The sequence below is a fragment of the Hibiscus syriacus genome, unplaced genomic scaffold, assembly GCF_006381635.1.
Source record: "Hibiscus syriacus cultivar Baekdansim isolate YM2019G1 unplaced genomic scaffold, ASM638163v2 tig00110895_pilon, whole genome shotgun sequence".
NCBI classification, from domain to species: domain Eukaryota; kingdom Viridiplantae; phylum Streptophyta; class Magnoliopsida; order Malvales; family Malvaceae; genus Hibiscus; species Hibiscus syriacus.
This window is the reverse complement of record NW_024062903.1, coordinates 5176311-5248399: the sequence shown is the minus strand read 5'-3', so window position 1 is coordinate 5248399 and position 72089 is coordinate 5176311. Positions and strand designations below refer to the sequence as shown.

Sequence of the window (72089 nt, the reverse complement as noted above, 5' to 3'; positions counted from 1 at the left end):
ACGAATGAAATGGTACTGAACTCGTATGTGTTTTGTCCTTGAATGAAATGTTGGATTCCTTGCTAGATGCAAGGCGCTCTGACTGTCACAAAATAGAGAGACATACTCTTGATTGTGCCCAAGCTCCTTCAATAGCATCTTCAACCAAATTGCTTCTTTACTGGCTTATGTAGCTGCTACATATTCTACCTCTGTTGTGGATGTAGCCACAATTGACTGTAATTTTGAAACCCAGCTTACAGCTCCACCAGCAACTTTGAACACATATCCTGTAGTAGATTTGTTTTTATCCAAATCCCCTGCATAGTCAAAATCTACATACCCATTGATTAGTAAGTTTGATCCTCCATAACATAATGCAACATTTGAGGTCCTTTTGATGTATCTCAGGATCCTCTATAATGTATTCCAATGCTCTTTGCCTGGATTCGCCATGTATCGACTAACCACTCCCACTGCTTGTGCAATGTCTGGTCTTGTGCATATCATAGCAAACATTAAACTTCCCACTGCTGATGCATACGGTACTCGAGACATCTCCATCCTCTCTTCTTCACTGCTAGGACTCATACTGGAGGATAATTTGAAGTTAATAGGAAGAGGGGTAGAAATTGGCTTACAATCTTGCATGCTAAATCGTGACAAGATTTTCTTCAAGTAATTCTTTTGTGAAAGCCAAATCTTCCTATTGCTTCTGTCTCGGTGAATTTGCATCCCTAGAATCTTGTTTGATGATCCCAAGTCCTTCATTTCAAATTCCCTAGCCAGTTGTGCCTTCAATTCTTCAATATGATCTTTGTTGGGTCCTGCAACCAACATGCCATCCACATACAACAGTAATATAACAAAATCGTTATCACCAGACCTCTTGAAATAAGAACAAGGGTCTGCATTAAGTTTGTTGTATCCAAGGCACATAATGAAGGAATCAAATCTCTTATACCAACACCTCGGCGCCTGCTTTAGACCGTACAGAGATTTGTTCAACCTGCAAACCAAGTTCTTCTTTTCGTCTTCTTCAAAACCTTCAGGCTGGAGCATATAAATCTCTTCTTCAAGATTTCCATGAAGAAAATTTGTTTTAACATCTAGCTATTCCAAATGTAAATTCAATGTAGCACACATTGCCAAGACTACTCGAACTGTTGTTAGTCGAACCACAGGAGAAAAAATTTCATTGAAATCAATACCTTCTTTCTGAGCATATCCTTTGACCACCAGTCTTGCACGATACCTCTCCACTTGATCGTCACCATTTCGCTTGATTTTGAAAACTCATTTGTTACCAATTGGCTTCCTTCCTTGTGGTAGTGGCACAAGGTCTCATGTATTATATTTATGAAGGGCTTCGATTTCTTCTTGCATCGCCATCATCCACAGTGAAGCATCTGAGCTGTTTATTGCCTCATGGTATGTTGATGGCTCACCGTCCTCTGTTAAAAGGCAGTATGCAATATTACCTTCTATAACATAATCTGAGTGCCAATTGGGACGTCTTCTCACACGATCTGATTGACGAGTTGTTGGAGCTTCAGAACTCTCTGGTTCTTGTTCATCATGTGCTGGTTCTGCTTCAGAAGAATCTCTTTCTTCAAACTCTTTTTCCACATGTATCTGATTAGTCTCTGACTTTTCAGCGCTATCATCGTCTTCTTTTATTTGTATTTTATCTTCTATAAAGATAACATCCCTGCTAATGATTACTTTGTGGGTAGTGGGATCCCACAAGCGATACCCCTTTACTCCATCAGCATACCCCAAGAATTTACATTTCCTGGATTTTGGATCCAGCTTTGATATTTCTTGGGCGTTGTACATCACGTACACAATACTTCCAAATACATGGAGGTTTGAATAATCAACTGGTTTACCAGTCCACATCTCCATTGGTGTCTTCAGCTCTATTGCAGTTGATGGAGCTCGATTCACCAAATAACAGGCAGTATTGACTGCTTCTGCCCAGAATGATTTTTCTAGGCCTGCGTCCCTCAACATTGCTCTTGTTCTTTCTAACAAGGTTCTGTTCATCCGCTCTGCCACTCCATTTTGTTGAGGAGTGTTCGCCACTGTGAACTGTCTTTTGATGCCATCTTTCTTGCAAAAGTCATCAAATTCTTCGCTTGTGTATTCTCCTCCATTATATGTTCTGAAACACTTGATCTTATTTCCAGAATCAAGTTCCACCCGCGCTTTGAAGTTTTTGAAAGTTGAAAACACGTCTGACTTCTTCTTAATAGGGTGCACCCAACATCTCCTCGAGTAGTCATCAATAAATGAGACAAAGTATTTTGCTCCACCTAGGGACGTTACTGGTGCTTGCCATACGTCAGAGTGAACCAATTCTAGAACACTTTTGCCTCTAGAATTTGATGTGTTGAATTTTAACTGGTGCTGCTTACTTGTTATGCAATGCTCACACAAAGGAAGTGATACCTTTGTTAAGCCTGGAAGTAGCTTTTTCTCCACAAGGACTTTCATTCCTCGTTCTGACATGTGTCCAAGTTTCTGATGCCATAGCATTGCCGAATCTGAACTACATGAGGCAACAGAGGCTTCTGCTTCTACCAAAGTCTCTCCCTTCAGTATGTACAAGTTTACTGCTATCTTTTCGCCTTTCAGCACCACAAGCGCTCCACGGAACACTTTCATGATTCTTTTCTGTGTTTCAATCTTGCTTGCATTATTATCCAACAATCCGTAGGATAATAAACTTTTCTTCAGACCTTTCACGTGCCGCACATCTCGAACAACTTTAATTGTTCCATCATACATCTTTAATTTGATGGTTCCCATGCCAACGATCTCTAAGGCATGATCATTGCAACTATACACAGATCCTCCTAAGACGGGTTCATAATGATGGAACCATTCTCTTCTTGAGGTCATGTGATATGTTGCTCTCGAATCAATGAGCCATATATCTGCAAATCGTTTTCTTCCTTCCACGGTGGTTGACGCTTCACAGCATAGAGCATCTCCATCATCTGAAGTGTTTGCGGTATTGCCTTGTGGATTGGAGTTTTTATTTAGACTCCAACAATCCTTCTTCAAGTGACCCTTCTTTCCACAGTTGTAACACTTTAAATTCTTCTTGCTTTTCGACTTCGATCTACCATGTTTGTGACTGCTGCTTTGGCCTCGTTCTGTTGATCTCCCTCTCATCGTTGTCATCGTTGTCAATGCTTCTGCTTGTTGAAGATTTACTTGTCTGTCTTCCTTGTTCTTGCGCCGATTTTCTTCTTGTAGAACAGCAGCTGCAACGTCATCGAAGACTAGACTGGTGACATTACTGTTTGTCAAGTTGATGATGAGTTGATAATATGAATCTGGTAGACTTTGAAGTAGAAGTTCAGCACGTTCTTGTTCTCCTATTTTACAGCTTAAGGATGTAAGCTGAGAAAATAAAGTGTTCAGTGTATTTAAGTGCTCCGTCACTGAAGTAGATTCTGGCATACGGAGAGTGTACAATTTTCTCTTAAGGAAAATTTTATTGTACAACGATGTGGCCTCGTACAGTTTGGTGAGATGATCCCATATCTCCTTAGCTGTCTTCTTCTCCTCGATACTTGACAATACTTCATCTTCTAATGCTATATGAAAGTTTGCCATAGCATTTCCGTCCATTTCGATCCATTTGTTGTCGTTTGTGAAATCTACTGGCCTTTCGCTGATAGCTGCTAGACAACCGTCTTTCCTCAGGATGGCCTTCATCTTCAATTTCCACAATGAGAAATTTCTCCCATTGAACTTTTCAATATCAAATTTCGTTGACATTGCTTCGTTTACGGATAGCTCCCACTATTTCACTATCGTGAATAGTTCTCTGGAACCTTCAAAGAATGGGTAATAACTTCTTACTTTCTTATGTTGGAGGATCCACCTTTTGGTGGCAACCACAAAGACAATAAGCAGATATTACACACTCTAATCTAGCTCGGATACCAATTGTTGCGGAATACGGCTATCGGATAGAGAAAAATCGCAACTGATAATTTGAGAAAATAAAAATGAAGATAAAAGAGACACAAAATTTACGTGGAAAACCCCTAAAAATTTAGGGTAAAAACCACGGGCAACGGTAAAAGAATTTCACTATGAGAAAATAGGAATTACAACCTCTCTCGATCTACCAAGGAGAAAACAATGATAATTCTCTCTAGATAAAAAGGAGAAAACAATTCTCAAGAAACTCTCTAGTATTGGAAGAAAGCTAGAATGCTTTGGGATGGATTTAAAGCTAAATGAGCTAGGGTATTTATAGTTGAAGCTTTAAGGACTAATTTATAAATACCCTAAATTACAATGACTAATTGCATAGTTTTACCATCCAAAATTTTCAACAATTTGGTGGCCAAATTTGACCAATTTTACCACCCCATTAATGCCACCAAATTGCCACCCATAATGTTGACAATTGATGCAATTTGGTGTGCCAATTTTCAACATAAACTTGAGGCAATATGAGATATTTTTATAAAAACGTTGAACTTTTTTTCTTTAATTTTAATAAAATATTCTTGTGTGCATATTTTTTTATTCTTTATTATTTATATATATTTCATTCCATTTATTTTAATCTGGGATATATTTCATTCTTGGAGCTAACCAAGCTTAATTTTTACTTGCTGCTCTAGTCTACAAAGAGCTTAATAATCTCTAACCCTTTTACGTGCCTCCGCATAAAACTCAGAAAGCCTGAATAAATCTTCTGAACTAGACGCTCAGAATAAAAAGATTTTGTAATATTGTAACAAATGGCACCCACTTCTTCCGTTGATAAAAGATAAGATAATCGATGAGGATCCACTAGGAAACTCTAGTCAATTGACTTGAGTCATCCCGTAAGTGTTTAGTGCTTCCTTCACGAAGGTTTGTGCTATGAGATAGAACTCATCCTCTAAAATGAATAAGGGCAAACAGAGTCGCTCCTGATCATCACCTGAGACTTCACCACAATCGTTTAGACAACATAACCCTGAAGAGATATCAAACTCGAATTTAAAGTTTTTCCATCTTAAACCACAACCCAATAGATAATTTTTGGTCTCATTATAATCAGTCTTACACACGAAGGAGCCACCTTCCACCAGAGACAGTCAGTTTGTCTTTTACCTTATCCTCATGCTTCTTTACTCTTTGTATGACATTTTTCTTCATCATTACAACAAGAAAATTCAAAGAAAAAGAAGAAAGTTTTGGAAAGATATTATGATGAAATAAAAAGCAAATTAATACGAAATAAAAAAAAGAACTATGGATTTTGCTCTTACTTTCCTTTAAATAGTTAGAGAACACAATATCTTCTCCACGATCAAATAGTGTCTTTTGACTACAACAATCGTAGAATTACGTGTGTAAACCTCTAACCATTCAAAACCATTCATCACGATAATTCCCTAAAATATGACTAATTAGATGTAAAAAAATATTTATCGAAGCCAATAATACATGTAGGGTTTAGTTGGATAGCTCAATTCTCAAACAAGTCTAACAAAATGATATCTTATAAATAAATATTTTTGTAAGAATAAAAAAATTTACTCTAAATTATCGGGTTTCAGTTATATCTGAATTACTGTGAATGATTTTGTTTCTTTTTTAAATCAGTTTCAGTGTACACTATTTTTAAAATTCTATTTTAGATCAAAATCAAATTAAGAAGACACATTTCCACACTAACCATTTTACGTGGCCCGACCCACCAAAACTGATTATTTAGCTTCTTATGCAAATCAATAACAAGTTGATTTCAACGTTTATGTTGAGATAGTCCCCAAAAGGACAAAGTATTTGTTTTAAGAGTAAACCACATCTTTAGTCATCAAATTATTCACACGGTTTTGTTTTGATTATTTAACTATTTTTTTAAACCATACTTAATGTTACGTTTTAGTTTCATTTTGATTATTTTTCGTTAAAAAATTAACAGAGATGTTGATGTGTCATCATAAAGGTAATGTCACATTATCATTGAAAAAAATAAAAATGTCACATTATTGGTTCTGTTAATTTTTAACAGCTTACGATAAAAATGAAACTAAAATATAATGTTAAGTATAATTTTAGAGAAAAAATATTTGAATGAATAAAATAAAATCATTCGAATAGTTGAGTAATTAAATATGTAGTTTATCTTTATTTTAAACGAGAGGTAATTTTTTGAGATTTTAAAAAACAAGATTTAATAACAACGCAAGTGTTTTGCGAGTGCGTTAGTCACCAGTTAAAGTTTTTTGGTTCATTCTAATGTATCAAATCTCACTTTGACGTTGTTTTGATCTCATGCTTTAGATTTTATAATTGGTAATAATTTCATGTATGGTCAATAAATTTGATGTCGACAAAATTAAAATTATTTGAGTTTATTTAAAAACTTTTAAATAATATGTTGTAATGTGATTTATTGATAATTATACAAAATTATATACTATCATATTAACTATGATTTATATTTAATTAGCAATATTTATTTATGTTGTTATAAAGTTCTTGACTCAGTTTACTGTTATTTGACCTAATAACAATGAGTAAGTCAAAAAAATTATTATCATAATAAACTTAAAGAGAATATTAATTCTATTACAATATATATATATATATATATATATATGTTATCAATGATTAAAAAATATTATAAATATATATTATCTTATAACCATTCTGAATTATTAAAAAATAAAAATTTTAGCTTATATCAAATTTAAACTCTTCAAACAATGCTCCAACAAATAGGCAAATTATATGTATATTCCAAAGTCAACTAAAAAGAAGTATACATTGGTGGTTTGGTTAGTGCCCCTGGTTGATGGGACCTCAAAATTGAGTACACATGTTGTGGGTAGTTGCTAGTCATTTCTCATGCATGGGACCTAACCAATGAATATTTTAATGGTCGTTATAGTCCATCCAACCAACCCCTTGATGTGTTTTAATCTAAACCTGTATCACAATATTTTTTTATAATCTCAAAAATGTCTTTAACGTTTAATTAAATATATATTTTTAATCTGATTATTTTTTAAATATTTTGACACTTAACATTTTATTTTAAAGTGCAAAAGTCCTTATGTGGATGAAAGTCGTTAGTCGACAATCGTTTAAAACTCCAAAATAAAGATATATTTTACCTAACATAAAACGTTGACAGGCCAAAATGTTCTAAAATAATAATATAGTTAATGTGACTAAGTGGGTAATTCTACGTTACTCTTTTCTCGTTCTGAAGAAAATTATTTTTTTGGGACAATACTGTATATTTGCATTAGTGTGGATTATGAGTAATGCAAATGTAATATATCACACATTGGTTGGATACTTGATTTGATAAAACTTTAAATAATGCTTTATTTATCTTCTCACATTGAATGGTGTGGTTAAGCTTATGACCCAACCCCACGCACGTGCATCGCTCGCTTGACTCGACCCATGTTTGTGTCCGTGTTAACATGTGTCGAATAGCGTATCACACATTTATTTGTTTGCATATCCGTTTAAATTTCTTATAAATTTAATCTGCTTTAAATTTATTTCTAATATATATAATTTAAATTATTTTAATTTAAATTTCAAACGTAACCACACGAGAAAATCGGATAATTCAAAATATTCTTTTAAAATTTAAATGTCAAATGTGTGGTTATGGTTACATCGAAAGAAATTTTGTTGAAATTTATATCCCTTCCCCGTTTTTTTTTGGGTTGTATCTCTTTTTGAGTTCTTTGCTCAGGGAATAATTTGATTTTTATTATCATTTTATCAGTAAAGAAAAGAGTAATTAATTGAGTTTCAAGTTTTTCTTTTTAGGTGTAAGAATTGGGAAGCATTATGTTAATCTTGGGACAATCGATTGATATACGATTACACTGGTAGAGACAAATTTGTTTTTAATGTAGTGGACTATCACGTTGTAATAACATCTTTTATTTATCTGTTTTGTTATCTTGTATTTTCTCTGTTCCATTTATATTGTTCATTGTTGATTTTTCACGTAGTTTTAAAAAGAAAACATTTGTGTAAAAGATGTGCTATAAAGAAAATTAAAATGATAATTTTATCTTGAAAAATTTAAATTTTACTTGTTGGAATCAAAAATAGGTAGAAACAAAAATGTGCAGAGTAAAAGTTGTTGATTTTTTCAATGAAACCATTTTAAAACATAAAATGGACAAATAAGATGGGACAAAAGGCGTATTTGTTAGTGCTAATCTATTTATTTTACAATACTTATTTCTTACAGCGTCTCATTTTATTATTTAATATCTTGAACATTAATTGGAAGCTTGTTTATGACATGATTTGTCTACTAATTTTTTATTAGATGGTTTTCTCAATATCAATGGAGAGAATTGAATGAAGAATTTAAATGAATTATCATTATCTATACTTCAATATATCAATTAGAAATTTAAAAAATAATTCATGAAAAATCAACTATAAGAGGATTTTATTAAATTGATTAGAGTAACTAAGTCTCATATACCAACTAAAAATACTTTGAATTTGAATTAAAGTCTTATAAGAATAATTTGTTGAGGACATTTGATTCACGAAAAATATCATTACCAGATAGAATAATCTTTTGTGCAATTGTATTCTCACATTTGGTTCGCGAAAAATATAATTACCATGTAATAACTTATTACCAACAATAACACTTTTTGGTTTGAATGGTGGTTTGAATGGTGGGAATGTCATTACTTCAAAATTTTTAATGCACAATTTTAATATTTAATATATTAATTGTTTATTATTTTATGAGTGAAATAAATGATATTATTGTTGTGGACACTAATTTGTCTTTTTATATATATATATATATATATATATATATATATATATAATACATGTTATCTTTTTTTTACAGGCCTAGACACAACCCAAGTACAAAACAACCCAACAGTGGCCCAGTAGAAGCCAGAGCATGCAGCCCATGACCCACTGGAGCGAACCGAACCAGCAACACGAACCGACCTCAAAGTGACCCGACCCGGAAGGCTAGGGTTTCCAGAACCCTAGCTTTCCTCTCAGCCTTTTCAGCGCCGCAAGCCTCAACCGGTCAACAAAGCATGTTTTTTCGGCGAAGTGCGTTAGTAGAACTCTAAAGGTAACAACCCCGATTTTTTCGGTGCACCAACAAACATGCAACAGCAAGCAAATCAGTCAGTCCCATTAGGAGTCTAAAACCTGAATAAATCGAACTAAAAATGGGTCTTTTGTTAGACTATAAATTGATGTCACTTACACAGAGGATTTACATGAAATATACATACGAAAATTACATGCAAAAATACACTACTTACATGAGCAAGAACAAGAAATCATAAGTGAAACTGAAGCATTTGAGTGAAGATTTCAAAAAATATAAGGTAAAACCCTCACCTTGTTTTCGAGTTACTTGCATGCGTTTGTTTTCTTGTCGTTTTTACCCCAAAAAACTGAACGGTCGAGGATCCGGGGAAGGGCTTTTCTTGATCTATTGTTTTAGATCTAGCCCTCCCGATGCTTGTTTTGTGAAAATTGATTGGATTTTTAAAACGTGGAAGATAAATACTTTCAGAAAATAAAAAAAGGATTTTTTTCGCCGTCGGTGGCTGGTTTCTGGGTTCTCACTTAAACCCCGGTCGTGTTCTTCATTTTGGTGAAGAACACCATGAACAAGATGAGAGAGTTTGGGGGGTTTGATTTGTTATGGAACCAAATGAAAAATGAAAATTTGTTTGTTAAAGTTGGTATATATACCAACCTGTGACCCGACCCATGGGCCTAAAGGGATCCACGTATTTTTTAAAAAAAGGGGGAATTATAATTTTTATCCCCCTATTTTTTAAATATTTTATTTTGCCCCCAAATTCGATCTTTACACCAATTTTTCTTTTAATTTGACTCCCGATTTTATTTTATTTTAATTTAATCTCTTATTATTATTTATATTTAATTATATTTTTTAATATTTTTTTGGTTTTTTATTTATTACTATTATTATTTTTGTTAGTTTTTACATATATATATATATATATATACACACATATTTTTATATAATTTATTTTTCTATTTTTTTATTGTATGTACATATATTTTTTTCTTTTTTTTATTTTATTTAAGAATTATTTTTATTATTTGTTTGGTTTTTATTATTTATTTGTATTATTTATTATTTATTTCTTTTTATTTTATTTTTATTTATTTTATTCTAATTTTTATTTATACGTTTATATATGTATATATTTTACTTCTTTTTTACCTAATATTTTATATGTATATATTTTATATTTTTTAATTGTTTTTTACTTATTTTATTAAATACTATATTATATATATACATATATTTTACCTACCTAGGCCCCCTCCCTTTTTTCATGTCCCCTCTCTCTTTGATCAAATTTTTCCTTTTTTTTTCTCTTTCGGTATAATGATGTTAGTAGCCTAGTATATTATATATATACATATATTTATTACTATTATTATTTTTTCTTTTTGTTTTTGTTTTTTATTTATTGTTTTTTTCTTCTTTTTTCTTCTTTTTATTTATTTTATTTTATTTGATTTGTTTTCGTAATTTAGTTAATTTATTTAATTTTTGTATATTTTGTATTTAATTTCTTTTTATTTCATGACATTTTTATAGTTATTGTCTTTTTGATTATGTATTTTACTTTAGCCAATATTTTTTCTAACCTCTTTTAAGGGTACGCTTTTAAATCCATTAAAGGTGAGTAATTCAGATCGAACTTTTATCTTTTAATTTAAACTTTCGATTTTCTTAATTAAAGATGACTGAAAATTAATTAGTACCGAAAGGGCAGTTCAAGGGTGCTAATCTTTCATTGACTGTAACCAACTCCCGAATCCGACATATCTTTAGTAAGATACAAATCAGGTAAAAAATCAAGGTATTAGATCAACCTATTTGTTTTAAAATAAATTATCGGTGGCGGCTCAAACACATTTAATTCAAGTCGAAACCCAAATATGGGCCCACCCGAAAAACGGTTCCGACAGCTTCACGACTCCGCTGGGGACAGGTAAGAGAGTCAGGCTAAGGTAATTTCCAGTTGTCTTTTTAATGAAAAGGGTAAGTTTAAATTGTAAGGTAACTTTTCGATCCTTTTTACTTACTTTCGATTATTTTTTTTCAAATAAATAGTTGTACTGACGATTTCTTTCAATGGTTTCAGTTTATCAAAATCTTTTTCCACCTAAGGCTCTAAACCCAAGCTCCAAATCCGTTTTTAAGTGGGGGTGAAAGCGACGCCTTCGTGAGAATTTATTCTCCGCACAGGCCTAGCAAGCAGCCTTCGGGATTCATATACCTTATGTCTTCGTGTGAATTTATTCACCGTGCAGACATAAGGGAATGTATCCTCTCGAGTTTAACTTAGTCCACACAAGCTTGTAATGGGCTTAGGATTAAGGGTTTGGCAAGCCCAAGGGGGCACCTACAAGGAGATTTCGGGTATCTTTTTTTACAACCTAAACCGAGAGACGACAGAGAATTAGATCCCACCCCAAAACCTTATTTCAAACCCTAGGCTGCTTTGATATTATTTCCTACTTTATTTTCTGTTCAAAGAATGTGAACTAGAAATTTATGCGGTTAGGACTTGTTCAAAATCAACTTTCGAGATGAAGATCATGTCCGGGAAGGAATAATAAGCATGTGGGTAGGACTTTTATTTTCATTATTGTTTTGATTTACCTCACTAACTCTTTTTCATTTTTTGTTCTCTTTCACTTTATTTTCATCATTTATATCATTCAAAAGAGGTGTTGATCCACTAAAAACTTGTTCATTAAACGTAAATAATTTGCATTAATGGACAAAGGGGTTTTAATATAAGAGATGAAAAACTCAGAAGTCCGGCTATGGTCAGAACAGACTCAGAATGGATCGGGTTTACACCAAGCACATCAAAAGACAATTTTTCCAAAATAGATTGGCAAAACTTGCAGGGGTAAGACGAGAAAAAGGTTACAGACTTGGAGAGTTCATTCAAAGGCAAAAAGAACAAGATGACAAAGTGAAAGTTGAAACGGGAGGTCATTGTTGACAAATTCAAGAAACATGCTTTGAATAGTTCCTCAAATGGTGTTTCCGTTAGGGAACAGACTCAACACAGAGTGAAAACCGGAGATGCAACCATTCGAGACTTCTTGGCACAATTACAAAAAATAGCCCAGAGAAAGTTCGACAGGATATTCAGCAAGTAACAGAAAAAGACGGAAGATGAATCAACATGTTAGAAGATGTTCGGGGTCTAGAAGAATATACCTTTAAAAAAAATTTGTCTCTTAAGAAATAACACTTTTATCCCCAATAAGGATTATTTATAATAACAGACACATTTTTAGATCAATGCCTCAAACATCTCATGCATCATGCATTTAGATAGATTTTGCAATTTGTTATTTTCATTTCTTTACATTCGCATTAACTAATAGAAAAATGTCTCGTTAAAAGGAACAAGTACTGGATACACCCCCTCAAGCATTGGACACACTCCATCCGCATAACACCCGCTCAAAAAAGAAGAAAATAGAAGCAAAAATTGCTCAACTCGAGGAAAATATGTTGAAGTTACAGAAGGAGCTAGAAGAAAAGATAAATCAGAGCAATCAGAGTACCCTAGATATAATCACGAAGAGCCAAGAGTCCTTAATCAATCATATTGTTGCCAAGTTATCTGGCTTACATCAAAGTGTGCATGGGGCAGGTTCGTCTAATGGGGTAGGTAAGCCACCTACCCCGCAGGTGATTATAACACTTGGAATCTTACTCGAACTTCTAGGGGACCTATCTACTACAAAGGTAAAAACCCCATCTGTTGCAAAGGTACAAACTATTGTATCTAACCCTGAGAATAATCTGGGTTATTACCATATACCATATTTGGACGAAGAGGACAAATAAAAGAAGATGGATGAGAAAATCAAGTAATTAGAGGACCAAATGAAGGTAGTTAAAGGAGACCATGACTACCATGGAGTCGATGTCGCAGAACTTGGTCTAGTCCCATATTTGGTTCTTCCTTCAGAAATTAAGTCTGCAAAATTTGAGAAGTTCGATGGGAACAGTTGTTCATCCACCCACATCACCATGTTCTGCCGAAAAATGAAAGGATATGGAGGAAACGATCAACTCCTGATCCACTGCTTCCAGGAGAGTCTGTCGGTCTTAGTTATCTGGTGGTATAATCAGCTAAGCAGATCCCATATCAAGACTTTAAAGGATTTAGCCAAGTCATTTCTGGAACAAACAAGAACGGCAATGACATGAGGCCCGATCGAGTTATGCTACAAAGCATGGAAAAGAAGTATAACGAGAGTTTCAGGCAATACGCATAGAAATGGAGGGATTTGGCTGTGCAAGTTCATCCACCCTTGGATGAAAATGAAACCAGAAATCTTTTTGTACAGACCCTGAAGGCTCCAAACTTAAGACACTTGGTTGCAATCACATCAGAAAGCTTTTCAGACATAGTTATGGCCGGAAAAATGATCGAGTCGACCATAAAGCAAGGCAAGGTTAAGGATAGAGAGGCTAGTAAGATACCTCCAATGAAGGAGGGGATGGAGAGATTAACAACATCAACACCTACCACACTGATAAAGGTGTTACAATCTCCAAACTAAAATCAACTACAATTGTATCGTCAGGTACTTCTAGTCAAGATTCTAGAGAACCTAAGAAGGAAATGGAACATTTCGACCCTATTCCCATGGCCTACAAAGAGCTTTACCAACAACTTTTTGACACCCACGTAGTGTCACCATATACGGTGGAACCCATGAAGCCCCCATACCCCAAGTGGTATGATTAGAATGCTCATTATGAATATCACGGCAGTGTCCCAGGGCACACTATTGAGAACTGTTATGCATTCAAGAGAATCGTGAAGAAGATGCGTAACAAGAACTGGATCGAATTCAACAACTCGAGGGCATTCAAGTGAGGAGGAAGATCATTTCATCATTTACAGCATCATGCTTGAATTCGTTTTTTGAACTTTCTCATATTTTTTGTGTAACTTGTTTTTTGAACTTTCTTTCTATATGAATATTTAAATGAATTTGTTCTATTTTAAAGATTGTGAGCAATGAATCAAATTTCCAGACTTGAAATTCTTTGAATATCAATCGAATTAAAAAACTATGTAAATGATTAAAGTTATAGATCTTTGACAAAGTAACAGGATTAAACCAAGACTTTTGACCTTACCCAAGAAGATACGCTCAAATACCGTACCCTTCTCTTACAAATAACCAATATAGCCTTCTCCTCTCATAAGGGAATGAAAAGAGGCTTGGTATTTAGATATGCATAGGTGCGGACAACATGGGCCATCTTTTGCATATGATATTACTATACTTTTTGTTTAAGACGTTCAATGATGATGATGATCTTTACAGATGTAATAGTCGAGTAGGTGAATCTAATTTAAGTCAGTTGCTTGGAAATTAAACTGTAAAGATGAAATTTTTAACTTTCAACAAACACCTAGTCTATAACAGGTTCTTCTTAACAATCTTAAGAAATTAAATCAGTAAAAACTGAGCTATTTCACTAAGGCAATTGGTTATAGAGGAAACTCGAAAGCTCTGGCTTTATGAATAGATTGCGTTCAAACCATGACATTCCTCGGACACTTTGCAACTCGGTGTTTGCTCCACTGTTATTATCAGGCCGAAGACTTTATGATGAAATGAACCCTTCAGTTAACCTGATAAAAGTGATTATAATATTAAGTTATCCCTCTAAAGCAATTGGTTAAACGCCCTGGATTTATGGTTTCGGCTAGCCAGAAAATGGCAAATTAAATCAAATTTATCTAAACAAGGAGTTTTCGATAATGATGGACAAAGGGAGTTAAGGAACACCTGTTATAGTCAATTTCACACGAGCACTCAAGAATTTCATTTTTAGACAGATATTTTTGCACTGCCTTTATTAGAGGAGTTTACAAAACTTGAACAAATGGAAGATTTCAGAGGACCGAAATAGAAAGTCTAGTAATTGATCATGCTAGTTGCGTCATTTTTTCTGCATCCAATTAAAATACCAAGCCGAGAAAAAGGCATGTTGCAATGACAGAAAAAATGACATTTCTTGATGGCTGAAACCTTAGAAAATAGGAAGCCAACCTAAAACCAACTCATCAACTAGAATATTTGTCAAAGAATTATAACTTTGAAAGTATTAAAGGAGCTATTGATTCCTTTTATATTCTTTGAACTCATGTTTATGATTTGACTCGATTGTGAGCCTGAATTAAGGAGCAATTTTTTACAGAATTTTTATATGCTCATATCCTTTTCCGTCCTAAAATAAGAGAAAAGGAGAAAAACATTTTCAAACAGGACAATCTCAAATATGAAAGGTCCTTAAAGCTGAAACCCGAGAAGAAAATGGGGCACGATCGATTCCCAAGACTAGATCGGCAGATAAAGCACGAGACTCCATCCATGAGATAAAACAAAATGTTGGGATTTTCGGAAGCTCGAATCGACAACCGAAACGGTTTGCAAAGAGGGGTCGGAATGGTTTTTATGTTTAGGGAGTAAGCAGATTGAAAGATAGAAAATTTGCACAGCGATTTATAGTGGTTCGACTTCTCAACCAAGTCTACATCCACTATCTTAGCTCCTTACCAAGGATTTTCCAACAAATTCACTAATTTGTTCTTTCTTTTTCAAGGACAAAGAGATAACATTTACAACTCTCTAGTTTTTCACAGGATAAACTATAACCTTTCTCTAGCTTTTACACGGGCTTAGCTAGAACCTTTCCCCTTTACAAAAGGATAAAAGAAGTAAACAAATAAACCTCTCAAAGGTAAGTGTTTACAAGAATTAAGCTCACAAGAACAAATATTTACAAGAGAAAGGAAAATAAGAATAAAAAGCTCTTCTCTTGTGTTTGATTGCTTGGATAGGTGTTATCTTACTTCTTCAAGTGTCCTCAGCTTGTATTTATAACTTGAAATGAGTTTGAACTCGTATATAGCCATTGGAGATATTTTGGAGCCATTTGGGGATTATTTTTCTACAAAAATAGGTTGCCCAAAACAGAGTGTATCGGTACACTATCAAGGTGTATCAATACACTTTTATTAAATTCAAATTTTATGACCGTTGGATTGTGTGAACAGTGAGTGTATCGGTACACTGTAACAGTGCATCGGTACACCTTTTACATTTGATATTTTTTTAGCATTTGGTACTATTCATTACTGTTCATCAAAACATTTTTTGCTCAATTTCAAATTAAATGGACTTTGAATTATTTTTGAAACCTTTTTAAAACTTTGAATAAATTCAATTCAAGTCCAAAAACATTTTGCCTTTAAATTTGTTATATCGAAACATAATTCAACACAAAACTAATTCATACTGTATGCATATTAGACATACTTAAGAGCATCACATTTATTTTTCATATGCATAATTTTGCAGCTTTTAGAGTTAAGTTTCGACTTCATGATGAAAGATACTCGATTCAAAAACACCTTCAAAGATCGATGGTGGTGGTTTAACTCAGTAGTGAGAAGATATATTTCAACCAACTTGACATATTGAAAGACCGACAGATATCATAATCAACTTCAGACGAGTTCGAGAGCCAATTCAGAACGGATCCACTTCAGCTTAACTCAAAAATGAGTGGCTAGTTTCTAGTTAGCATTTTCAAACCAGATTTCAACTCCACGACGGATGGTATCTAACTGACAGAATTTACCACATGGCTTTCCCGTGAATGGGAGTCATCTAAAAATCATATCACTTGGTTCAGACCAGTTAAGGGGAACCACCTGACAAATTATGACCGGCTTAGACCCGTGAAGTGGAGCCATTTTTCACTTAAAGGAAATATTGGAAGCATAGCTCAAGGCGAGAATGGTTATATGTCAACAAAAGACCTTCGAGTTCGATAACACTCAGCTCATAGGCACATCGAATTTACATTATAGCTCAAAGAGAGAAGGGTTATTTGTCAACAAAATACCTTCGAGTTCGATTACACTCAACTCAAAGGCACTTCGAATTTATAACATAGCTCATGGCGAGAAGGGCTATCTGTCAACAAAAGACCTTCGAGTTCGATTACACTCAGCTCAAAGGCATATCAAATTTACAGCATAAATCAGGGCAAGAAGGGTTATCTGTCAACCAAGACCTTCGAGTTCGATTACACTCAGCTCAAAGGCACATCGAATTTACAACATCGCTCAAGGCGAGAAAGATTATCTGTTAACAAAACACCTTCGAGTTTGATTACACTCAGCTCAAAGGAATATCAAACTTACAGCATAACTCAAGGCGATAAGGCTTATCTATCAACAAAAGACCTTCGAGTTCGATTACACTCAGCTCAAAGGCACATCGAATTTACAGCATAACTCAAGGCGAGAAGGGCTATCTGTTAATAAAAGACCTTCGAGTTCGATTACACTCAGCTCAAAGGCACATCGAATTTACAGCATAACTCAAGGCGAGAAGGGCTATCTGTCAACAAAAGACCTTCGAGTTTGATTACACTCATCTCAAAGGCATATCAAATTTACAACATAACTCAAGGCAAGAAGGGTTATCTGTCAACCAAGACCTTCGAGTTTGATTACACTCAGCTTAAAGGCATATCAAATTTGTAGCATAGCTCAAGGCGAGAAGGGCTATCTGCCAACAAAGGCCTTCGAGTTCGATTACATTCAGCTAAAAGGCATATCAAATTTACAGAATAGCTCAAGGCGAGAAGGGTTATCTGTCCACCAAGACCTTCGAGTTCGATTATACTCAGCTCAAAGGCATATCAAATTTACAGTATAACTCAAGGCGAGAAGGGTTATCTTTCAACCAAGACCTTCGGGTTCGATTACACTCAGCTCAAAGGCATATCAAATTTGCAGCATAACTCAAGGCGAGAAGGGCTATCTTCCAACAAAGACCTTTGAGTTTGATTACATTCTACTCAAATGCATATCAAATTTATAGCATAGCTCAAGGCAAGAAGGGTTATCTGTCCACCAAGACCTTCGAGTTCGATTATACTCAACTCAAAGGTATATTAAACTTACAGCATAACTCAATGTGAGAAGGGTTATCTGTCAACAAATACCTTCGAGTTCGATTACATTCAGCTCAAGGGCATGTCATATTTACAGTATAGCTCAGGGCGATAGGGGCTATCTATCGACCAAAACTGTCGAGTTCGATTCCATTCAGTTCGATGACACACCAACCACATGGTAGCATTAATAAACTACTTTCTGGTTGAAGCTGAGGTCTTTATGTCAAAGAAAAAGATCTGGGGCAATCTCTCAATTTTAGTACAGCATAACTCAAGGCGGGAAGGGTTATCTATCAATAAAAACCTTCGAGTTTGATTTCATTCAGCTCGATGACATATCAACTACTTTCTGGTTAAAGAAGACCTGGGTTAGTTGTGCTTTAGCGACAAGAAACCATTTTCCAGTAGCATAGCTTAAGTCGAGAAAAGTTATCTATCAACCAAGACTTTTTGAGTTCGATTTCGTTCAGTTTAAGGGCCTATCAACCACATGGTGGAGTCAAAGAACCATTTTCCAGTCGAATTTTCAAACCAAGGTCTTTAAATCGAGAAGAAGACCGAAGTTGACTATAATTTGGCAATGAGAAGCCACATTCCGATTCAAATTCCGAACTACGGCTTCAATTCCATATCATTTCAAGATGGACTCGATTTCAAGATGGATTCGACTTCGCAATGGAGGAGCCATCCGCGACTCAATTCGATAAGGACTTATTCTTAATTGAAATATCATAGTCAATTTTCAATTCAATTAAACGAAAATTTGTGTCATTTTATCTTTGTCCTATTTTTCGTTCCATGAAAAAAGACAAAGAAGGGCAGTTGTGGACACAAATTTTTGTCTTTATATATATATATATATATATATATATATATTTTTAAAAAATAATACATATTATATATATATATTATATTATATATATATAAATAATACATGTTATCTTTTTTTTACACGCCCAAACACAACCCAAGTACAAAACAACCCAACAGTGGCCCAACAGAAGCCAAAACACGCAACCCATGATTCGCTGGAGCAAACCGAACCAGCAACCCGAACCGGCCTCAAAGCTTGACTCGACCCAGAAGGCTAGGGTTTCCAGAACCCTAGCTTTCCTCTCAGCCTCCTCAGTGCCGCAAGCCTTAACCGGTCAACAAACCCTATTTTTCTGACAACGTGTGTTAGTAGAACTCCAAAGGTAACAATCCTAATTTTTTCGGTGCACCAACAAACATGCAACAACAAGAAAATCAGTCCCATTAGGAGTCTAAAACTTGAATAAATCAAACTAAAAATAGGTTTTTTGTTAGACTATAAATTGATGTAACTTACACAAGGATTTACACGAAATATACATACAAAAATTACACGTAAAAATACACTACTTACACGAGAAAAACACAAGAAATCATAAGTGAAACCGAAGCATTTGAGTGAAGATTTCGAAAAATAGAAGGTAAAACCCTCACCTTGTTTTCGAGTTACTTGCATACGTTTGTTTTCTTGTCGTTTTTACCCCAAAAAACCAAACGGTCGAGGACCCGGGGAGGGGCTTTTCGAGATCTATTGTTTAGATATAGCCCTCCCGAGGCTTGTTTTGTGAAAACTGATTGGATTTTTAAAACGAGGAAGAGAAATACTTTCAAAAAATTAAAAAAAAAAGGATTTTTTTCCGCCGCCAATAAACGACGGTCAACGTCGATCAACGGTGGCCGGCTAGGCAGTCGGTGGCCAGTTTCTGGGTTCTCCCCTGAACCCCGGTCGTGTTCTTCATTTCGGTGAAGAACACCATGAACAAGATGATAGAGTTTTAGGGGGTTTGATTTGTTTTGGAACCAAATAAAAAATGAAAATATGTTTGTTAAAGTTGGTATTTATACCAACCCGTGATCCGACCCATGGGCCTGAAGGGATCCGCGTGTTTTTTAAAAAAAGGGAATTACAATTTTGATCCCCCTATTTTTTAAATATTTTATTTTGCGCCCAAATTCGATCTTTACACCAATATTTCTTTTAATTTGACTCCCGATTTTGTTTTTATTTTAATTTAATCCCTTATTATTACTTATATTTAATTATATTTTTTAATATTTTTTTGTTTTTTTATTTATTACTATTATTATTTTTGTTAGTTTTTACATATATATATATACATATTTTTATATAATTTATTTTTCTATTTTTTTATCGTATGTACATATATGTTTTGTTCTTTTTTATTTTATTTAACTACAATTTTTTATTATTTGTTTGGTTTTTATTATTTATTTGTATTATTTTTTTAGTTATTTTTGTTTTATTTATTTATTTATTTAGTTATTTTTTTATTTATACGTTTATATATGTATATATTTTACTTTATTTTTTTACCTAATATTTTATATGTATATATTTTATATTTTTTAATAGTTTTTTTACTTATTTTATTAAATATTATATTATATTATATTATATTATATTATATACATATATTTTGCCTACCTAGGCCCCCTCCCTTTCTTCATGTCCCCTCTCTCTTTGACCAATTTTTTTTCTCTTTCTGTGAAATCATGGTAGTAGCTTAGTAGGTTAGGTTTATTTACTTTTTTAATTTTATTTTTTCCCTCTCCTATTTCTTATTTTTTTGTACCTAATAGTTATATATATATATATATATATTTTTTCTTTATTGTTTTTTCTTCTTTTTATTTCTTATATTTTATTTATATTATTTGATTTGTTTCTGTAATTTAGTTAACTTATTTGGTTTTTGTATATTTTGTATTTATTTTCTTTTTATTTCATGATATTTTTATAGTTATTGTCTTTTTTATTTTGTATTTTACTTTAGCCAATATTTTTTCTGACCTATTTTAAAGGTACGCTTTTAAATCCATTAAAGGTGAGTAATTCGGATCGAACTTTTACCTTTTAATTTAAACTTTCAATTTTCTTAATTAAAGACGACTGGAAATTAATTAGTACCGAAAGGGCAGTTCAATGGTACTAATCCTTCATTGACTGTAACCGACTCCTGACATATCTTTGGCAAGATGCAGATCAGGTAAGAAATCGAAGTATTCGATCAACCTATTTGTTTTAAAATAAATGATCGGTGGCGGCTCCAACACATTTCATTCAATTCAAAGTCTAAATCCGGACCACCCAAAAAATGATTCTGACAATTGTATTAGAATAAAGTTAATAAAATTTAATTATAAATTCTTGTAAAAAAATATAATTATCATAAGTTTTATTGATATAAATTATACATCGCGTACAAAAAAGTTAATAAAATTCAAATTCAAATCTAAATTCGAGTTATTAAAAGTTAAAAAAATGAATATTATATATTAAAAAATAATATATTTATTCATTCGAGACTATAATATTATTTTTTTCATATTATATTTTATATAAATAAATATGATACTTATAAAAATTATTTAAAAATATAAATTTGATATACTAATTATGTTAAATTTATTTTCCCTCAAAAGTTATATGTTATAACTATTAAAATATTTATATAAATTTTCATTCAAACATTTCTAATTTAAAATTAAAGTTTAAATTGTTGAAAATAACATATATCTCGAGGCTAATTTGGTAAAATGTACATTCAAATACTCTTAATATTCTTCCGATCAAATATTGTCATCTTACATTCATGCTAAACAAATCAAAAATGTAATACAACATTTCTATAGTAATGTTACATTCGATAATTTTATTCCCAAATATAATCTTACATTTTATGAACCAAACATCGCTTAGACTAGATGAAAGTAAGTAATAAATGAAACATGATAGTTGAATTAGTTCTATTAATAAAATTTTCTTAAAATCAAAGTAATATAATAATCAAGATGGTCATATAACGTAGGCGAGTGCTCTTGAAAAGATTTAAGACACAACTAATCATAAAATTTCAAAAGAGATTCAAGTACGTTAAAAGTAAAAATAAAAGAGATTTCAATAAATTGTGTCCCTATAAGAAAAAAATAAAATCGAAAATTTATCGAATATGATTTTATATATATAATATTTTCTTAAAATAGGGATTTGAATAAAAATATATCAATGAATATAAATATTGAAATTATTGGTCAAAATATAAAAAGATTTGGTTCAATTTTTTTAGATTTATAGTCTAAACACCTAAAGATGAATGCAAGTGAGATGCGCATAAGAAGTTCTAAAATATAAAATGTGACTTGAATTATGAAAAAATTCATATTATTTCATAGTGCATACAACTAATTAATAGTGTGGCAGCTATGAAAAATTGTACACGCTTCTACAGATTTTGTGGATCCTTATATTAAAAGTGATATATATATTGATGATTTGAATATTGTTAGAATTCTTGAAGAGCTTCAAAATTAGAACTCTTAAAGAGATTTAAAAGCATTTGATTATTGAACGAGAGTATTTGAGATAAAGAATTTTGAAATTAAATGTAACACTCCAATTTAGGGGCTAAATTTTAGAAATTATAAAGTGGTGGATTTAATTGGTATTTTGGAAGAAAATTGAGGAATAAATTATAAAATCGTAAAGTTTCCATACCATTTTAAGAAATGCATAAAGTTCAGTGACTAAACTCATAGTTTACCCATTTTTCTTTTGGGATGAATTATAACACCCATTTCCCGTGTATTCTGTAGATTAATTTCTCAGTTTCCCTCCCCCTTCAACCCTCCTTTCAACTCCGATCTACTCGCCGTCCGACCTCCGATCGACGAACCGAAACCACCATCGTGTTTGTTGTTGACCGAGGAACAAAACCCCTCAAACCTTTCGTCGTGAATCGTCGCCGTTCGTCGTTAATTTCAGTCGGAAGTATCGTCAGTAATAACTCGATTTCAATTGGTTTTTCGTCGATTCACGATGATCCGGTCATCCGTTTACGACACCTCCTGCACCATCGTGTTCCTTGCATTGTTCCGAGTCCACCGGTGTTCTCCGTTTCTCCGTTGTCGTCGGCGCGTGGAGGGGTGAGACAGTCAAAGTTTCCGACGTTTCGGAATCGAGCTCTCCGCCGTTCAAAATTGTGAACCGAGCTTTGTAAGTGCCTCAAAATTGCTTAAAATAATTTTTAGGAATTTTTCGGGAATTTTCCGACATCAGGTTACTGTTCACGCGCCACACGCGCCACCCTTGAGAGTGGGCATTATCTGGTTGTAATTAATTTCTATTTGGGTGCTATTTGTGTAAAATTTGGGTGTTAGTTTCATAAATATTTGCAGAAGGTGGCTAATTTTGTAATTAATTTCTGTTAGGGTGATATTTATGTAAAATGGTCTAATGTTGACTGTTGACCTGCTTTGACCGTTGACCACAGTTGACCAAAACTTTGACCGGCTTTGACCATGCATTAAATGACCTTTGACTTTGACCGAGTATACCTATCCTGCCGTTTTTCGACGTTCCAAATCCGATTCCGCATTCCGTTTTCGAAATTCGGACCCGAATGCCTCGAAATTGCCAGTCAAACCCGTTGACTTTGATTTTAACCGAAATTAAGCTCCGTTTTTATATAATTTATATTGATATGTATATGAGGAATTATTGGAAGATGATTTCAAGATCGAGGACGTTTGAATGGAATTTAATGGTCGATCACTATTGCATGGAAATCGAGGTAATACTTTACTACCTCTTTATGCTTAATGGAACATGTTAATATTGGTAAATGCATTAATAAGATAACGTTGATCACTTTTGTGGACTTGAAAAATTTATACACTCGATATAAATGTGGTAGAAATTTTGTAACTGAATACGGATTGAATGACTAATATAAGAGATTGATGAATTGTTAGAATTAAATTACAAGTTTGTGATTGGTGATAAAGAAATCAGCCCTGGATTTGTAACTTATATTTTATATCATCATAGGTTAAATGTTAAAGGTACTTGGATGGAAAATTATGAGAATACTCGGGTAGGGTAAAATTACAAAAATACCCTTATGTTGTAGGATGACAAGAATTGTCCCTGAAAGTTGGTTAATATCTCTGAAAAGACATATTGATATGATATAATTACATATGTACATAAGAAATGCTAGTTTTGCTTGGAAAATTTGGATAACTGATTTTTAATGCCAAAAAGGGTTTGTGCAAGATGCTAGAAGTTTGTTAAGGAATAATTTCAAGATCAGAGAATGTTCGGCAAAGAAATTGACCATAGGATCTTTAAATTATAATTATTTTCGTTAAGAGCTAATATCGAAATTATCTGGTTAAGAAATTATGAAAATGCCCCTGAGAGGTAAAATAGTCCGAGTTGACCCTGAATAAGAAAGTACTTTGAGGATTTGTACTTAACTCGATTAAGTACGAATTTGATTGTTAAGATCCTGACTTAGTGCAGAAAATTCTTGATATTCCATTGGTAAAAATCTGAGAAGGCACTTGACCCGAAAATATCCGAGTTACGAGTAAATACCTGAAGAACAATTTATCGGGGTATTCTTTTATCAGAATTGTTCGAATGGACTGAAATATATGATAAATTGGAATTAAATAATAAGACAGGATGAAAGAAAATGATTGAAATACATTGGATCTGTAGAATGACCAGAATACCCCTGTAATAGAAATGACCCAAGAATATCACCAAGCTCAGGAATGATTGGATATCCTCGAGCTCTGAAATGAATGGAATAAAACTGTAAACCAAAATTACCTAAATAACCTTATGGCCTAAACTAAGTAAATGTATTGGATTAATTAAGGAATCTAAATAAGCATAGGTGTTGGACTACCTTTAAAAGTAATGGAACATAATTTAAGTGAGTAGATTAACCCTAAAGTTATATCAATACCTGAATGGCATAGATATTACTTGAATGCATGTTCGTCTTCTCAAGTTTGGCTCGATGATAAATTTTGGAAATATTCAGCTCAGCAACTCTAGATCGCATTCAGTACTAAGAATTTTATATTATTCGACAAATCAACCACAAAGACCGAACTGAACTGAAAGAAGTACAATATGTATCCGAAATTCAGAAACGTCCAGAATTACTCTGAATATTCCAAAGTAGTTGGAATAGACTTGACTACTAAATGAACCAAGTAACCTCAAGGACTGAGGATTAAGTAAGAGGTTGGAATAAGTTTGGAAACTCGGATGAACTTATGTGATGTATCATCCCAATGGATTATGAACCATAAATCAAGTACGTCAGCATTTCCTGGTATAGTTGAAACATGGAAATGAAATAAAGACCAATGAAATATTTGTTCATCTCCTTAAGATCTGTTCAGTGAGGACTCAGAAGATGATCCATGGATAAGAATATTTGGTATTAAAGAGTGAATAACCTGGAAGATTAATGAATTGACAAGTTGATAATTATTGGTTCTGGAAGTTATTCATCTGGAGTTGTTCGATAATCGGATTAATCGTCATAGATTGTAAAGATTCTGAAAACACTTCAGATTTCGTAGAGCTTCCGAAAATTATCCGAATAAGATGATCCTAATAAATTATATTCTGAATAACTGATGATTATGTTAGTTATTGAACTCTTCCAATAGTGATTCTAAATTCCGACATTCTATCGGTATATGAAAGATCCTTGTTTCTTCTGCCTGATAAGATTATCCACTACCTCTGAATAATATTTGTAAACTCTGGTGTGTTCCCTAAACATATAAATATTTTATCTGATTTCTGACTTGAATTTTGTTCTGATACATGATCTAGATTCTGTTATGATATCTGTTTTGAATTCTGTTTTGATTTATGATATCTCCGTTTACTGACGGAAAAATGTTTTAATTGGGGGGTATTGTTGAAGGAAGTATTTTCGCAGGTTCCTCGGCTTTGTGCTCAGGGCCTTACAAGTTGTGTGGGTTGGGTGTATGGTTCTGGGGAACCTACACATTATGTTGTGTTGGGATGGGGTATATATATATATAATGTTTTAAAAAGATCTGAAAAGTTACATGGTTTTTGGGAACACACTAGATAACCTATTCTGATCTTCTGAACTCAGTCATCTGAAATATTTCTCTGAACTGAAAGCTCATTGTCCATTACCACCTGAAATATCAGTAGGATCTCTGCTCAGCATAAAAATCTGTAAATGTTCGGAAACAATAAGGAAATATATGTTTATTTGTATCTGCACGTTCATCAGCATCATCTGGTAGTTCTGTATTACTGAGCTTTCCGGAACTCACTCTATTACTCAACATTTCAGGTTAAAAGAATTGTACCAGTGCAGCTATCGACTTCAGTAAGAGAGTTCTTCCGATGCTGTTTGCAGAGTACGGTACATGTGATTAGGGGGCAAGTAATTGTATTTTATTTTATATACGAGTCTGAAAATCTATTTTATTTTTTTAATAGTAACAAATGAATTTATGAGTTTACAAGTTTTAAGAAAAGTTTTAAATTTTCCGCTATATTTACGGTGGGTCGCTCTGGTGATCCTAATGTAACACTCCAGATTGGATCGAGTTACCCGTATCGGTCTGGTTTTTGTCTTGAATAATAAATCAAACAAATGTGAAATTATATGTATTAAGTGCCTCGATGGTTGTAAAGTTATTAAATTTGAGTAAAGATAAATTTTATCTTTAAAGATGGATAAATAAATTATTGATCTACAAGTAGTACATCTTAATTGATCTATAAGTATTGTATCTTAGTTGGTATAAAAATACTATCTACGTGCTACATAATCATTATCTTTATGTCTTTGTCAACAATAATATATGAAAATAATGCTAGAAACGAGGATATATGAAAGGAGATTGAGTGAAATATATATTCCCAAAGAAAATTTCTACATCGTTGGTCGATAGTAGATAAACACCGTTAACGATGAGCACTATTTTAAAAATTTAAATGTAATTTAATTAAAATATAATATTTATAAAACATTAGTTTTTAGGGTAAACTATATCATTAACCACCTACCTATTTACCCCTTTTACTTGAACCACTGATTTTTCAATTTTATCAATCAGGTCACCTAACTATTTAAATCTTGTTAATCAAGCCACCTGCCGTTAAATAGTAACGGAGATGGTGTGGTAGTTAATAAAATTTATATAATTACATATTTAGTCCTCATTACTTATACATTCTATTAATTTGGTTCTAACTTTTAATTAATTCAATAAATTTAATCCTCAATAAGATGGTGACATGTGTCACTATATGATTGGATGTTTTTTCTTAATATTTTTATTTAATTTAATAAATTTTTCATCTAATCAAATGGTGTCATGTGTGAAAAACGCTCCAACCACTGGACTACACCATTTAAAAGACAAATCTATCATGACATTATATATATATATATATATATATATATATATATATATAATTAATGGCAATAAAAAAGGGAAAATGACATAATAAGAACTCCAACATAGAATAATTGAATAATACGATAATATGATAGATAGATATATATATATATATATATATATATATACACACACAAAAATATTATAACTGACTAATAGGTGAATGTATTTTATTTATATTTTAAATCATTTTAATGAAAAAATAAAAAAATGATTTTAATATATTATAATTGAAATATAACGAAGATTTCATTGACTTAGAATTTTCCTAATAGTTGAGGGCTTATCGTAGTAAGCATTTTAACTTATGCATTGACTTGTTTATATCCGGATATAGTAAGAATTTTATATTTTATTATTTATTCATTATATATTTGAAGTAAAATTTAAGGGAAAACTTGATTTTTTTTAATTAGTCTATTTTAATATAAAGTTGTTAAATAAGATTAGAATCCGATTGATGTTATAATATTTTAAAATATAATATATGATACATTTCATTTCAATAAAACTAGAACAATGAAGACAATTTATTAATTTAAAATATGTAAAATGTTACATTTTAATTATAACATATTAAATTCACTTTTATTTTAACTTTTTGCATTAAATATGATTTAAAATACAAATAAAACATATTAATTTATTAATCAATTATAATATTTGTTTATATATATATTATAATTCATACTATTCAATTATGTCATGTTTGAGTCCTTATTATTACCATTAACTATCTTATAAATTATATATATTATGTTATGTATACTAGACAAATTTAGTGGTCCAGCTTATTGGTTAGGGCGCTCATTTTTTCAACTTGCGTCCCAATTCCAAACCCCACTAGCAGTGGTCATTAATTTAATTTATTTTTCATTCATTCAATTGATGACACGTGATACCATTTGATTGGATGAAAAATTATCAAATAAAAAATATTAAAAAGCCCCAATCACACAGTGACACATGTCACCATCGGATTGAGGATTAAATTTATTGAATTAAATAAAAGTTATGATCAAATTAATAGAAAGTGTAAGTAATGAGGACTAAATGTGTAATTATACAAAAATGTATTAACTGCCTTGTCATCTCCTCTGTTAATAATTAACGACAGGTGGCTTGATTGACACGATTTAAATAGTTAGGTGACCCGATTGACAAAATTGAAAAATCGGTGGTTAAAGTAAAAGGGTAAATAGTTATGTACTCAATAGTATAGTTTACCCTAAAAACTAATATTTTATAAATAGTTTATTTTAATTAAATTGCATTTAGATTTTTAACTAATTAATAATTATCGTTTAGTACTTTATAATTTAATATTTTATAAATTAATTTAATAATACTCATCATTAAAGGTGCTCATCCGTGCTTATCGAGCATGGTAACATCATCATTTCCCAAAGGTTTTTTCACTCATGGTATTCAAAAGAATTATATAAAATGGATATGTTCCAGTGGTAGTTTGATAGATATGTTCATCGATGCATCATCTTTTTTAATATTTTCCTTATAATATTTTTAATGAGAGGATATGGAGCACAAATTAAAGATCTGTGTTCTTTTTATTTATTATTTTTCTTACAAGATTTTTATCTTATTAAGATTTTAACTAAGTACAGTATATTCAATAGATATCTAAGGAGTGAAATAAATATTTGTTATTTGTGGATGTTTGTTATCATTATAACTCTATGTACTAAATATGATTTTGATATTATTTACTATTAGAGTAAATTACATTTTTAATATCTCAATTATCACTTTTGTTTTCGTTTTAGTCACCCAACTATTTTTTTTAAACTATATCTAACGTTATGTTTTGGTCACATGCTATTAAAACATTAACATAATTATTGACATGATATTTTAAAAAAATATGACAAACATTACTTTATGGTGACACGTTAGCATCACCATTAATTTTTTAACAGCGGAGGACTAAAATATAATGTTAAATATGATTTTGAAATAAAAAATAATTAGGTGACCAAAACAAAATAGAAATGATAGTGAAGATACTAAATGTGTAATTCGTATGCCATGTTGAACCAAAAAATGTGACAAACCCAAATCACCAAAACTAGAGATGAATAGAAAGAGTTAGTAAAGACAGCCGTACTAATGAAAATTCAAAATTATTATATTTTTAAATTGTTTATATATTTTATTAATAATATATTTTAAAATTTTATAACTTCGCCTTTTTTTAATTTTAAAAAGTTAATTTTCCATTTTCCGTTGCATAAAATGTTATCCGTACTGATCAAAATCATCTGATTTTTTGTAATAATACAATAAAAAATTGTTCGAATAGTGCATCCGAGATATTATTTGCTCAAATGGGGTGAATACTACAGTATAGAACAGAGTCGTATTGAGCTCTCCACGTCTCCCCAAGATCGCATGGAACACCACGCGATTCCCCCTCTCCCGGATCACCATGCGTCTTTCCCCCAATATTTTAACCTTTTAAATGCTTATTACAAAGCCTTTAATTTTGTTTTACTTTTTTTAATGCTTTTTGATTTTCTTATTTTGTTTTTGCATGCGTCTTTTGATTTTTTTTAATGATTATTTCCCCCAAAAATTTAGCTTTTTAAATTCTTATTACAAGCCATTAGATTGCAAGGTGTGCAAGGCTAAAATATTGGAGGAAGACGTATAGTGATCTAAGGGAGAAAGACGCATAGTGATCTGGGGGAGGGAGAGACGCGGGGAGCCAATGCGATTCCATTCTATGTTGTAGCATTAACCCCATTTAAACAAATAATCTCTTGAGTGTACTATTTGAACAATTTTTTTCCACTACATTATTGCATAAATTTAGCCAACCAAAATCATTGTAGCCTAATTTGACACTTAGCCTCCTTTTCATAATCAAACAATGAACATTTTCTTTTTCTTTTAAGTTAAAATGTATTTTCTTTAAAAATTGTATTAAACTATTCTCTCTCTTTCCCTTTAGATGGCCACCTCCATTGCTCATATAATATCTAGCAGTTTCCAGCGTTTTTACCGAAATATCATCCTTAGACCCAATAACTATCTGACATGCATCATCTTCCCAAATATTACCGATCTAGCACCTTTTCTGATATGGTGGTAATAAAGTGTGGATCACCATTCGTGCCTTCGTGAGATTTTGTTCGATCTTGCGACACGTAAGGGGAAAGTGTGGATCATTCGCGTCTTCGTATGGTTCTGACACGTACATGATCTGCGCCTTCCATTATGCACGTTGAATTATTGGTACTCCATTATTATTCGAGCCTGAAAACTTGGCTTTTAAACACTCCCCTTCCCTATAAATAACAACCACTCATAATGCAAACATCACCACACCAAACTTACTTGCTTATTCTCACTTCTATCAAGCTAAATAGATTTTATTATTGTTTATTTAAGGTAAAATTATTTTTATTATATTATATTTATTTTATATTTAATTATTTGAACAAATTTTATTTTACTAATTATTTTATATTATTTTTTGCGGTTGTAAAATTGGAAAGCGATATCATACCTCGAGACATTTTGCCAATACAGTAACTATATGAAATTGTGTTATTTAAATTATTGTAAAAATTTTTAAAAAAATTGGATTAGTTTACATTTTAATTCATATGAAAAAATGGGTTTCCCCCTCGTGCTTCCTCGGAAAGTAGGAACAGTTTCTCGTTCGAGTTAAACCACTAATAATAATCATCTACAACCGAATAATGATCCACATAAATGGGTTTCGTACGAGGAATGCATCCACGTCGATCCTCTCATATCATTACCCACTCAACGACCAATGGAGTTTTTTATCATTAAGCAACTAACGCCCATTAAACATCAACCCTGGTTTGATAATTCCATTCATCTTGTCCATAGTTTTTCAATTACTAATTTTGATTCATTTTGCAGCAATTCGATCCATGTCTATGGTATTATCTTATCAAATTATGATGACAAGGACGATTCAAAAGACACAATCTTTCAAAGGAAAGAGCCAAGAGACGTGAATCATAAAGACTTAACGGGAGTGACCCTTCAAGAGCATAAAATTGTGAATTTTCATGATCCAATGCACATGACTTTTGGGATGCCAAGGGACATGATCATTCAAAGCAACATGTCTTCAAGAGACATGATTTTTAACCAACCATCAAAACCTAATAGGAAGTACAATTTTCCTTTATTTGTATTCAATCGTGTTTTTACTTATGAGAGTTATCTTTCTTTTCAGGTCATGTACATTCAAAGTACTTATTCAAAGGACATGACTTATGAAAAGAATCTTTTCATAAAGATCCCTGTTGCATCTATCGGATGGGAAGACACTAAGGAGAAGTCACCTTTCGATTTGAGGACAAATCGCCCAAAAGAAGGGGAGGATGATGTGATCCTGTCTAGCAACAACTTTTTGCATGACATACTCACATCATTGAAGATCCATTAAGATCAATATAAGGGAGTTATTCCTTACTTTATATTATATTTACTCATTTATATACTATATATATTATTATGAGCATACATTTGCATCTTAAACTATGCTTGAATAATCATATGTTATCATTCACTTGCATACTATATGATTTTCATGCATAACATATGTTTTCACATCTTTACTTAGCTTTATATTATGTCTTACGTATAGATTCATTTATTATGTTTGCATATCATTTACATATCATGGCAGCATATATCATTCATTTATTAGCCCATGTCATGTTATTCTAGCTCATGTTATGTTTACATTAGCTCACTAGCTTTAAATCCATGTTTCTTTATCTCATTTGCATGTATTCATATATTTTCTAGCTCATACATGTTTTCTTAAAGCTCATGAACGTCCTATGCCTTATATCTAGCTTATATACATGTTATCTTAGCTTCTAGACGATCATTCATAGCTCATATCACTTAAACACCTCACATAAACATGTATTTTACCTTAAATGAGCTCACACATTGCTTACTTTATTTGTTTGTTGATTCCTATAGGTGAAACACAAAGCAAGGTATATTATGGTAGCTTGGTTAGCTAAAAGGACAAGCATAGCAGCTCACTATAGCTCATGAACGTTATGGCAGCTCATTTCATCATTTAAGGAGCTTCAACTTAGCTAGAGGAGCTAGCATGTAGCTAAACATAGCTGGAGGAGAGCTTTGGACCAAATTGTTAAAAAATGGACTAAAGGTAGCTAGAAGTAGCTGGGAGTGTAGCTGAGGAGCTGAGAAGACCAAAGCTAACTAGCTTGAGTTCATCAAGTTATAGCTCAACTAGTTAGCTACCAATACACTCACCTAGCTTACCATTGAAGCTAGTTCATCTCTAGGCTGCCCATGGACTTCAAGACATCATCCTATGGTTGCAACCTCACCAAAGCATTGCAAGAAGACCCATGTGCATTCATGTAGGCTGCCATGTACATCATTCAAGCATGTGCACTCCATGTGACTTTAAATTGGTGCCAAAAACGCCAAGGGATGCTTCATATTCGGCCAAAGACTCCTTCCTCTTCATTTTGGCGCCCAAATAACTTCCAAATGCATTCAAAACATCCTTAGGGCCGAACCAACACCTAACCATTCGGCCAAGAGCATTTATCTTCATTAAAATTATGTATTTTCATTAAAAATCATGTGTTTTCAAAGGGGTTTCAACATTAACAGAACCATCATGTGTTTATTCGGCCTAAACCCTTTGAAAACTATAAATAGGCTATTGTATTTCCATTGTAAATAGAACCCTTTTGATAATACAAACTCTTTGTGAGATTATTCTCTCTTCAAGTTCTTTTTAGAACTATATCGATTAAGCAAGCTTTTCTAAAGTTTGTGGCGTCATTCTTTCCCCTTGATACTTCTGGTTCCTAGTTTATATAACTAGTGGGTCAAAATCCTTTCATACCATCCCTTATAAGACTTATAAGAAACGGGTCTTTGCTCCTTTATAGCATTGGTTCCTTCTTAGTTTTATAAGATATTATCTATAACATCACCATCTTCCATATCACGCCTATATCATCACCATCTCGATTTCACACCAATAACATCATCCTTCCATTATCATTTCTTTACCATTAAATCATCCTTCATTCATCAACAAGGCATACTTCATCACCACCATTGCAGGTCGAAGTCAACATCACTTGAAGGAGATTTATTCAACACTTCCGCATCCCATCTTTTATAACATTTCAATCCATTTCATTTCTTATCATTTCCTTTCTTTTAATTTTGTGCAGATTACTTTCAATTCAACGTGTAGCATTTGGTGTCTCTCCTAGATCGGGAAACAATAAGGTTGCCAACTTCTCCTTTATTGAAGAAGCCTGATTAGCCTTACATCAAGCGGTAATCAGAGCTTTGGTGGATTGACAATCAAGTGCTGCAATAAAAGCAAGAAAAAGAGAAAAAAGAAAGAAGAAAAACAAAAAAAAAAAAGAAAAAGACTTTTACATCAAATTTGGAGTGCAAAATAAAGAAAACAAAAAGAAGAAAATTCAAAGAAAAAGAAAAAGTGAAGCAAGTTGCAAATTACACTCAAAGAGAAGCACCATACAATCTGTCCCAACATCAAACTTGAAGGAGTTATCCTTGTTGTTTCTTATGAAGGAAGATAGTATGTGTTGCAACTTGAGTTTTAAGTTATCTTCATTTTCTCTCTATTTCATTTTCTTATTCTTTCATCTATTCATATTCCATTGCCTTATCATTTTCTTAACCCTTATTCTATCATACCCCTATCATAACCATTTCTATCCCTAACCATTTATAAGTCGACGCACAAACTAAAGAGACTTACTCAATCTTGAGTTAGTTCTTAAAAAGGACCCATAAGAGAGAATCGAGCGAAAAAAGGCATAAGAGAGGGTGAGATCAGAAGGGGGATCAGAAAAAGCTAAGAACATATCCCCGAATGCAAACACGAGTACGAGTGGAGTGAAGTCTTAATTTTCTTTGGAGTGACCAAGTGAGGCTTTTGTGAGTGTGCTGGTAAGGTTTTAATTTATTTTTATTTTTATTTTTATACTAACAATGTCTTGTGATCTTCCATCTTTCCAAACATTGGAGGATGAACAGCAAAGAACAAACACATTTCACACTCGATACCATGTAAATGGTAAAGTGTGTCTTGTAGCTATTGACAGAGGATATTGTACAAACATTGCAAGCACATACATGGTCAAGAAGTTGGGACTTACAACATTCAAACATCCCAGCCCATATGTTTTGCAAGGATTAAATGAAGATGAAGAGTTCAAGGTTACAGATGAAGTACTTGTGCCCTTTTCAATTGGGAGATATGAAGATGAAGTCTTTTGTGATGTTGCTTCCATAAATTCAAGCCATCTTCTTTTCGGTCGACCTTGGCAGTTTGATAAACGAGCATTGTATGATGGATTCACAAATCGGTATTCATTCTACAACAATAAAAGAAAAACTATATTGGCTCCATTATATCCTAGCCGAGTGAATGAAGATCAAAACACCTTGAGGAAAAGAATTGAAGCAATAAAGGAGCAACTTGAAGAAGAATATTTGGAAGAAAGTTTGAATGATGGAATGAATTTTGAAATCAAACAAAATGTTAAAAATGATGAAAAGCAAAGAGTGGATAAAGAAGACGTTGGAGTTGAAAACGAGAGAGTTGAAAATGATGAATTTGGAGATAAAGAGGAGAATGAAGAACATATTTTAATTAACCTTACTCTTTCATCTATTCTTCCTATTGTTTTGCAGGATAATCCAAGAGACATATCACTTCAAGTTGATGATTCAAGAAACATGTCTTTTGAAGAACCAATAGGTGTGACCTTTGGTGATCCACAAGATATGTCCTTAGACGTTCCAACAGTTATGCCACTTGAAATTCAAAACGATGTGTCACTTGAAGTGCCAAAATTTATGATCATTGAAGCTCCAAGTTCATTACAACTATGGAAGAGAATTCAACGACCAATGGAGTTTTTTATCATTAAGCAACCAACGCCCATTAAACATCTACCCTGGTTTGATAATTCCATTCATCTTGTCCATAGTTTTTCAATTACTAATTTTGATTCATTTTGCAGCAATTCGATCCATGCCTATGGTATTATCTTATCAAATTGTGATGACAAGGATGATTCAAAAGACACAATCTTTCAAAGGAAAGAGCCAAGAGACGTGAATCACAAAGGCTTAACGGGTGTGACCCTTCAAGAGCATAAAATTGTGAATTTTCATGATCCAATGCACTTGAATTTTAGGATGCCAAGGGACATGATCATTCAAAGCAACATGTCTTCAAGAGACATGATTTTTAACCAACCATCAGAAACCAACATGAAGTACAATTTTCGTTTATTTGTATTCAATCGTGTTTTTACTTATGAGAGTTATCTTTCTTTTCAGGTCATGTACATTCAAAGCACTTATTCAAAGGACATGACTTATGAAAAGAATCTTTTCATAAAGATCCCTATTGCATCTATCGGATGGGAAGACACTAAGGAGAAGTCACCTTTCGATTTGAGGACAAATCGCCCAAAAGAAGGGGAGGATGATGTGATCCTGTCTAGCACCAACTTTTTGCATGACATACTCACATCATTGAAGATCCATCAAGATCAATCTAAGGGAGTTCTTCCTTACTTTATATTATATTTAATCATTTATATACTATATATATTATTATGAGCATACATTTTCATCTTAAACTATGCTTGAATAATCATATGTTATCATTCACTTGCATACTATATGATTTTCATGCATAACATATGTTTTCACATCTTTACTTAGCTTTATATTATGTCTTACGTATAGATTCATTTATTATGTTTGCATATCATTTACATATCATGGCAGCATATATCATTCATTTATTAGCCCATGTCATGTTATTCTAGCTCATGTTATGTTTACATTAGCTCACTAGCTTTAAATCCATGTTTCTTTATCTCATTTGCATGTATTCATCTCTTTTCTAGCTCATACATGTTTTCTTAAAGCTCATGAACGTCCTATGCCTTCTATCTAGCTTATATACATGTTATCTTAGCTTCTAGACGATCATTCATAGCTCATATCACTTAAACACCTCACAGCAACATGTATTTTACCTTAAATGAGCTCACACATTTCTTACTTTATTTGTTTGTTGATTCCTATAGGTGAAACACAAAGCAAGGCATATTATGGTAGCTTGGTTAGCTAAAAGGACAAGCATAATAGCTCACACTAGCTCATAAATGTTATGGCAGCTCATTTCATCATTTAAGGAGCTTCAACTTAGCTAGAGGAGCTAGCATGTAGCTAAACATAGCTGGAGGAGAGCTTTGGACCAAATTGTTAAAAAATGGACTAAAGGTAGCTAGAAGTAGCTGGGAGAGTAGCTGAGGAGCTGAGAAGACCAAAGCTAACTAGCTTGAGTTCATCAAGTTATAGCTCAACTAGTTAGCTACCAATACACTCACCTAGCTTACCATTGAAGCTAGTTCATCTCTAGGCTGCCCATGGACTTCAAGACATCATCCTATAGTTGCAACCTCACCAAAGCATTGCAAGAACCCCCATGTGCATTCATGTAGGCTGCCATGTGCATCATTCAAGCATGTGCACTCCATGTTACTTCAAATTGGCGCCAAAACACCAAGGGATGCTTTCTATTCGGCCAAAGACTCCTTCCTCTTCATTTTGGCGCCCAAATAACTTCCAAATACATTCAAAACATCCTTAGGGCCGAACCAACACCTAACCATTCGGCCAAGAGCATTTATCTTCATTAAAATTATGTATTTTCATTAAAAATCATGTGTTTTCAAAGGGGTTTCAACATTAACCGAACCATCATGTGTTTATTTGGCCTAAACCCTTTGAAAACTATAAATAGGCTATTGTATTTCCATTGTAAATAGAACCCTTTTGATAATACAAACTCTTTGTGAGATTATTCTCTCTTCAAGTTCTTTTTAGAACTATATCGATTAAGCAAGCTTTTCTAAAGTTTGTGGCATCATTCTTTCCCCTTGATACTTCTGGTTCCTAGTTTATATAACTAGTGGGTCAAAGTCCTTTCATACAATCCCTTATAAGACTTATAAGAAATGGGTCTTTGCTCCTTTATAGCATTGGTTCCTTCTTAGTTTTATAAGATATTATCTATAACATCACCATCTTCCATATCACGCCTATATCATCACCATCTTCCATCTCCATTTCACACCAATAACATCATCCTTCCATTACCATTTCTTCACCATTAAATCATACTTCATTCATCAACAAGGCATACTTCATCACCACCATTGCAGGTCGAAGTCAACATCACTTGAAGGAGATTTATTCAACACTTTCACAGCCCATCTTTTATAACATTTCAATTCATTTCCTTTCTTATCATTTCCTTTCTTCTTCCATATTCCATTTTAATCATTTCTTTCTTTTAATTTTGTGCAGATTACTTTCAATTCAACGTGTAGCATTTGGTGTCTCTCCTAGATCGGGAAACAACAAGGTTGCCAACTTCTCCATTATTGAAGAAGCCTGATTAGCCTTACATCAATCATCATGGTGTATCGATACATTAAGGAGTGTATCGATACCCCCCTTGAAGCGGAAAAACTTCGAATGTAATTTGTGTACCAATACATAGGTAGTGTACCGAAACACCAGTGAAGGGATGTACCGATACCCTATAATGTGTATCGATACACTTCAAAGGGAAAATAGAAATAGACATTTCTTTTAGTCTAAGAAATGAAAATTAGAGTATGCCAAGTGGAATGCTGATATATATATTATACGTATGATTGCGTAGATATCGATAGAGAGCAATGTCCGGATAAGGTGTCAAGTAATAGCCATCAAGAAGAGATAAGGGAACAGTATTGACTAGTGAGGCCAGGTGAGTGCACATTAGATAGTATATGGTGTTGAATAGAAATAAGACTTGTGATAAGTCTATTTCCTATAGTATTATGCATGAATGCATGAACATGAGCATGTGTTTGTTATGAGTGTCTGAATTATATGTTATTATATATGTGTGACATGATTGTAAGAATATATGCTAGTGTGATAAGACATAGGAACCGGTATAAGTGATATATATGTTTACATAAATTATATAATATTGACATAATGAATGAGATGAATAGGTGACATAAGCTACCAACTAAAGAATTATTTGATATATATATATATATATATATATGTAAACATAGGATAACCAAGTACAAGTTTTACTATATGGTAAATGATTACATGAGAAAGATTATGAGACTCTATGAGAATATTATATAAATTAAGGGACATAAATATAAATGATGATATAAAACTATATGATAAGTATTATAAGGAATATATATATATATATATATATATATATATTTAATGGAAAATATAATATAGGAGTTATAGCTTAAAGAACTATAAAGATAGATGGGAAGATTATAGGAGTCATGTGGAATTAAATTAAATAAATAGATTAACTTAGAATATGAATAATATGAGATAAGTGAGGTAAATTATATGTTATAGTATAACTTACATGAACTGTATAAAGCCAGGATAGGGTAATAAACCATATAAATAGTTATGTGAGCAAGTGGAAAAGTGAGATGAGATAAGTAGTATTTACTTATAGGGTAATATGAGATTGTATGACCTTAAGAAATCATTATGCTCAATTATTGTATAAGATAAGAATATTGTATTACTATATGAATTATATGAAAGAGTATATAATTGGGACTATATGCCTATGTATTAACTTGAGGAAGTGAAATAAGTCAAATGATATGGAAATTATGTGATTATAGTATATGTGATATGCAATATGTGACAATGATATATAGGAATATACAAGAATGTTATATGATATGAGATCAATGATTACACATACATATGATATGTGGTAGAAGAGAATAAATATGTGAATTATATGGAAGTGAACTATGTGATCATATGAAAATATGATTAAGGGCTATGTGACATGAACGTGTGAATGTATAATAAGATAAAATAAAATGCCCATGTTATGTGTCATTGGGGCTAGAGGTATAGTTGGCATGCCAAGAGTCGAGGCTCTACGCGGTCCTTTGGAACATACAAAGGTCCTTCGGGACATACATAGGTCCTTCGGGATAATTTCATATGCCACTTAGTGGATCTTTATATGAGATATGGTGACAGCATAAGTGCACAACCTCAATGTCCTCATATATCTTTAGTTCTCACATAAGTTCATGGGCTAACAAAGAGATAACAATGAACATATGACATATGATGTATATGCTTTTGTGAGAAAAATTGTATTATATGATTTTAATGATGATATGTGTATTGTGTGGTTACATGAGTCATATTGATTAAAACGTTAAGTAAAAAATGATATGATTACAAGATATAAATGATAATCATACTGATAGTGAAATAAGGTTAATGATGGAAATGATGAATGATGTGTATATGTGTACATTTTATTATATGTAATGTTATATTGTTTTGTGTGATAGCATGATATGATATGTTCATGCGTGGTTAAGTAGTTAGAGTTACTTTTATACATTTAATGCCTCACTAAGTCATCGACTTAGCATGTGAGTGTTTCACACGTAGGTTCTGGAAGCGAGAAGAGTAGCTAAAAGGAGCAAGACAGGTCAGCATATCCCTTACAAAGTTCAGATCAGAAAAGAGATGTTTTAAATGTATTTTGTTATTTTGAATATAGTTGGCATGTACTAATAGATTGAGTTGAATATGCTTGATAGGTTTTGTAAAACCAAACAGTTTAATTCATGTAAAATAACGAATTTTATTTAATGAAAGTTTAGATTTTCATGATTTTTTAGAGACAAGTTTGAAAAGTCAATGTGACATCTCAAACTCAGATCCGGATCGGATACGAGTTGGGGTGTTACATTTAATGGTATCAGAGCTAAGGTTTAGCCGATTCTAGGCTTAAACTATAGTCAAATGAGTTTTAAAAATGTGTACATGTCAAATCAAATTGAAAATTTTCTGATCTTATAGTGTAAGAAGTTTGATGTCTTGCTAATAGAATAAAATTTGTATGATATAGTAGAAATTTATTATAGAAATTGTCGAAGTGAACAGATAGCTAATAAACCTGATGGTAGAAGTAATTCACTTGCCCTGGCCAGGCAGAATGAAAAGCGGACACCTCAGGAAATGCTTTGAAATAGCAAAGTTTGTTTTCAGGAAGTTGAAAACATGTTAGAATAATGTTATAGGAACTCCACTGTTCTGAAGCGGAGATGTTAGATGAAGTAGTTTAGCTATTATACATATGAGTTGAAGTATAGTGAACAGATGTTATCATGAGAATGATAGAAGATTAAGTAATGTGGTTATTAGTTTGGAAAAGTTCGATAATAGTATGTCGGTAATAAGTTCATCAGAAATATGAAGATATAGTTTATGAATTTGAAACAAGAGAATCATAATGTGTATGAATAAGAGTGTAGTTTGATAAGTTGAATGAATAATAGTCAGCTAATTTGAAGGAAAATGAGCTAGATATGGTTCAGAAGAGTTTAAGAATGGGTACATCGGTGATTAGTTTATAAGACAGAGGAAGTTGGAATGTTGAGTTGAGCAAAGGAAATTACATAGTATATAAGCAATGATGTGAATTTGATAAGTTAAGTAAATTATTGATGGGTTAATTTTGACTGGAAATAATGTATATGAATGGTTCGATGAAGATTTACATTTTAGATTGGAAGAACCAGTGTTGATTAACAGAGTTATGATATAGTAGTGTATTAAAGTTAAAGGATTAGAAATTATGTCAGTATAAGTTAACCAAGAATGATGTGGATTTGGATATAGTGGAGTACTATGAATATGGAAATGTAAGGTAGTAAAGGAGATAAGGATTTATATGTTGAGGGAAATACAAGTACAAGAGATGATAAGGAATGAGGTTCTGTATAAGTAAAGTTAGTTATCAAAGTCATGAAAATGTGATAAAGAGTGATAGTTAGGGATAGTATAAATGATATAAAAGAGTATAGGAGTATGGACAAAAGATATGGTTTAGTTATGTTATAAGGAGATTTTGATTATGAAAGGATAAATGGATAATGAAAATGCAAAGATGAAGTTTAAAGGAGCAAGAGTACAAGAATTATATGGAGAAGTAGATTATAAGTTTGATACAGAAATAAAAGAAGTATGTAAGATTGTATAAAGAGATTGTTGATTTTGGTAAAGTGTATGTTTTAATCATATATGATGAAGGATTAAGATTATGTTTCTTGGTCAAGTAGACATAGTCAGAGGAATAAGAAATGATTTATAGGTATTAAGGAAGTTCAAAATACAGTTAAATTATTATATACTCTTTTGATCAAGTTATCAAGAACAAGCATGCTATTTAGAATAATAAAGAATTAAAGGTTGAGTTATTATTGTAAGTCAATTAGAGATTGATGAAAGAAATCAATTGATTTATGATCTTAAGTGATAAGGATAAATGTTATTGTTTATGTAATAAGTAACATGATATGGATTATCAACGATTAAAAGTAAGTGTACAATAGAAGAAGAGAAAAGATAAAAATGGATTGGATTCTTTGGAAATTTAAGACAAATCATTGATTGTAATTGCAAAGGAATAAAGTAGAGAAAGCCACATGAGAACATTAGAAGATATGTTCTTATCGGTATGTGCAATGAAAATTCGAGGACGAATTTTATTAAAAGGAGGGGAGATTTGTAATATCCCAAAATCGGGGCTAGTGACTAAAATAGAAATTTTGAAACTTTGAGGTATGATTTTGAAATATTTAAAAGTTCATGGACTAAATTAGAATAATTAGTGGATGATTGTTTAGTAAATATTAAATGAAGTAAGGGGTAAAATGGTATTTTCTAAAGAAGGATTTTATTTCTCCCTTTATATAGGATAGGAACATGTGGAAATGGTGTAAAAAATGAAAGAAAAGTCTGGAGCTTGGGTTGTCTTCTTCTTCTTCTCTTCCCGTGGCTCCATTGGTAAGGACAGTTGGTCTCAAGTTAGTTAATTCTTTCATTTTAAAGTTGTTTTTAATTCTTGGAGTGATAGAAAATCTTAACGAAAGCTTAAAAATGCTTAAAACTCAAAGAGGATTAAGTTATGTAAGATTAAAGGTAAAGAGTTTTTAAAGGAATTATTGAGATAGAGTTAATAAATAAGCTTTGAAGTGAAATTTGACTTGTCAAGAATCTAACTAAGAAATTCGGAGTGTTAGAATTAAATTTGGAACATGTTGAAAATTTAGTTTAATTCTTGAATTTCATATGGATGATAGGATTTTAAGGGATGATAGGATTTTGAGGTTTAAGAGGTGATAAATGAGTATTAATGAGTTTAAGCATGTGTATGTAAGTTAGGAATATGTAAGGGGATGAAATATGAAACATTTGCATTGAATTGAGTGAATTTTCGGGTGAAAAAGTCTATTCTGGGCAAGGTGTATCGGTACCCTATGAACAAGTACAGATACACTAAGACCAATTTTGAAGAACATCTTCATGGTGTATAGATACATTAAGGAGTGTATCGATACCCCCTTGAAGCGGAAAAACTTCGAATGTAATTTGTGTATCGATACATAGGTAGTGTACTGATACACCAGTGAAGGGATATACTGATACCCCATAGTGTGTATCAATACACTTCAAAGGGAAAATAAAAATAGACCTTTCTTTTAGTCTAAGAAATGAAAGATTAGAGTATGCCAAGTGGAATGCTGATATGTATATTATATGTATGATTGTGTAGATATCGATAGAGACCAATGTCCGGACAAGGTGTCAAGTAATAGCCATCAAGAAGAGATAAGGGAACAGTATTGACTAGTGAGGCCATGTGAGTGCACATTAGATAGTATATGGTGTTTAATGGAAATAAGACTTGCGATAAGTTTATTTCCTATAGTATTATGCATGAATGCATAAACATGAGCATGTGTTTGTTATGAGTGTCTGAGTTATATGTTATTATATATGTGTGACATGATTGTATGAATATTTGCTAGTGTGATAAGACATAGGAACCGGTATAAGTGATATATATGTTTACATAAGTTATATAATATTGACATAATGAATGAGATGAATAGGTGACATAAGCTACCATCTAAAGAATTATTTGATATATATATATAAACATAGGATAACCAAGTACAAGTTATACTATATGGTAAATGATTACATGAGAAAGATTATGAGACTCTATAAGAATATTATATAAATTAAGGGACATAAATATAAATAATGATATAAAACTATATGATAAGTATTATAAGGAAGATATATATATATTTAATGGAAAATGTAATATAGGAGTTATAGCTTAAAGAACTATAAAGATATATGGGAAGATTATAGGAGTCATGTGAAATTAAATTAAATAAATAGATTAACTTAGTATATGAATAATATGAGATAAGTGAGGTAAATTATATGTTATAGTATAAGTTACAGAAACTGTATAAAGCCAGGATAGGGTAATAAACCATATAAATAGTTATGTGAGCAAGTGGAAAAGTGAAATGAGATAAGTAGTATTTACTTATAGGGTAATATGAGATTGTATGACCTTAAGAAATCATTATGCTCAATTATTGTATAAGACAAGAATATTGTATTATTATATGAATTATATGAAAGAGTATATAATTGGGACTACATACCTATGTATTAACTTGAGGAAGTGAAATAAGTCCAACGATATGGAAATTGTGTAATTATAGTATATGTGATATGCAATATGTGACAATGATATATAGGAATATACAAGAATGTTATATGATATGAGATCGATGATTACACATACATATGATACGTGGAAGAAGAGAAGAAACATGTGAATTATATGGAAGTAAATTATGTGATCATATGAAAATATGATAAAGGGCTATGTGACATGAACGTGTGAATGTATAATAAGATCAAATAAAATGCCCATGTTATGTGTCATGAGGGCTAGAGGTATAGTTGGCATGCCAAGAGTCGAGGCTCTACGCGGTTCTTCGGAACATACAAAGGTCCTTCGAGTCATACATAGGTCCTTCGGGATAATTTTATATTCCACTCAGTGGATCTTTATACGAGCTGTGGTGACATCATAAGTGCACAACCTCAATGTACTCATATATCTTTAGTTCTCACATATGTACATGGGCTAACAAAGAGATAACAATGAACAAATGACATATGATGTATATGTTTTTGTGAGATGAATTGTATTATATGATTTTAATGAAGATATGTGTATTGCGTGGTTGCATGAGTCATGTTGATTAAAACGTTAAGTACAAAAGGATATGATTACAAGATATAAATGATAATCATATTGATAGTGAAATAAGGTTAATGATATAAATGATGAATGATGTGTATATGTGTACATTTGATTATATGTAATGCTATATTGTTTTGTGTGATAGCATGATATGATATGTCCATGCATGGTTAAGTAGTTAGAGTTACTTTTATACGTTTAATGTCTCACTAAGTCATCGACTTAGCATGTGAGTGTTTCACACGTAGGTTCTGGAAGCGAGAAGAGAAGCTAAAAGGAGCAAGACATGTCAGCATCTCCCTTACAAAGTTCAGATCAAAAAAAAGATGTTTTAAACGTATTTTGTTATTTTGAATATAGTTGGAGTGTACTAATAGATTGAGTTGAATATGCTCTGATAGGTTTTGTAAAACCAAACAGTTTAATTCATGTAAAATAACGAATTTTATTTAATGAATGTTTAGATTTTCATATTTTTTTAAGAGACAAGTTTGAATAGTCAATGTGACACCTCAGACTCGGATCTGGATCGAATACGAGTGGGGGTGTTACAGCCACTCAACAATAGCATAACATATCAGATGGACCACCACCATCCAGACATCTAATGGGTCTCTCAACTGATGTGGGATACAAATCTTGATTTCTTCAGTAGAATAAGGAGCTCATTGAAAATAAAACATATACATATATAATTCTTATCAAAATAATATTCTAATTATATAACAATAATTAAAAGTAAATAATAAATTTTAAATACACACCTCTGTACCAGCCTTCTAATCAATGAGTAGTTAAATTTCTTCTAATTCATCAGCTAAATCTTGATGATCTTTTCTTGCACTTGACCACCTATTCAATGAAAAAAAAATCATTATAAACTCAACAAAATTATTTATATACGAATTCAGTATGAAATTATCTCAACAATAGGGGAAGACCAACGAGTTTTTCACGACCAGACATAAAAAGGGCATGTGATATGACAATCACCATCCGCCACTCCAGAAATCATATCCCCATCTACCAAAAGCCCCCAAATATAGGAAACATCCTCTAGCGTAATAGTGCACTCTCCACACAGAAGATAAAATGTGTGTGTATCTGGTCTCCACCTTTTAACTAGTACAAAAATAAGGTTGGATTCAAGGTTACAGTGCCACTTATATTTCGGTACGTAACTGAATCCAACCTTGGCTAAATACAGCCAGACACGAGTAGGTATCTCTAACTTAACGTTATGAATGTATAGATCTAATATACGATCTCTCTCATAATTTAATAAAAAGTATACAAAATAAAATATAAACTAATACTAAAAAATTAAATAAATAAAACAATCACAGTAATTAAAATAACAACACAATTTAAAATTGTTATCGTATCGATAAAATGTCTTGAGATATGATTCACATCTAAGCGTAGTAATCTACCTTTCATTTTATAACTACAAAAAGTAATAAAAAAATTAGTACAGTAAAATTTAATAAAACAATAAATTATTAAATAAATATAATATAATAAAAAATATTTTACTTTCTTAATATAAATATTGATAATAGGAAAAATGAGAGAATTTGAGATTTGAGTGTGATTTGAAGGTTGTATTGAGTATGGTATTTATAGGAAGAGGGAAGGGGGAGACGGGTAATCAATGTGGAAGATGGACAGTTGTGAAATTAAAGGAAAGGCGCGGATCATGATTCGCGTCTTCCGTACGTGTACGGAAGACGCAGATGGTAATCTGTGCCTTCCATTTACGTGGCGCTAACTCGGACAAAACCCCGCGAAGGAGTGGATGGCGATCCGCGCTTTATTGCCACCATATCAGAAAGGATGCTAGATCGATAATATTTGGGGAGAGAATGTCTGACAGGTAATTATTTGATCTAAGTATAATATTTCGGTAAAAACGCCCAATTTTCCTTCCTTTTTATTTGTCAACCTATTCATCAGACAAAAGTAAAAAAATAGATTTTTTGTCAGAAACCCATAATTGAAGTTAACTATAAACACCCATCATTTATCTCTTCTGGAGAAAGTTTGAATCTGAAACATGGAAAATGAAGGGGAGCATATATGCAAGAATGGTGAAGGAACAAGCAACAGTCTTCATCCTCCACTTCAAAGGGTACTTCTTTTTCAAATTTTTTTTTTTTTTTTTGTGGTTTGTTAAAAATCATAGTTTTTTGGGTCAATTTGAAACTTTAGTTGTTTATTTGCTCCAAATGGTTTGATGGGAAATTCTGACAGAAAAACTTAACCTTTAGGTGCGTTTGTTTCACGAAATATAAAATTACCAGTTGGATAAAATATTACCAGTGAGAATAAAAGATTACCAGAGAATAGGATTACTAGGAATGTTGTATTTTGTGTTTGGTTGGTTTAGCAGGAATGTAAGATTACGGTGTTCGGTTAAAGGAATAAAAGATTATTGGAATTTATATTTGACCAAATTGTCCTTATTATATATTTGTTTTTTTAACAAGTTGGAAAATATTTATATATTTTCTTTAAAAAATTTAAATTCATAAAATTTATATAATTGTTTTACAAAATTGAAAATATAAAAAGGTTTAATGAAAGGGTAAAATTTTATTTTAACCCCTGAACTTCATATAAAATTTAAATTATAAACATTTTTTTGTAAATCTAAAATAGTTTAAGGATATATTTGTAATTTAACCTTCGTAGAATTTTTATTATTCAATGACAGAATAATGATATTTAAAAAAATTAAGGGCATTTTAGTCCAAAACGTCAGTAATCCAACAATACCTAAGGAAAGGGAGGTAATGACATTCCCGGTAATATACCCCAAAAAATCCACTATTGGTAATGTAAGATTACCGGGAATGACATTCCTTAAGATTACCGGGAATGACATTCCTGACCAACCAAACGGGGAATGTGGATTCCATTCCCATGGGAATCTCACATTCCCCCAACCAAACACACCCGGATGTTTCTGTTTCTTTTACTTTTAAAAATAAGTAGAGTTTCAACTTCAACCTAGAGCTTTCTAAAGATCACTTGTATGAACTTTATGGAACATTTCCCCCTTTATTTCAAGCACATGAAGTATTTACTTTATAAATCTTAAACCTTTATTTGCTTCTGTTTGCAGATTATAGGAAAAAGAAAATGTGTAATTGCAGGGACTCTAGAATTTTGACAAACACTAAGCAATCATAAAGATTAAAACCAAGCCACTTGCAATTCACTGCCATTTTGTCATACAAAAATGAGGGATGGATTGCCTATTTCTTTTTAGTTATGTTAATTCTATGTTTAAGGTAGCATTTTCAGCTTCCACTCATCCTTTTGATTCTATGAATATCTGTTCATTAAAGTTTACTCTTTGTTTTCATTTGAGATTGAGTTGATTTGAGTTGGTAATGTTTTGTTAGTTGTTAGTTGTTACACTATACAAGCTAAGGAGCCTAAGATATCTGCCATATCGAAGATTGATTAAAAAGCTCAACCTTTGGTTTTCACTTAATGATCTGATCCATTTTACAGTTTGGGGATTCAACCGAGATAACCAAAGAGACAGTGGTCGGTCAGCACCAACGTCGGGATAACCTCGTCTTAAAGATACCACCTACAAGTCCCGAGGAGAACACGAGGAAGGAATTCGTGAGAATAGACATGGCCTTAACATCAACAGCTACTCCTAAAAGAGTAAATTTTTCACCCATGCCTAGTCCTATTGTTTCCAGATTCGAAGAGTCCCCGGTGCGCTCATCGCCAAAATGTAAATCATCCTTAAAAAGTTTCCTTCCCAAGTTGAGTTTCAAATACCACAACACTAATTTGGAGATTGAGAAGGCTGTCATCTTAGCGCTGGGAGGATTATCTGCAGATATGCAAGAAAAGCTTCGCATCCCGAGGACGTTTTCCCTATCAAAGCTTTTCACACCAAGGGCTGAAAATACATTTCCGTTACCTGGTACTACAATCACACATTCAAACCCTGAGTCCATGCATGGCGGGCAGGTAATTAGCCTACTAAATTCTGCAGCAATTGTTGTACTCATTAGCTAGCTACCTTCCTCTGTGTCACCCAGGATCCTTAACAACTATTTATGTTGTTCTTCTACGAAGCTGTCAATTCATCATGCTCGTTATATTCATTGGCATTTATATCTATAACTGATGCTTATATACTCCGATACCTGGTTAATTTATTGCTCCGGAATTTTCTGTGATTGTAAATGTTTGCTGCACTTACCAAGTTTGAAGAGTTCCTTGACTGTGTATGCAGAACATAATCTGGGGAACTTGGAATTTCTTTTAAGACTTATGGTTGTGAATTTGAGAAATCATGGTGTCAATATCTCTTCTAAGGACTGCAGTTCTATTTTATGCTTATCGCCTATATAATTTATTTGTCGCGTGAATTTGCATTTTGACCTTTACCCCTGCAGTGTGTATTGTGTAATACTATTTGCTACTAGATTCTAACGGAATTGCTCACTTGCAGAAGGGGGAGCTGCTGGGCCACCCATCCATCGTTCACATTCAGTGCCTGTGCTCATCAAAGATGGAAGCATAACACAGTTGGATTCTTTAGGCACCGTATGTCGTGTAATTCCTACAACTCCACAAGCAGTCAAGGGATCTGTTGTAACAACATCAAACATAATTACCAAAAGTGATACTGGTAATTTTAATCTGCAGATCGTCTTTATTTGCTCTTAGAAGTTAGAAAGAATTAAAAAAAGAAAGAAGGGCCATAATTTTAAGATCAGTAACTTGACATATTAGAAGACGTCTGTTAAATGGTCCATTTCAGTTCAAATAGCGTAAACTTCACAGAGGAAGAAATACCCCGAAATTTTCACTTTTGATTTATTTTTTATGCTTGTGATAACCATCCTATGTCTTATGTTAGTCTTATTCTTCAGATGGAAACGATGATGGCTGTGAAGATATTCCCGAAGAGGAAGCTGTGTGTCGAATCTGCTTGATTGAACTAGGAGAAGGTGCTGAGACCCTCAAGATGGAATGTGGCTGCAAAGGAGAACTTGCCCTTACCCACCAAGAATGTGCTGTAAAATGGTTTAGCATCAAAGGTAATAAAACTTGTGACGTGTGCAAGCAAGAGGTCGAAAACCTACCTGTTACTCTTTACGAGTTCAAAATGTTCAGGTTCATAACATGAGAGGAACTGGGGTAGAGGCTCCTAGATACAGGCAAGTATACGGTGTTCATCTCTGCAGTTGGCTACAAATGATGAATGTAATCTGTTTTACCTTCTTTTAAAACTCCCGAACATAAAATACTAAATTACTTCTCAACAATGGACATTATGCATTTTATGCTTGTATTTCGCAGGGTCTGGCAGGATGTTCCCATCCTTGCCATTGTTAGCATGCTTGCTTAATTTTGTTTTCTCGAGCAGCTGCAGGTACGTTTAGCAAATACGAAAATTCTTCCTTCCTTTCAAGCTTTTAAGTTGTTCCTAAAGTGTCATTATATGCCCAGGTTTCGAAAATGAAGTCCGGTGCAATTGTCATCTCTCTTCCTTTCTCCTGTATATTGGGTCTCCTTGCATCCATGACATCAACAACAATGGGTAACTTTCTTTTGACAGGCTCGTTCCTGTGAATTTCATTATCTGTCTTACTGACCTTGTTTCTTTTTCCAGTGAGGAGAAACTACGTCTGGATTTATGCTACCATTCAATTCGGACTGGTGGTTCTTTCGGCTCATCTTTTCTACTCACTGGTAAGAGGAATACTCTTTTCTTGGTAATGCCATCGTTTGAACAGCAATAATTTAGTCGTCTTTGATTATAGCTTGCGTTATTCGGATACTGAACCTTCCATAATTGATCGTATATCCTCTTGTGATCTACAGCTCCACTTACAGGCTGTTCTCTCCGTTCTTCTCTCTGCATTTGTCGGGTTTGGTAGCACGATGTATGGAACCTCTATTATTTACAAGATTTCAAGTGTGTGGAGAAGGCGGCGTGCCGGGTCAAATCAACCACTTAGTTCTCAAGAGGCACCGTGGCCGGATCAACCACCAGTAACAGTACTGCAACAAACACAAACGGATCAGTCTAATGAAACCGACATGAGAGCTTTAGGAAGTGGGAATGCCAATCAACTTAACACGTCTATCATGTGCAAAAAATGGTATAAAATGAAAGCATTCTGCTGTATATATACCGACTCATTATATACTGATGCTTTTCATGCTTGGCTATTGTTGGTTTTATTAATACAAACTGGTCATAGCTCGATGCAGTGCCGACTAACAACAACCCCACCAGAATGTTGAACCGTTTCACTGGTTAAAGAGAGTTATTTTTTTTTTTGAAGTTTCGGATTCGAACAGTTATATCTATAGGACGTGTGTGTATTATTATTGATTAAAAAATTATAAATAGATATTACTTACTCTTATTTTATAATCACTCCAAACTATTCAAAAAAAAAAAAAAAAAACTTACCTCATCACTTGGTTTCACTATGCGGGATTTATCCATCGAGAAAAATAACGATCCCTCGAGTTTGATAGTATGAAAAAACATTTGAATTTCCCTTAAAATCCTCCAAATTTGGTTTTTAATACTTAAATAAGTGATATTTAAAAAAGTAATTCCTAGATTTTGAAAATAAAATTTGTAATGAATATTAATTCGATTAAATCTGGAATTTCAAAAGTGAATTTGCAATATCTTCATTTCACATGCAAATTATTTATTTCTTTTACTTAATCTTACGATTAGTTGGACTGAAAGCAACTCGAACTGAAACAAATCGAACCGAAAGTAATGTGAATTAGTTTATCCATATCTGATTCGAACTTAACTTCGACCTGATTTTAACCCGACAATTGAATCTAAGTGAATGAATAATTTATTTATTTATTTATTATTATCTATTTTTAGCATTGATAAATAGTAAAATAATATATGTTTTATTCTTATTTTATATTATACTACTAGTTAACTATCACTTCTAGTAATAGTTTAATGGTTCAATATAATCTTTCATCAGTTAAAAGATCATCTCTGCATCTGATGAAATAACTTACAGCTCTGAATTTGGACTGTGATAATATATAATCAAATAAAATTCTTGATTTTAAAGATTTATTTATTCGATTGATTCGATTGATTAAAACTAAAATTTATAGCTCTGAATTTAGGGTGTGACAATATATATTCACATAAAATTCTTGAATTATAAGTAATAAAGAGCATCATCGAAAGTTATGACAACAAAAAGCAACAACGATTGACATAAAAATTTAAAAGTTGACCTGAACTAAAATTGATCTGAATTGACCTGAAAATCTAATGGTTGACCCGAACCGAAACAAATCGATATGATATTGACCCAACCGGAAGTCAACTGATCTAATATTGACCCGACCTGAATTCGACCGATCTAATATTAACCCGATCTGAAAATTAACTAATTTGATTTTGATCCGACCCAAATTGAATTTTTATATACCTAAATTATACTCGAACCAGATTTAATCCGTCAAACTAAATCTAAACCAAAATAACCTAAATCCAAAATGGCCCGACTCTAAATGACCCGATTGTCATCTCTAACGATGTGAAGTCAATTTATATTCTCCCCACTATCAAATCTAAATGTGTTTAATGATATTAAAATGGGATTTTCTTTAATGGTAACCTTAGAGTTAAATCTCAATTGGACTGGAAAAATGGGCTTCAACTTTCAGCTGGATCATGGAAATGCCATAAACAGTCCCTTATTCATTTGCTTAAGCCTCATTCTTTTGATTATTATTTTTTTTTAATTTCGTCCAAATTTGTGTTGCTGAGCAGCTCAACCGTTGGGTTCGCAACGATGTCGGACGAGTTCGAGTTCGCCGATAAGGTTCCTCTCTTTTGATCGCTTTGTATTTACTTTTTATTTAAAGATTTTTCATTTTATATTTGAATCTCTCTTTAAATCTCATTTTCACTGTATTGAACGAGATCCGTGATAAATTAATTCCAATTTCTCCTTCTAATTTATCGATCTGGATTTGTTTCCCTATCATATACTCTGTTATCCTGCCGATCTAGTGTTTTATTTCACCTTTAGTTTCATTTTTTTTATATAATTTTGCACTTAATTTTAATTTTCCCTCCCCATGTCAATTGTTCGTTAATCCAATATTAGGATATTATTGCATGCAAATTATCAGTTTTTTTTCTTTTGAGAAAATCTTTGCTGTAAATACATCTTTTGCTGCTAGATCAGATGCTTTCTTTGAGCAGATAATAATTTTTTATTGAAATGAATGAAAGAAAAGGAAAAAAAGTGTTTTGTTGTTCGTAATTAACGTGCTTTGGTTCATTCTTAATTCAAAATAATGGTAATGATAGTAATTAGTATTGTTTGTATATTGTTGATTGAAGCATTAATTTTTGACATTTATGTATCCATTGATTTTTCTGCTGAAGATAAGCTGAGAAGCCATTGAAATCATTGTACAGTCTATAATTCTTGGAATATGAACTCCATTTGTAAATGGGATTCGAATAATCAATCCGGACTGAGTTCCGATATTTATCGATACCCTAAATCGAAAAGAAAATGAAATGAAAATGGAAGCTGAATTTTCAAAGACAACCTGAAATTATCTTCACTTGCGTGGTTTGTCAAGGATAATGGTCTGTCAAAATAGAATGTCCCTTACAATTTATTTTTCAAGTGAGTTTTATATCAGCATTTTGTAGCATGACAAATACGCTGTTTCTATACATGGGTGAGGTATTTCTTTTTGGCCTTTGTGATCGTTAACCATCTCGAATAATTTTATGGTGTCTAGATAGAAACATTGTGTGATTATTTTCTACTAAATTACTAATCCTACAGAATGATAGATTTTTCATCCGAAGCAATATGCTTTATGCATGTATTTACTGTTTGTGCTACTCGGACTTTTCATTTTTCTAAAGCACCAATGTGCGACATAGTTGGATAGGGTATGGTGGTCCTCCAAATACGTGATGAAGAACTTTTAGCAGGTAGTTGTGTTTCTGTATTGTATGTTTACTTGGTTGTAATAATTTAGTTTTTGGTGATGCAATAGGGAAACAAGATTATCTACGAAAAAGAAGCCAAAGGGTTCAACCCTGGATTGATAGTACTGCTCGTTGTTGGGGGACTAATGCTGATGTTCCTTGTGGGGAACTATGTCCTTTACTCATACGCACAGAAGACACTTCCTCCTAGAAAAAAGAAGCCGGTATCCAAGAAAAAGATGAAGCGGGAGAGGCTGAAGCAAGGAGTCTCCGCACCAGGTGAGTAGGAATTCAAGGTTTGGTATCCGTTTAGTTGCGATAAGCCATCGGCAACCCTTGTGAACTGTTTAGAGGACTGTAGGCAACTGAAATAATGTCCACTGGCTGATGTTTGTTCGGTGGAGTTTCAGAGGTCTTTTCGTTTTTCTGTTTAGAAAGTCATATAGTAGTGTTCAAGCTTCGGATTCTTGGAATGCATAGCATGTTGAAAAATGAAGTTTTTTATCTTTATCATTTCAAAAGGAAGGCATTAGAATCCAGAGTTTGGCAATATTATGGTATTTTAAACTTCTTTTAATCAAAATGGCAGTCAAACAACATTATTGACGGAAATGACGTCCTTTTGATAAAGGCACGCGGATGTGGAAGTGCCTTTCAAAATGTACGTTTTAATTTAAAAAATATGAATGCTAATTAATTGATGATTAAATTTAATTCTTCTTAGAAATTTAATGATTAAATTTAGTTTAGAAATTAAGGAGGGGAGTTTTAATAAGTATATATGAATGCTAATTAATTGATCTTGAAATTCATTTTATTTACTGTTTGTATTTACAATTCACACGATAGATTAAGATGTAACCATATTATATTTGTCAAACATGATTAAGTAATTAAAATTTCTGATAATTATGAGTATAATTAACTATAATTCAATTAAGTTATGGTGTCTGAACACATCTTATATAATTTTAAATTTAAAAAGTAAAAATATGTTAATTAAATCTTTAAGTTAAAGTATTATTTTATTTAGATTTATTTTTTTATCTACTTTGGCGTTAAATACCTACTAATTGGATTAAATGTTTCAGAAATATTTATTAATTTGTGTAGATTAAAAAACTTCTTAGAGATATGAATTGACATTTAATTTCTTTTTTATTAACACGTGGTGATTACAAGATAATATATGTTCATATTTTTTTAATTAATTAACAACACACTAACAAATCTACTCGAAGTCATAACTTCTAAAAATAATAATATTTTTTATCACCGAAATCACTTAATGAGTTTAGTTTCCGTTCAACTCTAAAGTTGGAGTTGATTGAGATATTTTAATTTAAATATTTAGTTGAGAGAGTTTGAAAGCTTAGAATGTTAAGCTTATCAAAGTGTTTGCAAATCCTAATAGAGAAAAGGCAGAAGAAATCCAACTTTCTGGATAGTTATATATATAAAGCTTTTAAAATATATGAAATAGACATGCTTCTAAATGAAGTCTTGATGGTAATTAGTACTAAGAAATTAGATGATCTTTATTTTGTACCTTTCTCTCTAACAACCCCACACATGCTTTTCTTTTCTAAATACAATTGAAGATAGAAATTTTTTTATTTTTTTTTTATTTTGTAAAATACGTATTACTTACGTTTTATTTCAATAATTTAATATTCTTATTTCTAAAAGTATTTTACTACTTAATAATTTATTTTAATTACTTACTACTAAAATATTAATAGTAAGTTATTATATATATATATATATATATATATATTGTTTATAAGCTAAATGTGATTACAAAGTTGTATATATTCCAAGTATGATCAACCATTTAGCGATGGACGATAAACGCCCAATCACCCTTGCAGTCGCTGGTGCTCGAACACGTAACCTCTAAGAACAACAACAATTTCTTTAACCACTGAAGTAAGTTGAATTGTGCTTCAAATTGATATATTATATATAAATAATCAATTTAAAAATAATTAAATTAATATATTTTCAACTCATCTTGTAATGTCCAAAGTAGATATTTTATCTTTTTTTTAAAAATTACTTTTAGATAACAATACTAAACATTTAAACTTTAAACTTAACTTTTCAAAATCACTTTCTAACATCATCTTTCAAAATCACTTTTTAAAAACATTACTAAAATTTGTTCTCTTCTTTTCTTTTCTTTTCTTTTATGTTGTGTATGCCTCTGATTTTAGCCTTTATTTAATAAAGGTTTATATTTAATAAGGGTTTTTTTTATCTAAACATATCCCCATTTAAAAATAATTTATCATTTTAATATCTATTCTAGATTATTTCTTAATCTAATACTCTTTTATGCCACGTAAACGGAGCTCTTTTCAAAAGACGCTTTTTGCGGGAAGCACGTTCCACTAAAGTATAACAAAAAGGCTATAACTTTTAAAATTGGACTGAAATGAAAAATATAAAAAAAATAGGGGGAATATGAATGAAAATAATATTAATTTTATTCAAAATGAATAAAACGGACATGGTGCTTGTTGAAAACACGTAATTGCACAAGCACAAGCAAGAGTTAAGTCAGGCAACCGTGACAACGCACATTTATTAGCCCATATTGTTTAAATATGTGGGTTTCAAGTGTTTAAATGTGTGGATTTTCAAATGTTTGAATATAACATTTTAAGTTTATATTTATTGAATGATTGAATATAAGACTAATACATGCATTTCGTCGTCGCCACCTGGCTCATGCTCGTGCAAGTGCAATTATGTTTCTTTGATGTGCACCATACTCGTTTGATTTTTTGGATAAAATTTATATAATTTTCTTTCATAATTTATGCCTATTTTTCTTCTTCTTTCATTCAATTCCAATTTAAAAATTTCAGGCTATTTCATGTCACGTAAACAAAAGATGTTTTATGTATAAAATGTCTTCTGAAAAGAGCTTCTTACAAGAAGCGTCTTTTGAAAAATGCTTCTTGAAAGAAGTGTCTTCCACTTACGTGGCACAAAATTATGCTAGATTCGTAAATAATCAGCAATGAATGTAAAAATGATATATTTAGTTATCTTTTATGATATTTGAGTAAAAAAACCAAGGTATTACTTATACATTATTAATATATCAAATAATAATACCAACAACTAGTTGGTCTAGTAGGATAAGACATTAGATTCCTTAAGCAATGTCAGAAGTTCAAAGCCTGACATTTGTGAATGGAACAAATTGGTTTGGGAGGATTGCTCTGTCTTTGTAGTATCCGATCCGGATTAATTGATTAATAAATTGAATACTAATGATTATAAAAAAAAATCAAATAATAATATATATTATAAAAATTAAATTATATATTATTATTAATCATGTACTATCATCTTATTAACAAAGATAATATATAAAATTATACAATATTAATACATCAAATATTAATCTTAAAAATAACATTTATATTTATATGAGTTCATTGATCCAAAAGCTTAACCGACAGCTATTAAAAAAACCTTTTAAATTATTTGTATTTGGCATTCATATCAAATATGTTTTTAACATGATATAAAATTATATGATTTGAATTATTATTTTTTTGAATTAATTGTGTTGATTAGTCCTATTTTATAACTTAATTTTTATTTAATTTCTTTTCGTGTGGAGTCGAGTTTTTGAAATTCAAGTCGAGTTGGTTCGAGTTGTTTAAGTTTTTGTTTAAATTTAATTATAAATATTTATAATATTATAATACTATTTAATTCTAATTTTAAGGTTTAATATAATTATATATAATATATGTATATATATTCGTAATTTTCGTACTCATATAGAATTAAGAGACTCAATTCGAATATAAAAATTAATATATTATATTAAAAGAATTTGAATTATTCAAATTTTATTTTATACATCGACTCAATATATAAATACACTCTGTATGACCACGTACATGTACCAATGCCAACACTTGCATATTTTATTAGTTAAAATGAATAATAAGTTGGCACCTTTCCTCAAGTATACTTTACCAGGCCTCTACTCAAGCTCACAGGTTTCCTTTTGACAAAGGAGATTACTTGTGAAAGCAACTAAGCAACCTTCTTCTACAACGGAAAATACCCCATCATTTTCATTTCTCTACAACTGTGAGCCCCCCCCCCCCCCACCCATTCAATCAACTTCCTGCTTAAATTACATGTTATTGTGTCGTATATACATAAACAAAAGAATTTTGTTTTTGTTACTACGCAACATTTACACCAATGTGGCTATTGTCTGATGAGGAACCGGAGATGGTGACATTACCATCGCAGTGCCAGTCAGATACACTGTCTTGTAAGTTTAATAATAGTTGGGAAGTACTGAAACTCGTTGAAGGTTTGGTTCTAGGAACAACTGGGACCACCGCTTCACCCACCAGCATTTGGACCACACTTCTCATTGTGGGTCGAGACGCTGGTTCAGGGTGCGAACATGCTAATCCAACCAAAAGCGCCCTCCTCATCTCGGCCTCATCAAATTCGCCTTCGAGTCTAGCATCTGCGGCATCCAACAACCTACCTTCTCTATGCAAACTCCAAATCCATTCCACTAAATTGCCACTTGAAATGTCTTTCCCTGCCGCGTTACCGTCTCCCTCGATCGGTCTTCTTCCACCAGCCACTTCTAGAGCCACTGCTCCATAGCTGAACACGTCGGTTTTATCAGTTGCTCTCCCTGTTTAAAAATATTCAGGAGCCAAATACCCCATTGTGCCGGCAGCCACAGTTGCATCCGGGGACTTGTCGTGCTCGACTTGCCTGGCTAAACCGAAATCCCCTAGCTTTGCGTTGAAAGCTTCATCCAACATTATGTTGCTGGTCTTGACATCTCTATGGATAACCTGGTGATCACACTCTTGATGCAAATAGGCCAAAGCTGAGGCCACACCTACCAAAATTTTCTGCCTATGAGGCCATGGCAATGGCGTTTTGGCTTCGAATAAAGCTTTATAAAGACTCCCGTTGGGCATTAAATCATAAACTAATAAGATTTCTCCTTTCTCTTGGCACCATCCTTGCAGTCTTACGGGATTCCGATGCCTTAGAGTCCCAATTATTAACAACTCGGATAAAAACTCGTTCTTCCCTTGTCTATTATGACTGCATCTTTTGACGGCTACAATGTCGCCGTTGTCGGGCAAAATACCCTTATAAACAGTCCCGAACGCACCGTGGCCGATTATTCTATTGGCATTGAAGCATCTCGTGGCCGCCATCAGCTCTTTATATGTGAACTGTTTGGGTGTTTTGATCATCTCCGATGCAATAGAATGGTCTAATTTCTTCACGTCCTTCAACTTTTTTGAGTAAGCCCATATCAAACCTCCTGCGAATAAGGCTAAAAAGAAAGCTCCGGCGGTTACCACCCCTGCAACTGCCCCTGGACCTTCTTTGCAAAGCTGGTTATGGCATGAAGAAGAAGGCGGAGGCGGAGGCGAAGGCGGCGATTTTACGGAATTGGTGGTTGGGTTTGTTAAAGTAGCCTCTGTTGGCGGTGGCGGAAAAGATGTTGACCTTGACCCTGAACCTGAATTTGACGGGAAATAAGAGCTGAAACTCCACCATTCTATACTGTGAATCTCAGTGCTTCCTTGTGTTGAGCCTGAAAATCCTACGTACATGAAGTCATTAACATATTGATCGAGGTCTAAACGGACTGATATAATGGGGTTCTTGGGCTTCAAATTTGAGTACGAAACTGAGATTTCAAACACTCCAAATGAAGCCTCGTATTCGATCCATGAATTAATAGCATTGCCGCTTTTTAGATCAATATCCAAATCACCAACTTGGGAAGAAATCACAATGTTGAGATCCAAGCCAACGTGGTTGCCATTAATGTCTCTGAATTCGACGTCCATGAAAGTGTCGAATTCCACTGCGACAAACCCTGAGGACCGGCCTTTATCGTCGAGGAGTTCCAAAAAGCCTCCGCCGGCGCCGACGAAGTCCTCTTCCGGAGAAATGACAAAAGCTAGACCCCCGCCGATGGATGAAGGGTTGAGGTTAGTGATGGAAAATGAGAAGAAAGTGGAGAAGCTGGTGGGTTTGTGAGTTCCGGGTTGCCGGAACCTCACCGGTTTCGAATATAACGCTCTGCCTGAGCTGGAATCGGGTACCTGGAGGTCACGAGTGAGCCTGACGCTCCCAATGTTTAAGTGAGCGTCTCCGAGCAGCTTCAAGCTGCTGAGAGTCAAGGTTCCGAAATCAAAGTCTGTCGTTGCAAAGATAATGTTGAAGTTGAAGACAAAACAGAGGAACATAGCAGAAAAAGTTAAGGATTCGACCTTGTAAGAAAATGGTGTTGAAATCATATCTCAGTTGTTACATTCAAAATCATGAAACTGAATAAAATAACATCCTATAATCGAATAACAACTGATTTTTTAAAAGTTAAGGATGATTTTGAAACATATAAATAATTAAGTGATCATATCTCAGACAAAATAATAATGTTGTCGTTGCAAGGATGATTTTGCAACAAAATAATTTTTATAGTTTAAGGATTATTTTATAATTTTTAAAAAATCATGAAACTGAATAAAATAACACCCTATATTCGAAGTAACCTTTGTGCACTTTACCCTAAATAATAATAACATATACATTCAAAATCAGCTGGAGTTGAATTCCTCGTTATGAGTTTCAAGTTCAACCATGATCTTTGGACTTGGACTTGATTGTAGTGTAATATCATAAATCTAACTCTTGTCGTGTTAAACCGTGGGCTTAACCGCTTAAGATGTTACATTATCTCTCTAAGCCATTCAAATCGTAAATCATAAAATATTTCGATAAACCATCTTGGTTTTCACACGTCCATGATAAATAATTTTAAGGTAAATTACAGATTTAATCATTTTTGTTTAAATTTTATATACTTATGATCATTGAATTCAAAAGAAATAAATTTTGATCACTTACATTATTGTTTTATTAAGATTTGATCATTAAGACGTTAGCTACAGTAAGTTGGATGATGTGACACATTAGTAAAAGGATTTAATTTTTTATTTTAACCCTTAAACTTTAGGAAAATTACTAAGCATGGGTCTTTTTGTTAACCCAAAATAGTTTAGAGATAAAATATCAATTTACCCCTTTTTTCCATGTGTTTTCTTCCTCAGGCTTCTCCGACGCTTCCCCAGTGACCGAAACGATAACGTCCCAGTCAAAATGTTGGTGGAACCCTTGCTTCTGATATCAAAGATTTGTCTGAGCTTAAAATCTTTGAAGTTATGAATTGGTTCCCATGCAATCGTACTTCTTGTGAAGAAGACGTGGTTTGTATCACTTCAATTGTCCCATTCAAACACTGCTCGTTAACCCACAGAGATCGAGTGCCCGAACTGGCTAATCCGACAGACAATTCTCCTTAAAGATTGTTCATGGCCACATGCAATTCTTGCAAACCTGGGAAAGTAACAGAGTCAAACAAACCTGGAAATCTCCCTTTGATATTAGCCTTGTTAGCGGAGAATGTTATCAAGGTAGTTGCTTCCTTTATGCTCTCTGGAATCTCCCAAGGCTCGAAAGGGTTGTAATCGAGATAGATACGACATAATGAACTCAAGCCAGTAAAGAAATCTGGAGGGAAAGAAGATAAATTGTTGTTGATAAAGTTAGCTTCTTGCAATTGGCTTAAACCAACAGAGCTTGGGATTGGACCACTGATTTGTTTGTTCACAATTTCAAAGATTTTAAGCTCAGACAAATCTTTGATATCAGAAGCAAGGGTTCCACCAACATTTTGACTGGGACGTTATCGTTTTGGTCATCGGGGAAGCGGCGGAGAAGCCTGGGGAAGAAAATAAATTGAAAAAAAGGGTAAATTGATATTTTATCCCTGAACTATTTTGGATTTACAAAAAGGCACATGACTAATAATTTATCTAAAGTTCAAGGATTGAAATAAAATTTAAAATCACGGGAGTTAACGTCTCGGTGATCAAATCTTAATAAAACGACAACGTAAATTACCAAAACTTAAGTTTTTTTTAATCCAATGACCATAGGTTCATAAAACTCAAACAAAGTGAATAAGTATGTAGTTTACCCATAGTTTTATTAATAAATAAAATTGTGTTTTGTATAAAAAAACGAAACTCTGACAAAATATTCAAATTTAAACTCAAATGACCAAAAAGAAATAACAGCTTGAGAATTAATTATAAGAATATGGTGTTACACTTCAAGCCACACTATTACCAAAAGAAAGGTTGATTACAAATAGGGTGGATATGCCAAACTCCAAAATGAATGTCACTGTTCCTCGTGATCTTTAACTCAATTCAGACCTGCACGTGGAATAAACTACACACTGAGCTAAGGAAGTTCATGGTGCTCTTGAAGAACACTCTCAAAATAACATAAATCTCATGGTTAAATGAAAGTATAATGTATGTATAACACATTAATACCAAATTATTCCTCTAACTCAAATCAATTCATCATTATCATATTCCACAACCACGTTATAGCTTCATTCAATCTCATGCTTTGATGGTTTAGTGAATACCATATCCAAAATCACAATAAAATGAGTAGTTCATTGAATAAATAGATAATCTTTAGATCTCATTAGGTGATTTTATTGGTTAAAGTGATTATTATTTTTTTAAAAGTCTTAGATTCGAGTAGCTACATCTGCAAAGTATGTGTACGTTATTAATTGATCAAACAAATATTATATATTGTAATTACCTCGTACTATTCAAAAAAATAGATAACCTATATGCACAGAGAAATGACATCGACTGACACAAATCTATATTACACTGAATTGAACTATTCATTTTAACTCTACGATAATACATGAGAAATCAATGATCACATAAACTGAACCCATCAAGTAGCATTAGAAGTTAAAAAAAAAATTATTCAATTCGCGATAAATATTGGAGCCCGTGTAATATACGCATATGAGGAGCGTGAAACATGGGGTACGAAGCTAGAAAATTGTAGATGAAGGAAGAAAAAGTTTAGGAGATAAGTATCATAATATACAGTTAAGAAAATATGTTATCGGAAATATTATTATTTTTTAATGTTTTCGGTAAAAATTTACCTAAAATATTATTATTTTTACTGAAAATGTTATTATTGGGCGTTTTACCTGATTTGTTAACATATCCGATAAATCGCTACCTAAAACATTATTTTTTTTCTACCAGAAACGTTAATATCAGACACTTTATCGGAAATGTTAAAAAAATTAATGTTTTAGATGAAATAAATAATGTTTTAGGTAATTTTTTACCGAAAATATTAAAAAATAATAACATTTCCGGTAATGTCTTTCCTTAGTAATATATTAAAATTGTCGTACAACAAAACTTTCCAAAGATTAGATATAAATCATGGACCAGGAAGAAATGACGTAGTTAAATATCGGATAATTTAAAATATTAAATTAAAATATGTTTGAGAATATTTTTATGAAAAGATGATGGTCAAAATATAATGTGATGAAATCCTATATGTCTTCTAGTTTGATGCCTATCGCCAAAAATTTCTTGTCTGTTATTTTTTTAGTATGATAAACAATTACATTTGTTACGGAAGCCACATAAAAACAACAAGCTTGCTTAGATGAGCACCGAGATATGCTAATATATTTGCAATGTCATTTTTCAACTATTGTTTTCTTTTAATCATTCATAATATTATATTTTAGTTTCGTTTTGGTACTCATCATTAAAAAATTAACAGAACTGTTGGTATGATATTTTTAACTTTTTTCAATGGTGATTTAACATTATCTTATGTGACACATTAACATCATCGTTACTTTTTTAATAGTGAGCGACTAAAATAGAATCAAAGTGTAACGTTAAATATGATTTTTGAAACAAAAAAAATAGTTAAATGACCAAAATAAAACAAAAGTAATAGTTGGAATACTAAACATGTCTTTTACCCTTAAATTTATTTATTTATAAATAATTTTAGCAAGAATCGCTACGAAATTATTTTTATTCGTGTCAAATGGTTTCATAAATTGTTTTAAAATCAACTAAAAATATTGTTAAATTCAATTCTAAAATTTATAATTTTAAAAAATAAATATTACATATGATAGGCCCATTTACCTACCCATAGATCCGAGCCCATGCACGAGTTTGAGACATCCAATCATTGAGTTATACTGTCCTCTTCATCAGCTATGCGAACGGGGGAATCCCTCAGTTCGTGACTCTGTTATTTACCCAATGGATGTTTTCTTTTAATTTGATGAACTTTAATAAAAAAACTTAAACCGAAATATTTTTTTAAATAATCACAAATATTTTATCTAATAATCGACTATATTGATTTTAGTTTTACAAATGTTTACTATAAGGGCAACTCTTTCAATTTATTTTGTTCTATCCGTAAATTCTAATTTCAAATTTATGATCTTTTTAAGAGATCGAGTGTCTTATTCTATTAAACCAATTAATTATTATTAAAATAGAATATTGATTGACATCAATTATGTATGTAATAAATTATTTCCTTACATCAATTTTGTAAATGTTTTCTTTCTTTGTTATTAAAATTTAAGCTTATTATCGACAACCACCCTTATGTTTTTTTAGTACTCATTTTGTCGTGCAATAATTGCTGTTATCTTCATTGTTAGGAAAATTATATAATTCAACTTGCTTAAATCCCTATAATAAACTTCATTAATTTAAACTTTAATTATCGAAAATTCTAAATATAATTTTAAAATGGTTAAGCAAACTTTGTATTCCAATTATAGTTATATTCTTGATTTTTTCTTTAAAAAATAATATATTAAAGTTTTAACTTTTTAAATTAAATTATTAATAATATTAACATTTATATGTTTTTAAATACAAGGTTTTTATGTACTTAAGGTTTAGGTTCAAGCTTAAATCGAGCTTGAGTTTGAACTTTAATCGAGTTAAGTTTTATAATGTTCCGAGTTCAAGTTTTTTTCAAGCTAGAGTCGAGCTTTAAACTTTTATTTAGAGTTTGACAATTTTAAATTCACGATTTTTCAAATCGAGTCGAGCTCAGCTTTAAACTTTTCAATTTGAGTTAAGCTTAACAATACTCAAGCTTGACTCTACTCGTTTACGACTTTAAAAAGATGTTGAAGCATGTTTTATAATATTTTGATATAAAAAATTAAGGTAAAATGTTTTTAGACTTGAATTGAATTTGTTCAAAGTTTTCAAAAGTTTTCAAAAATAATTCAAAGTTCATTAAAATAGAATTTGAGCACAAAAATGCTTTTCTAGGTACATAGAACCGATACTATTCTTACAGTATCGATACTGCATGAACAATACCGATATTGTTCACGAAGTATTAATACCATAGGTAAGAGAAGTATCGATACTTTCTAGGTAGTATCGATACTACCAATGTTTTCCAAATAGCTCAAATTCCAGAATGCAAAATAGGTACCGATACTCAAAGAAGTATCAATACTATGAGAATAGTATCGATATCAGTCAGGTCCAACGGCTAGTAACGACTAGTTTATTTAAATATTATAAAGGAAATATCGATACTCATTAAAGGAGTATCGATACTCCCTGTCCTGGAAATTTTATTTTGCAGAAAACTTATCCCCAACGGCTCCAAATCATTCTCAATAGCTAGAAATGACCACAAACACATTCAAACTTATAAAAACAAGTTAAGGACACCTGAAGAAGGGTTAGAACACCTATCCAAGCAATCAAACACAAGAGAAGAGCTTTTAATTCTTATTTTCCTTTCTCTTGTAAATAGTTGTGTTTTTGTGAGCTTAATCTCGTAAACACCTACCTTGTAAGGGTTTTCTTGTTTACATTCTTTTATCATTTGTAAAGGGGTTTTGGTTTTAGTTTAGCCAAGTGAAAAATTAGGGACTTGTAAATGTTATCTCTTTATCCTTGGAAAAGAAAGAACAAATTAGTGAATTTGTTGGAAAATCCTTAGTGAGGAGCCAAGGTAGTGGATGTAAAATTGGTTGATAAGTCAAACACTATAAATCGTTGTGCAAATTTTCCTATCTTTTTACTCCTTACTTCCTAAACTCTCAACAAGCCAATTCACACATTCTTGGCAATTTTCAGTTGTCAATTTGAGCTTCATAAATCCCAATAATTGGTATAAGAGCTTGACTCATTAGAAGATTTAACAACCTTGAGATGATCCTTGAAGAAGCTCTATCCATTTTCGACACAGCCGAGAAGATGGCTTCCACCTCCGGCTCGTTCCACATAGAAGACTCCTAATCGATCGACAAACCTCCACACTTCAATGGAGCCAACTACCGTCATTGGAAGAAATTAATGAAGTTGTTCATCCAATCCAATGATCTTGATGCATGTGAGATGATCGAGAATGACTATTATTCTCCAAAGAATAAGACAAAAGAGTGTAGTGCCCAAGAACGAAAGAAAACTCAACAAAATGCTAAGATAATCCACATGTTGTTTTGTTCATTTGGTCTTGATATCTATGAAGGAGTTTCTTCTTGCTCAAATGCCAATGGGCTTTGGAATAAGCTCAAAGTACTTCATGGAAATAAGAAAGAAGAACCAACAAATGCGGTGTGCTTAATGTTTCTTGAAGAGCCTGAGGTATCTTCTAGCTCTAGTGAATCAAATTCTTATTCTTTTAATGAGTTACAAGTTGCCTATGATGAATTGTATTTGGAATTTGAGACCATGAATTCCAAATACAATAAATTGATTTCAATATACAAAGTTGAAAATGATTTTCTTTTGAAAGCAAAATTAGATTTTGAAAAACAAAATGAAATTTTGAAAAATGATTTTGATCTTTCAAAAACCAAAATTGAAGATTTGTAAAAAAATCTTGAATTGAAAGTTAAGCTTGAATGTTTAACAAATGAAAACAAAATTATTTATAAAAACAATTCATCTATGTTAAAAATGGTAAAATGCTCACATTGTCATTTTCATGGTCATATGAAACATACTTGTCATATAAAGAAAGGAAAACGTTTTAGAATTAGACAAGTATGGGTTCCTAAGGGAACAAGGGGCATTGAAACTAACGTCAAAGGATCCAAAGCAATTTGGATACCAAAATCATTTAAATGTCTCTTGCAGGTGTATAGGAGCAATGGTGATGAAAGTGAAGATATTCAAATACTCAAGCCACACTTGAAAAGGAATGTGTAACCTCTAAGCTTAATGTTTTTATTTTGATTAATTGGTTGCCTATTTGTTGTATGCATGCATGAGTTTTGATTTTAAATAATTTTATGTTTTATATCTCATGTATGTTGAAAATATGTTATGATGAACATTTTCTAAAGTTTTAATGATTTTTCATAAATGCTTGTTCATCATAATGACCTTTGGTCAAAATTGGTTTTAAAGGCTTTGTTTTTACAAATTTTAATTTTTGACCTTAATTTAAATGTTTATGCATGTGATTTGTTGCAAATGATATCTTTCTAACAATTGATGTCAATTTTTTGAATGCATAACATTTTTATATAGCTTTATGCACATGCACTTAAATACTATAATTGGTATTTCATAAAGTATATTAGACTTTGATATATTGAATTTCATGTGCTACTAACATGTTTGTTCATCTTTGTTGAAATTCAATTTTTTTAAGTGTCAAGCTTTTAAAGTCAAATTTTTGTTTGGAATACTTTTATTGAGGGGGAGCTTTGATTTTTCAAATGATTTTATGATAAAATTTATCACTTACTCTCCATTGTTATTTTTGAACTTCAAAGTTGAATTATTTTTTATATAACAAAAAGGGGGAGAAGTATGGTTTGAAAAAATTCAATTTCTCAATGAAAAGGGGGAGCTTTAATATTTTCCAAAATATATCTTTTTTATTAAATGTTTTATTAAGGGAGAGTTTTTCCAAAAACAAATTTTCAAATGTTTTGTTATATCAAAAGGGGAGATTGTTGAACCATGTTTTATAATAATTTGATATATCAAATTAAGGCAAAATTTGAGCACAAAAATGTTTTTATGGGTACATAGTACCGATATTGTTCATACAGTATTGATACTGCATGAACAATACCGATACTATTCACGTAGTATCGATACCAAATGTAAGAGAAGTATCAATACTCTATAGGTAATATCGATACTACCAGTGTTTTCCAATTACTTAAACTCCATAATGCAAAATAGGTATCGATACTCAAATGAGTATTGATACTACTTTACAAAGTAGTATTGATACCGGTCAGGCCCAATGGCTAGTAACGACTAGTTTATTTAAATAATATAAAGGAAGTACTGATACTCATTAAAGGTGTACCGATACTCCATGTCCTGGATAGTTTTATTTTATAGAAAAATTATCTCAAACGACTCCAAATCATCCCCAACGACAAGAAACGGCTACAAACACATTGCAACATATAAAACAAGTTGAGGACACCTGAAGAATGGTTAGAACACCTATCCGAACAATCAAACACAAGAGAAGAGCTTTTAATTCTTATTTTCCTGTAACATCCCAATCATCGGGTCAGTGATCAAAATGTAAGAATTCAAAATTTAGTGGTTTAATTAGAATAATTTGAAAATTCAAGGATTTATTTTGGAATTTTTTGGTCATGACTTGATATTAAATTTGGATTAGTGGAAGGGCATTATGGTCTTTTCACCTAAAATATTTTATCTTCTCTCTCTTTTAAGGGATATAACACGTGGATAAGGAGGAAAAGTTTGGAACCATTTCTGTTATCTTATTCTTCATGTTGTGAACTCCATGGCTAAAGGTAAGTTTTTGTAAATTTGTGGGTTTCTTCAATTTTTGGTTGGGTATTGAAAGTTTGGGTATTATATAAGCTTAAGGAAAGCTTATATAAGATTAAAACAACAAGATGAGCAAATTAGGGATGAATTGGTAAAATGAGGGTAGAAATGAAATTTTGATATAGAGTGGTTTTTGAAGTTCTATTAAGATATTTGACTTGTCAATGAGCTAATCAAAGGGTTAGAAGTATTAGAAATGATTAAGAGCTTGGTTGAAAATATGGTATAATTTTTAGAGATAAGATTTTTGGGTGGAATTTGGTATGTTTAAGTAGTAATTGAGGACAAGTTGGTTTGAATGAAAGAAGTATAGTTTAAGGGCTTAATGAAGGATGATATAAGAGATTGAGATGATTTTTGGGTGATTTTCGAAGTGAAAAAGACAATTCTGGGCTTCGAGTATCAGTACCGTTAGAATAGTACCGATACTTCAAGGGAAAAATCTATGAAATTTTAGGGTAGTATTGATACCTGTTGAAGAGGTATCGATACATGTTGAAGAGGTATCGATACTGTAAGGGTAGTATTGATACCCCAAAGAATGGTATCGATACCAATTTTAAGATACAAACATCGAATGTCATTTTGGTATCGGTACCTTGAGGAGGTATCGATACCCTTGAAGAGAAGTATCAGTACTGGAGGGATAGTACCGATACTTCTAGGCATGAAATGAAAAGTAAAAGTTTCTTGCATCACAAGTTATTCTGATTGGATATAATTGTTTGAAGAGCGATATTGATTTTTATTTGTTTTATGTAGTGGTTGATCGTAATCAGCTTCTGGTCAGCTCGACATATTAAGTACTTATCCAAAAGTGTTATGGAATTCGCTTAGGACTTCAGTGAGGCAAAGGTTTACATAATTTATTGATGTTTGTCGGAAGGCTTATGATAAGTCAACCTAAAATGTTTTGAAAAAGATGAAATGATATTATTATATGTGAAGATTTTCTATATGATTATGTTTTATACAAGTAAATGAATTCGTTGAATAATGATATGTGATATTAAATAATTATGTAAATCACTATGAAAATATGATATTTGTGATTAAATGAAAATAACGATCAATGCTTTGTAAAACAAGATATCATGAACAAATGTTTGATTGTGAATAAATAATAACATTTGAGAACACTATGTGAATAAGAAGTATGTGAAAGATTATATGAATATGTGTTAAGTGAATATGTTCCACAGAACATAAATGACAAGTGAAAATGTGAACTTTAAACAAGTGAATGTGAAAAAAACTCTATGTGAGAGTAACTATTTGAATAAGAAACACTTTGAATAATGATTTAACATAATCATGTGATTAATAGCCCAAAGTATATGTATGAGGATTAGATGTATAGTTGGCATGCAAAGAGTCGAGGGTTTTATGTGGTCTCCGGGACAATTATGAGATCCTTCGGGACAAATATGTGGCACTTCAGTGCATATGTGGCCTTTCATGACAATTATGTGGCACTTCGGTGCAAATTACGAGTTGTGGTGACAGCATTAGTGAACAACCTCATTGTACTCAAATACCTAGAGTTCATTGTATTATACGTTTAGGTAAATTAAAAAAATGGTTATAAAATGAAAAATGTATCAGTTCTACGTAGTTTATATGAAACTAAAAGTCTATATGAGAAATAACTTGAAGATATAATCAATAATAAAATAAGTATAAATTCTTCAGTAATTAATAAGAGAGGTTATAAGTTATAACACTGGTGACTTTTGATAATTTAACCTTTCTTTTATAAAAGTATACAAATGTTTTATAGAGTCATAATACTTATAATGTCTCACTAAGTCATCGACTTAGCGTGTGAGTATTTTCACACATAGGTTCAATGTTATACAAGGTGTAATACATGTAAACGAGGAGCATGACAACATACATTTGAGGATTATCAGATCAGAGAGATTTTAAATTGTATGTGATTGTGTATGGTAAATTTTGTTGGCATGTACGATAAATATAAAGTTTAGATACTCTGATATGTATTTTAAATGTGTTTTATTAAGTTTTGTTTTCTTTTTCAAATTTCAATCAGATTTTTAAAGAGTCAAAGTACTTTTAAAAGACAATGTGACTCATCATATTCGTATCCGGGTCGGATAGGGGTGTTACATTTAATGGTATCAGAGCTTAGGTTGAGTCAAGTTTTTGAAATAGACCGGTCGGTCGACTGTTAAATTTGTTTGGTTTGTACATGCCAATGATATAACAAAAATATCTGATTTGATAGTATAAGGAGTATGTTGTTCTTGATAGTATAGTTAAATAATAATAGTTTAATAGATGTAAGACTAAGAAGTTCTCCGAAGTGAAATGGTAAATAGAGTTAATAAGAGAGATAGTAACTCGACAGAGTGAATAGCAGAAGTAGAGTATTGATTGGACGTTTGACGTTATTCTGAAGTGTTTTTAATCATCTACTTCCTTGTATTATTAGAATAAATGTTGTTTTAGAGTTAAAAAGGATTAGAAGTACCGAGTTTAAAGATTTATTTAAGGAATGTCTTGTTTCTATGGATTTTTACGAGAAAAATTTTGTGGGATGATCTATGTTGTTTTGAAATGAAAAAGTTGGAGGACATAATTTCACATTTAAGAGGTCAAGTATGTGTATAATGGATTAAGTGTGATACAAAGAGTAAACATGTTCCCATCTGGGATTTTTGGAAGTAGCTCTTATCAAGATATTGATATAGGGTTAATAAGACCAGAGATTTACAAGACTTAGATTATTATTAAAAAGATTCATCGAGAAACTTTTTAAGACCCCTCCTTACTAAGTAAGTTATTAGTAATGAGATAATAGTTATTTGGATTAGTAAGAAACAAGGAAATGCAAAGTACGTCTTAGTAATTGGAAATTGATAGTTGAGAAAAATAAGTCGGACAAATAAGTGCAGTGTATCAAAGTATGTTTCGAAGTGATTCTCAAGTAGTAAACAGAATAAACAAGTGGACTTCGTTGGAAGTAATAGAAATTTATTTTGAAAATTGAATAAGGAGTTCATAATTTTTAGTTATATGAAATCAAGAATTAGAATAACAAGTTCGGTCTAAGTGTAAATATGGTAACTTGGAATTGAAAAATTCCTTAGAAATTATACAAGTTGAAGTGGTAAAAGTAGTTTAAATGGTTGAGTAAGTATGTGAATCTAGTCCTTGATGAACCAAGAGGAGAAAAATTTCGAATAAGAAATGATAAAAAATAAGGTTATATGCAAGTATTGTTGAATATTAAAGTTATGAAGGTATGATAAGACTTCTCATACCGATATGAGAAGGGTTAGGGACCATTAAGAAAAAAATGACATATGTTGCCAGGAGGTTTCGATTTATGAAGGAATTTAAGTGAACGAGTCTAAAAAATCAAGTATTGTGAGGTGTAGATTATAAGGTTGTTATGGAAGTATATAATTTTCAATTCTTAGTAGTATTGAGAAAAAGTTATGATGTATTTTGTAACTGGGTTATATTTGAATATCTAAGTATGGAATATTCAATGAAGATTGTGCATTTCATTCTTGTTCCAAATGATTTTTCATTAGATAAGTATGTGGAACTATACATTAAAGAGATAGTTAGACTATATGG

The 72089-nt window shown here is 32.1% G+C and overlaps 1 protein-coding gene and 2 pseudogenes across 1 annotated transcript; 2 read left to right on the top strand and 1 right to left on the bottom strand.

Annotated features, from left to right (window-relative positions):
* Positions 1-23084: 23084 nt before the first annotated feature.
* On the top strand, positions 23085-50969 carry LOC120146078 (annotated as a pseudogene).
* A 1489-nt stretch (positions 50970-52458) lies between these two features.
* LOC120145815 (DNA-binding protein S1FA-like) lies at positions 52459-54144 on the top strand. The gene is made up of 2 exons (XM_039159540.1): positions 52459-52549; positions 53754-54144. The coding sequence occupies exons 1-2, from the start codon at positions 52520-52522 to the stop codon at positions 53970-53972; spliced, it is 249 nt and encodes an 82-aa protein (XP_039015471.1). The 5' UTR covers positions 52459-52519; the 3' UTR covers positions 53973-54144.
* Positions 54145-57852: 3708 nt separating this feature from the next.
* Positions 57853-60017, bottom strand: LOC120146077 (annotated as a pseudogene).
* Between the last annotated feature and the right edge of the window lie 12072 nt (positions 60018-72089).

Bases quoted from the DNA above. Each gene is read 5' to 3' on its own strand.
- LOC120145815 (XM_039159540.1), top strand. From the start codon at position 52,520: ATGTCGGACGAGTTCGAGTTCGCCGATAAG. The intron at 52,550-53,753 runs GTTCCTCTCTTT...GTGATGCAATAG, and splicing joins AGTTCGAGTTCGCCGATAAG to GGAAACAAGATTATCTACGA.